Here is a 72,089-nt window from a genome sequence, read left to right on the forward strand (position 1 = left end):
GTGGAGAAAACCACTAGACCATTCATGTATGACCTAAATCAAATCCCTATGACTATACAGTGAAAGTGAGAAATAGATTTAAGAAACTATATCTAATAAACAGAGTGGCTGATGAACTATGGACAGAGCTTCATGATAGTGTACAGGAGACAGGAATCAAGATCATCCCCAAGAAAAAGAAATTAAAAAAAAAAAATGGCAGTCTGAGGAGGTCTTACAAACAGCTGTGAAAAGAAGGGAAGCAATAAGCAAAGGAAAAAAGGAAAGAGATACCCATTTGAATGCAGAGTTCCAAAGAATAGCAAGGAGAGATAAGAAAGCCTTCCTTCGTGATTAATTCAAAGCAATAGAGGAAAGCAATAGAGTGGGAAAGACTAGAGATTTCTTCAAGAAAATTAGAGATACCAAGGGAGTATTTCATGCAAACATGAGCTCAATCAAGGACAGAAATGATATGGCCCTAACATAAGCAGAAGATATTAAGTACAGATAGCAAGTATACATAGAAGAACTGTACAAAAAGATCTTCATGACTCAGATAATGGCGATGGTGTGATCACTCACCTAGAACCAGACATCCTGGAATGTGGAGTCAAATGAGGCTTAGGAAGCATGACTATGAACAAAGCTAGTGGAGGTGATGGAATTCCAGTTGAGCTATTTCAAATCCTGAAAGATGATGTTGTGAAAGTGCTGCACTCAATATGCCAGCAAATTAGGAAAACTCAGCAGTGGCCACAGGACTGGAAAAGTTCTGTTTTCATTCCAATCCCAAAGAATGTTCAAACTGCCACACAATTGCACTCATCTCAATTGCTAGTAAAGTATTGCTTAAAATTCTCCAAGCCAGGCTTCAGTAATACATGAACCGTGAACTTCCAGAAGTTCAAGCTGGTTTTAGAAAAGTTAGAGGAACCAGAGATCATATTGCCAACATCCAATAGATCATTGAAAAAGCAAGAGAATTCCATAAAAACACATAATTCTGCTTTACTGACTATGTCACAAAAAAATATGGGAAATTCTGAAAGAGATGGGAATACCAGACCACCTGACCTGCCTCTTGAGAAACCTCTATGCAGGTCTGGAAGCAACAGTTAGAACTGGACATGGAACAACCTCTTGGTTCCAAATAAGAAACTAGTACCTCAAGGCTGTATATTGTCACCCTGCTTATTTAACTTATATGCAGAATACATCATGAAAACGCTGGGCTGGAGGAAGCACAGGCTGGAATCAAGATTGCCAGAGAAACATCGATAACCTCAGATATGCAGATGACACAACCCTTATGGCAGAAAGTGAGGAAGAACTAAAGAACCTCTTGATGAAGGTGAAAGAGGAGAGTGAAAAAGTTGGCTTAAAGCTCAATATTTAGAAATCTAAGATCATGGTATCTGGTCCCATCACTTCATGGCAAATAGATGGGAAATCAGTGGAGACAGTGGTTGACTTTATTTTTATGGGCTCCAATATGACTGCAGATGGTGATTGCAGCCATGAAATTAAAAGACACTTACAACTTGGAAGGAAAGCTGTGACCAACCTAGACAACATATTGAAAAGCAGAGAAATTACTATGTCAACAAAGGTCCGTCCAGTCAAGGCTATGGTTTTTCCAGTGGTCATGCATGGATGTGAGAGTTGGACTATAAAGAAAGCTAAGACCCAAAGATTTGCTGATTTTGAACCATGGTGTTGGAGAAGACTCTTGAGCATCCCTTGGACTGCAAGGAGATCCAACCAGTCCATCCTAAAGGAAATCAGTCCTGAATGTTCACTGGGAGCACTGATACTGAGGCTGAAACTCCAATATTTTGGCCACCTGATGCAAAAAGCTGATTCATTTGAAAAGAGCCTGATGCTGGGAAAGATTGAGGGCAGGAAGAGAAGGGGATGATAGAGGATGAGATGGTTGGATGGCATCACCAACTCAATGGACATGAGTTTGTGTGGACTCCACGAGTTGGTGATGGACAGGGAGTCCTGACGAGCTGTGGTTCATGGGTTAACAAAGAGTTGGACACGATTGAGTGACTGAACTGAACTGAAGTTGTTGAATATAGTTTCAGATTTATTTCCATTGTTTCTTTTTGTTTTCCTTGGTTTTGTTTTTGATGGGAAGTATTTTTCTTTTTCCTCAGAAGATATTCCACTTTGAATGTAGTCATAAACCTGAATTTTTCCCCATTTATTTGTATTAGTTGGAGGCTAATTACTTTACAATATTGTAGTGGTTTTGCCATACATTGACATGAATCAGCCATGGATTTACATGTATTCCCCATCCTGACCCCCCTCCTACCTCCCTCCGCACCCCATCTCTCTGGGTCTTCCCAGTGCACCTGCCCCAAGCGCTTGTCTCATGCATCCAACCTGGGCTGGTGATCTGTTTCACCCTTGATAATATACACGTTTCGATGCTGTTCTCTCAAAATATCCTGCCCTCGCCTTCTCCCACAGAGTCCAAAAGTCTGTTCTGTATATATGTGTCTCTTTTTCTGTTTCGCATCAAGGGTTATTGTTACCATCTTTCTAAATTCCATATATATGCATTAGTATACTGTATTGGTCTTTATCTTTCTGGCTTACTTCACTCTGTATAATGGGCTCTAGTTTCATCCATCTCATTAGAACAGATTCAAATGAATTCTTTTTAATGGCTGAGTAATATTCCATGGTGTACATGTAGCACAGCTTCCTTGTCCATTCGTCTGCTGAGGGGCATCTAGGTTGCTTCCATGTCCTGCCTATTACAAACCCTGCTGTGATGAACATTGGGGTGCACACGTCTCCTTCAGATTTGGTTTCCTTGGTGTTTATGCCCAGAAGTAGGAATGCTGGGTCATATGGCAGTTCTATTTCCAGTGTTTTAAGAAATCTCCTCACTGTTCTCCATAGCCGCTGCACTAGTTTGCATTCCCACCAACAGTGTAAGAGGGTTCCCTTTTCTCCACACCCTCTCCAGCATTTATTGCTTGTAGACATTTGGATAGCAGCCGTCCTGACTGGTGTGTAATGGTACCTCATTGAGGTTTTGATTTGCATTTCTCTGATAATGAGTGATGTTGAGCATCTTTTCGTGTGTTTGTTAGCCATCTGTATGTCTTCTTTGGAGAAATGTTTGTTTAGTTCTTTGGCCCATTTTTTGATTGGGTCTTTTATTTTTCTGGAATTAAGCTGTAGGAGTTGCTTGTATATTTTAGAGATTAATCCTTTGTCTGTTGCTTTGTTTGCTATTATTTTCTCCCATTGTAAGGGCTATCTTTTCACCTTGCTTATAGTTTCCTTTGTGTGCAAAAGCTTTTAAGTTTCATTAGGTCCCATTTGTTTATTTTTGCTTTTATTTCCAATATTCTGGGAGGTGGGTCATAGAGGATCCTGCTGTGATTTATGTCAGAGAGTGTTTTTCCTATGTTCTCCTCTAGGAGTTTTATAGTTTCTGTTCTTACATTTAGATCTTTAATCTATTTTGGGTTTATTTTTGTGTATGGTGTTAGAAAGTGTTCTAGTTTCATTCCTTTACAAGCGGTTAACCAGTTTTCCCAGCACCACTTGCATAAGCCTGAATTTTAAAGCCACTTAAGTAATGTGTTGTTATAGGCAGCTAGTCTCCAACTCGATGCAATTAGATTTATTAGTCTTTATTCTCAATTTGTTCAGTTCAGTTCAGTCCTTAGTCGTGTCCCTCTGTTTGCAACCCCATGGACTGCAGAATGCCAGGCTTCCCTATCCATCACTGACTCCTGGAGTTTCCTCAAGCTCATGTCCATTGAGATGGTGATGCCATCCAACCATCTAATCCTCAGTCTTCCCCTTCTCCTCCTGCCTTCAGTCTTTCCTTACATCAGGGTCTTTTCCAATGAGTCAGTTCTTCCCAACAGGTGGGTAAATAATTGGAGCTTCAACCTAGCATCAGTCCTTCCAGTGAATATTCTGGACTGATTTCCTTTAGGATGGACTGGTTTGATCTCCTCTCTGTCCAAGGGACTCTCAAGAGTCTTCTCCAGGGGGAGGAGCTAAGATGGGGTAGGAATAGGATGGGGAGACCACTTTCTCCCCCACAAATTCATCAAAAGATCATTTGAATGCTGAGCAAACTCCCTAAAACAACTTCTGATCTCTAGCAGATGATATCAGACACCCAGAAAAGCAGTCCATTGTCTTCGAAAGGAAGTAGGACAAAGTATAAAAGGTAAAGAGAGAAAGAATAGAGTAGGGATGGAGATCCTTCCTGGGAAGGGAGTCTTAATAGAGGAAGTTTCCAAACACCAGGAAACCCTCTAACCAGCGGGTCTGGGGGAAGTTTCCTAATCTCGGTGGGCAACTAACTGGGAGGAAAAATAAATAAAACCCATATATTACATGCCTAAAAACAATTCCCAGGAGAAAAGTACCCCAGACACTCGCATCTGCCACCTGCAAGTGGGGCTGGGCAGAGAGGAGCAGGCAGCGGCATTGCTTAGGGTAAAGAACGGACCTGAAAGTCCTGAGGGCAATCTGAAGGAGCTACCAAGAGATAGCAACTTAATCTGAGGTATAGCAAGAGAGAGAGAATTACCTGGGAAAAGCCCTAAACTTAGGCACTACGTGCCCATTCCCAGAACAAAGGACTGAGTGAATTCCAGAGAAGAGCTAGCCGGCTGTGGACTGGCCCATCCCCTGCTGGAGGCAGGAGGCAGGTGGGAGGGGAAATGGGCAAACTCGGCCCCAGAGACGGCATCCCCTACCAAACTGCAAACAGGCTTCCAGTCTCTAATCAAAGACTTCCTGAGATTCTGGATGGTTGACATCCCCCGGGAGGGTTGCAGCCAGAAATCAGCTCCCCAGAAGAGACACAAGGTGCACCGGACTGCTGCGACCTGAAAGTGAGGCTGGGACCATGGAGGGAATAATGTGCACTGCACCCGGGGAGAGTGCGCTCGTCAAGCTCTTGGTTGTCTGAGATGCTCGGAAGGGGAAGGCTTGAAACACAGGCCCAACCAAGTCTAGGCCTTTGTGGAGTACCCAAGAACCTGAACCTGAGTGGTTTAGGCCTGGGAAGTGAACGCAATTCAGGGCACACTCTGTAGAGCAGACTGGAGCCTGAGCAGTGTAGATGGGGATAGCACACACGCCGAGAGTGGGGCAAACCCAGTGTGGCTGGAATACTGTGAGTACTCCCCACACACACCAGTGATATTTGTCTGCACTGCCCCTCCCTCCCCACAGCATGACTGAACAAGCGATCCTAAACAAGAGACCACCTCCAGCCACTTGTGTCAGGGAGGAAATTAGACACTGAAGAGACCTGCAAACAGAAGTGAAATAAACAAAGGGAACCGCCTCAGAAGTGGCAAATGCAACAGATTAAAATCCCTGTATTTAACACTGACTACACTGGAAGGGGCCTATAGATATTGAGAAGTGTAAGCTGGAACAAGGGGCTATCTGAAACTGAACTGAAACCACACTGCCTGCAAAAACTCCTAATAAATTCCGAGATATATCTTTACTATTATTATTACTTCTTTAATTACAAAAAAGTTTTTCTTTCTTTTTTTTAAAGTCCTCTATTACTCCTGATTTTCCATTTTTAAAACTCACTGTAACCTGCCCCCCAAAAAAGTACCCTATTTTAAAGTGAATTTCATAAATATTTATTAACTTTTTTTTTTTTTTAATATTGTATTTTTAAGAGTCTAACCTCTACTCTAGATTTTTAATCTTTGTTTCTCAGTATTTGATATCAATTTTGGACATTTAAGAATCCAATCTTCAATACCCATTTTTACTCAGGAGTGTGATTATTGGTTTGATCACTCTCTCCCCATTTTAACTCTCCTTTTTCTCCCCCAGAACACCTCTATTTCCTCTCTCCACCTTCTATTCTCTTTTTTTTTTTTTTTTTTTAATTTTTATTTTTTATTTTTTTTTTTTCACCTTCTATTCTCAATCCAATTCTGTGAATTTCTGTAGGTGTTCTGGTCTGTGGAGAACACTTAGGGAACAGAATACTGCCTAGATACGTCTCTCTTCTCTTGAATTCCCCTTTTTCTCTGCCTTCTCACCTCTATCTCCTTCCTCCTTCTCCTCTTCTTCATGTAACTCTGTGAACCTCTCTGGGTGTCCCTCACTGTGGAGAACCCTTTCTCCATTAACCTAGAAGTTTCATTATAAGTGCTGTATGGATGGAGAAGTCCTGAGGCTACTGGAAGAATAAGACTGAAATCCAGAAGCCAGAGGCTTAAGCCCAAAACCTGGAACACCAGAAAACTCCTGGCTACAAGGAATACTAATTAATAAGAGATCCTCCAAAGGCCTCCATAACTACACAGAAACCAACCACCACCCAAGAGCCAGTAAGTTCCAGAACATGACATACCACACAAATTCTCCAGCAATGCAGGAACATAACCCTGAGCATCAATATACAGGCTGCCCAAAGTCACACCAAACCCATAGACCAATCTCAAAACCCACTACTGGACACTCCATTGCACTCCAGAGAGAAGAAATCCAGCTACACCCACCAGATCACTAAGACAAGCTTCCCTAACCGGCAAATCTCGACAAGCCAAACGTCCAGCCCCACCCACTGGGAGAAACCTCCACAATAAAAAAGGAAACACAGACTACCAGAATACAGAAAGTCCACCTCAAACACAGCAATCTAAATAAGATGAAAAGGCAGAGAAATACCCAGCAGATAAAGGAACATGAAAAATGCCCACCAAGCCAAACAAAAGAGAAGGAGAATGGGAATCTACCTGAAAAAGAATTTAGGATAATAATAATAAAAATGATCCAAAATCTTGAAAACCAAATAGAGTTACAGATAAATAGTCTGGAGACAAGGATTGAGAAGATGCAGAAATGTTTAACAAGGACCTAGAAGAAATTAAAACAAAAGACTCAATTAAAAGTGAATAATGCAATAAATGAGATCAAAAACACTCTGGAGGGAACTACCAGTAGAATAATGGAGGCAGAAAATAGGATAAGTGAGGTAGAAGTTGAAATGGTGGAAATAAATGAAGCAGAGATGATAAAAGAAAAAAGAATTTAAAAAAAGTGAGGACAATCTCAGGGACCTCTAGGACAATGTGAAACACCCCAACATTCGAATCACAGGAGTCCCAGAAGAAGAAGACAAAAAGAAAGGCCATGAGAAAATACTCGAGAAGATAATAGCTGAAAATTTCCCCCAAATGGGGAAGGAAATAGTGACACAAATCCAAGAAACCCAGAGAGTCTCAAACAGGATAAACCCAAGGCGAAACACCCCAAGACACATATTCATCAAAATAACAAATATCAAACACAAAAATCAAATATTAAAAGCAGCAAGGGAGAAACAACAAATAACACACAAGGGGATTCCCATAAGGATAACAGCTGATCTTTCAAAAAAAAACTCTTCAGACTAGAAGGGATTGGCAGGACAATCTCTAAAGTAATTAAAGAGAATAACCTACAATCCAGATTACTTTACCCAGCAAGGATCTCATTCAGATATGAAGGAGAATTCAAAAGCTTTACAGACAAGCAAAAGTTGAGAGAATTTAGCACCACCAAACCAGCTCTTCAACAAATGTTAAAGGATTTTCTCTATACAGGAAACACAGAAAGGTTGTATGAACGCGAACCCAAAACAACAAACCAAATGGCAATGGGACCATTCTTATCAAGAATTACCTTAAATGTAAATGGTTTGAATTCCCCAACCAAAAGACAAAGACTGGCTGAATGGATACAAAAGCAACCCTACATATGCTATGTACAAGAGACCCACCTCAAAACAAGGGACACATACAGACTGAAAGTGAAGGGCTGGAAAAAAGTATTTCACTCAAATGGAGACCAAAAGAAAGCAGGAATCACAATATTTATATCAGATAAAATTGACTTTAAAATAAAGGCTATAAAAAGAGACAAAGAAGGCCACTACATAATGATCAAAATATCAATCCAAAAAGAAGATATAACAATTATAAATATATACGCACCCAACATAGGAACACCACAGTATGTAAGGCAAATGCTAACAAGAATGAAAGGGAAAATTAACAATAATACAATAATAGTGGGAGACTTTAATACCTCACTCACACCTATGGATAGATCAATGAAACAGAAAATTAACAAGGAAACACAAACTTTAAATGACACAATGGTTCAGCTAGACCTCATTGATATCCATAAGACATTTCACCCCAAAACATTCAATTTCACCTTTTTCTCAAGTACACACGGAACCCTCTCCAGAATAGGTCACATCCTGGGCCATAAAACTAGCCTTGGTAAATTCAAAAATATTGAAATCATTCCAGTCATCATTTCTTACCACAATGCAGTAAGATGAGACCTCAATTACAGGAAAAAAAAAAAAAAAAAACTATTAAAAATTCCAACATATGGAGGTCAAGTAACACACTTCTGAATAACCAACAAATCATAGAAGAAATAAAAAAAAAATCAAAATATGCATAGAAATGAATGAAAATGAAAACACAACAACCCAAAACCTATGGGACACTGTAAAAGCAATGCTAATGAGAAGGTTTAGAGCAATACAAGCTTAGCTCAAGAAACAAGAAAAAAGTCAAATAAATAACCTAACTCTACACCTAAAGCACCTAGAGAAGGAAGAAATGAAGAACGCCAGGGTTAGGAGAAGGAAAAAAATCTTAAAAATTAGGGCAGAAATAAATGCAATAGAAACAAAAGAAACTATAGCAAAAATCAACAAAGCTAAAAGCTGGTTTTTTGAAAAGGTAAATAAAATGGACAAACTGTTATCCAGACTCAACAAGAAACAATGGGAAAATAACCAAATCAACAAAATTAGAAATGAAAATGGAGAGATCACAGCAGACAACACTGAAATACAAAGGATCATAAGAGACTACTACCGGCAGCTATATGCCAACAAAATGAACAACTTGGAAGAAATGGACATATTCTTAGAAAAGTATAACTTTCCAAAACGGAACCAGGAAGAAATAGAAGATCTTAACAGACCCATCACAAGCACCGAAATCAAAACTGTAATCATAAATCTTCCAGGAAACAAAAGCCCAGAACCAGATAGCTTCACAGCTGAAATCTACCAAAAATTTAAAGAAGACCTAACACCTATCTTACTCAAAATCTTCCAGAAAATTTCAGAAGAAGACAAACTTCCAAACTCATTTTTGAGGCCACCATCACCCTAATACCAAAACCAGACAAAGATGCCACACACAGAAAAGAAAACTACAGGCCAATATCAATGATGAGCTTAGATGCAAAAATCCTTAACAAAATTCTAGCAAACAGAATCCAACAACATATTAAAAAGATCATACATCATGACCAAGTGGGCTTTATCCCAGAAATGCAAGGATTCTTTAATATCCACAAATCAATCAATGTAATACACCACATTAACAAACTGAAAGGTAAAAACAATGTGATTATCTCAATAGATGCAGAAAAAGCCTTTGACAAAATTCAACATCCATTTATGATAAAATCTCTCCAGATAGGAGGAATAGAAGGAACATACTTCAACATAATAAAAGCGATATTTGAAAAACCAAGAGCAAACATTATCCTCAATGGTGAAAATTTGAAAGCATTTCCCCTAAAGTCGGGGAGAAGACAAGGTTGCCCACTCTCACCACTACTATTCAACATAGTCTGGAAGTGTTGGCCACAGCAATCAGAGCAGAAAAAGAAATGGAAGGAATCCCGATAGGAAAAGAAGAAATAAAACTCTCACTGTTTGCAGGCGACATGATCCTCTACATAGAAAACCCTAAAGATTCTACCAGAAAATTAGAGCTAATCAATGAATATAGTAAAGTTGCAGGATATAAAATTAACACAGAGAAATCCCTTGCATTCCTATACACTAAGAATGAGAAGACAGAAAGAGAAACAAGGAAACAACCCCATTCACCATTGGAAGAAAACGAATAAAATACTTAGGAGTATATCTACCTAAAGAAGCAAAAGACTTATACATAGAACTATAAAACACTGGTGAAAGAAATCAAAGAGGACACAAACACATGGAGAAATATACCGTGTTCATGGATTGGAAGAATCAAGATTGTGAAAATGACTATACTACCCAAAGCAATCTATAGATTCAATAGAATGCCTATGAAGTTACCAAAGGTATTCTTCACAGAACTAGAACAAATAATTTCACAATTTGTATGGAAATACAAACAACCTCAAATAGGCAAAGCAATCTGAAAGAAGAATGGAAATGAAGGAATCAACATGCCTGACTTCACGCTCTACTACAAAGCCACAGTCATCAAGACAGTATGGTACTGGCACAAAGACAGAAATATAGATCAATGGAACAAAATAGAAAGCCCAGAGATAAATCCACACACCTATGGACACCTTATCTTCGACAAAGGAGGCAAGGATATACAATGGAAAAAAGACAACCTCTTTAACAAGTGGTGCTGGGAAAACTGGTCAGCCACTTTTAAAAGAATGAAACTAGAACACTTTCTAACACCATACACAAAAATAAACCCAACATGGATTAAAGATCTAAATGTAAGACCAGAAACTATAAAACTCCTATAGGAGAACATAGGCAAAACACTCTCTGACATAAATCACAGCAGGATCCTCTATGACCCACCTCCCAGAATATTGGAAATAAAAGCAAATATAAAAAAAATGGGAGCTAATGAAACTTAAATGCTTCTGCACAACAAAGGAAACTATACGCAAGGTGAAAAGACAGCCTTCAAAATGGGAGAAAATAATAGAAATCAAAGCAACAGACAAAGGATTAATCTCAAAAATATGCAAGCAACTCCTGTAGTTCAATTCCAGAAAAATAAATGACCCAATCAAAAAATGGGTCAAAGAACTAAACAGACATTTCTCCAAAGAAGACATACAGATGGCTAACAAACACATGAAAAGATGCTCAACATCACTCATTATCAGAGAAAGGCAAATCAAAACCTCAATGAGGTACCATTACACACCAGTCAGGATGGCTGCTATCCAAAAGTCTACAAGCGATAAATGCTGGAGAGGGTGTGGAGAAGAGGGAACCCTCCTACACTGTTGGTGAGAATGCAAACTAGTACAGCCACTATGGAGAAAAGTGTGGAGCTTCCTTAAAAACTGGAAATAGAACTGCCCATAATAGAACTGCCAGCAATCCCAGTCCTGGGCATACACACCGAGGAAACCAGATCTGAAAGAGACACGTGCACACCAATGTTCATCGCAGCACTATTGATAAGTGCCAGGGCATGGAAGCAACCTAGATGCCCATCAGCAGACGAACGGATAAGGAAGCTATGGTACATATACACTATGGAATATTACTCAGCCAATTAAAAGAATTCATTTGAATCAGTCTAATGAGATGGATGAAACTGGAGCCCATTATACAGAGAGAAGTAAGCCAGAAAGATATACACCAATACAGTATACTAGCACATGTATATGGAATTTAAAAAGATGGTAACAATAACCCTGTATGCAAAACAGAAATAGAGACACAGATGTATAGAACAGAATTTTGGACTCTGTGGGAGAAGGCGAGGGTGGAATGTTCTTAGAGAATATCATTGAAATAAGTATACTATCAAGGTTGAAACAGATCACCAGCCCAGGTTGGATGCATGAGACAAGTGCTCAGGGCTGGTGCCCTGGGGAGACCCAAAGAGATGGGATGGAGAGGGAGGTGGGAGGGAGGATCAGTATGGGGTCACATGTAAATCCATGGCTAATTCCTGTCAATGTATGGCAAAAACCACTACAATCTTGCAAAGTAATTAGCCTCCAACTAATAAAAATAAATGGAAAAAAAAAGTCTTCTCCAAGGCCATATAGTTCAAAGGGCATATATGTGTGTCATTTGTCAGTGATGTTGTATTCCCCCTGTTGGGATTTAACCACCAAAACTGAATTTAAACAATATGCAAAAATGAGAATTAAGACACAGTGCCCCACCTACATACAGCTGGCAGCAGGAGAGGCTCCTGTTGTATTCAAGGGACAGGCCTGGATAGATCTCATGCTGAATAGGCCCTGGGAGTCCTGGATGAGTCATTAAACACCACTGTCTGTACTTTGGCTGCCATGGGTGTTTGGTCTTCTTTGATTGGGAAGACATTTCAAAATTACTTTTCTGTGTGTTTGCTTTGGCAGACAAAATTTTTCATGGCATAGACCCTATGGGGAAATTATATCAGAAATATATCCATTTATCTTCAGCAGTTAAATTTGTTGGTTTGCATGTCCCCAATGATACTTTATAAATAGAAAGGAAACAAACATGTTCAGTATGCATTCAGTCTCTTTTTCAATCAACCAACTTGAATTATATTCCTCTCTGTCCACACTGCAATCCCGTCTAGGCCAGAAATAAAAACCTGCAGAGACTGAAGGCTGATTCCACCACTTTGTTGTGGAGATTTTGTTCCTACTGTTTTATCAGGAAAAAAAAAATTAGTTGCTAACACTAAAATCAGTAGATTGTACATAAATATCCAAAGTTCTTATTCTGTTGAAAACATGGCCGACTGGCCTGCTTTCCAGCATGGTTGAAGTGGAGGAAAGGCTGCTCCCAGGGATCAGGGTCCAGCATGACCCTACTAATCCTACTATCATTTCTCTTGCCTCCTGGGGCCATGAGTTTGTGAGAACTAGACTGCTGGCTCTCTTAAGATAAAGACTACCTTTGTCTTGATCAACTTTGACTTTGAAGCCTGTAACCCAGAACCCAGCACACAGTTCTTCCTTGTATGTTTGTTGGATGATATAAAATATCTTGTGGATGAATATGACATTTTTTTCCAATACCAAAACCCATGCAATGGAAGTACTGCTCTGCCCTAAATCTTTGATGCAGACGGGCATCAAAGGTACCCTGATCCCTGCCATTAGACCCACTACCTAAGGCCAGTTGTATGTCCCTGGGCTGTCCCTGAAGTCTTCACTTTGCCATCTGAAAACTTATCCTCCTAGCAATCTCCTCTCCAATGAAGACAGCAATGCATATCTCATGAAGTGGCTAGGAAGATGACATGAAACCATGAATGTTGAGTATGGCCCCTAGTTACCATTTGCTTGATGTTCTTAGCAGATTTTTCTCCAAGTAGGCATGGTTATTGTCTCCTTAGATGTCCATGCAGATCAGTTAGATTTTCCAGCCAAGCTTCAAGTAAGTGATTACAGTTCAATTGTCTGTATTCTGAGAAGCTTCAAAGTCCATTTGCCAAGGACACTGATGAGGTAAAGATTTTATCAAAAGCTTTGTATTTTTATCAGATCTATTAGTGGCGTAAAGGGGAAAATAGGGTAGGTCAGAGCATATATAACTAGGAGCTCCCGGTCACCACTACATGCTAAGAACCCGAACTTCCCTGAGTACTTGGAGCCAGGAAAGAAGCATGAAGTGGCTTGTGCTCCTCGGGCTGGTGGCCTTCTCAGAGTGCATAGTCAAGTAAGTATTGGGACTGTAAGCTGCATAATCTTCCTTTCTCAGTTTTTTTCTTTTCACCTGATTATTCTTCCACCCATCAGGTTTAGATGGGAATGAATATTTCCCTGACAGTCTTGAAATTCAGCCCTTACGTATTGATAAGTACCTTGCTTTAGGAAGTGTGGATCCCAAGGGTCTTGGTGGAGATTTGCATGGTTGCACAACTCTTCAGGTCAAGTCATGACCTACTGAAAGTGCAACTCCTTACAACTGTTCAGTGCACAGTCTATGCAGATGTCTTGTAGAATAGCAGTTTTCTACATTTTATTCAACATGTCCTCTTTGTTCCCTGTCTACTTCAGTGTGTATATGTCTATGTCTGCATCTCTGTATCACTATCATTGACCTCTCCTTCTCTTTGGAAGTCTCTGTGAGTGTATTTCTCTCTGTGTTGTTTTCCTTTACTTTTTCATTTGACTCATCCTTCCTTCTTGACCCTCTGAATTTCCCTAACTTGTTCCCTATCTCCTGGATTCTTCTTTCAACTCCCTCTTCTCTTTCAACTTGGAGAAAGATACACGTTTTGATATACAGATTTATATCTGACAAGCAGTGTGACCACAGCCAACTCAGTAACCTCTTGTATTTCAAACTGCTCCCTTGTAAAAGAGCATGAGTCCCCCTTCTACCTCCTTCCTTGAGGTTCTATGAGAAGGATAGAGTGGGATGGCAACAGCAATGCTAATGGCTGTCATTGTTGAGACTTCCTGTTTATCAGGTACCTTATATCCATCACTTCACTTATCCCAAAGGTATTCTATTTGGAGTGTTTGTATTGCTACATTCCACCATTTTACTGAGGGGGAGACTGAGACACCAGATGGTCATATGGCTTATCCCAGCTTGCAGAACAGAACCTGTAATCAAACCTATGTCTTTGCCTTGGTATATGCATAAAATTCTGATAATAATGTGCCTCATAAAAATGATTAGAAAATACACAGGGCCATTACAATGACAGTTTTACCTTAACACTGACAGCTAATTTTAGCTTCGACTTTGTTTTCTTTGTCAAATGCTCGGTAAAGAATACCTCTAACGAGAGTGAAGCTGATGAGTAAAACCCGCAGTGAGAAAAACATGCTGAACAATTTCCTGAAGGAACATGCTTACAGACTGTACCAGACTTCTTCTCCTGGCTCAAATATAACTACTCACCTCCTGAGAAATATCAAGGATGTGAGTATTTTGGGAGGATGGTGCTCCACAGCGCCTCCTCGTGCTCTAGACTAGCATCAGGGCTCATCTGGAGGTCCCAGGTGGGATGTTGGGGTTGGGGTTCCTGCAGAAGGCAGAAACACTGGAACACAGGGACCCCACCCAGAGGAGAACACACTCTCATCCTCAACTGTTGATCTTTGTGACTGGGCATGGCAAGTACCAGGTGGCAGGTAAAGATCCATTTCTGTGTCAAAGATGTGTCATTAGTTTGAGGGAGTTTGTTCCTTCTGAAATAAATGAGTCAGTAAGTTACAGATGAAGAGGGAACTGTCACTGATCAAATGGTAGAACCAATGGCAAAACATTTGTGAATCCCCAAGAAGAGGAATTCAGGTTCCACAGAAGCAAGAACCACAGCCCTAAAAAGTTACTGAACCCGTATTCCGTGTAAGGCATAAGTATCTAACACTGTGGTTTCTGTTTTTACATTAGAGAAAGTGCTTATTTTGTCTTCAAGAATGCTCAACCGGCCTGAAAGATAGGTGTATTAGTAAATAGATATCAAATGAAAGGGTCACCTCTGTGAGGTTGATTGAATGTGGTCTGAGTTTAGAGGGAGTGGCTGAGGTTGATCAAGAAGGACGTCCTGGAGAAGGGGGTGCTAAGGCTTGGTTTGAAGAGACTACAGAGCTTCTCAAATGAAGGCACCAGGACTTCCCTGGATGTCCAGTGGTCCTGGAGGTCCAGAGGTTATGCCTCTGTGCTTCCAATGTAGGAGGTAACACTTCAAAGCCTGGTCATAGGGTCAATATCCTGCATACCATGCAGCACAGGAAAAATATATCAAATGCAGGCACCTCTGTGACCAAAGTCAGTGAGCTGCATGGTGGTTAGAAAGTGATCTCAAGAGATATGTGACATCCAGAGGGAGGCATGTGTGTGGGAATAGAGGGTAGCCAGTTCTGCACTAACCTACTCAATGCTTTTCCCGCTAGATATTCTACCTGGGTAATATCACCATTGGAACACCCCCTCAGGAATTCCAGGTTGCCTTTGACACAGGCTCATCTGACTTGTGGGTGCCCTCCGTCCTTTGCTCCAGCCAATTCTGTTGTGAGTACAGACACTCTGAACCTGGACCATCTTTCCATTGCCCTGCCACCCTATTTTGGACCCTTAGCACCTGATGACACTTATCTCTTGTGTCTGCAGCTTCACACGTTTTGTTCAGACATCGTGAGTCTTCCACCTTCCAGCCTACCGATACGGGTTTCAGAATCAAATACACTGCTGGGAATATGAAGGGAGTTGTTGTTCATGACACCGTTCGGGTAAGAGTGTAACAAAAGCTGAGTCAGGACTGGCAATGAAGTGACCACTGCTTGCAAAACAGATGCAGGACCTTCTGGCAGGACACTTCCTAACCTAACTCCCATAGATAATGGCCATCTTAGCCACGGGATCCTGTCCCTGGGGAGGCAGTGCCCGTGATGACACAGGAGCACACAGATTAGCTAACCGAGAGTGGCTTGAGATGGGGACTTGCAGCTTCTCTGCCCATGAGCAGTTCAAGTTCATTTTGCTGGGAGTGAGAAGAGGGGAAAGAAGCACCCACTTCTATATTCGCAGACTGTTCCAGGCACTTTCAGGTGATAACTGTTTTAGTCCTGCAACAACCCACACAGCAGTTACTCTGTTTAACTCATGAAACGTATGAGGAAACTGAGGTGCAGACAGCAAGGGCCTTGCTGAGGACACACATGCGGTAAACAGTGGAGCTCAACTGGCTTTTCAGGACTGAAGTTGCTGTGGGGTGTTTGGGGACAAGATAAAAGTGATCTGGGGACCCTCAGGGCAGTCAAAGGCTTCAGGTACCCAGACTGGGAAACTGGAGGCCTGAGAAGTTAGGGGGCTGATAAATGAGTTCTCACTCGAGGGGGCCTTTGAAAGTCCAACAAAACTTATGGCCTGACTCCCCCAAAGTACTTGAGTAATTCCCCCCCTCTCTTTCTCGCTCATTCACACTCACACAAAGACACACATATCCCCAAAAGTCAATCCCCAGGCAGGAATTTCATAGATCCCTGCAAGCAAGATTGTGTTTTCAGCTTCTGTCTTCCTGGACAGATGCAGAATCCACAGTACCTTACAGAGAATGCAGTCCATTCCTGTCACTAGGTCAAAGTGATGCCAAAGTGAAGGCTACCTTTCTCTCGGTGCATTTTGTCCACAAGGCGGCACCGATGGGTTCTGGTCTGACTCTTGGTTGCCCTACCTGTACAGAAGCCACGAGGCCAATTTGACTCACTCAGGTGGTGTTTTTCAGAGGGGCAGATGTTTTAAAATTCACAGCCTCTCACAAATGGAACCCAAATTCCCCTCCCAGTTTGGTCTAACTGACTGAGGTCCAACGAACACACAGGCAAGCCTCATTTCTTCTCTAAGGATATAATGGCAAAGCACCCCAGCTCAGTCCTAGCCCCACTTCATGTATCTGTAAGTGGGATCACTCTTCTCTCCCACAGATTGGGGACCTCGTAAGTACTGACCAGCCATTTATTCTAAGCGTGAACAATTCCGGGTTTGAGGGAATGCCTTTTGATGGTGTCTTGGGCTTGAACTACCCCAACTTATCTCTCACTGGATGCATCCCCATCTTTGACAACCTGAAGAATCAAGGTGCCATTTCTGAGCCTGTTTTTGCCTTCTACCTGAGCAAGTAAGTCTGAGATGGACAATCCATTTTTCCAAATTTGCTATAATTTGCTTTCAGTTGTAGGAAATTTATAGAACACTTAATAAGTATCTTGAGAGCTAATATAATCCCAGATAACTATGGCCCCAGGGCCCTACCTGGCTTCACCACTGGCTTTTATAAATAATGTTTTATTGGAACATAACCCTGCTCTTGGGCTCAAAATCAGTAACTTGATCTAGGGGGATGAGTGAGGAGGATGATTAATGGAAGGCAACAGGAATCAAGTTGGAAGGAAAGACATTAGGATTTGCTTATGAATTTGGTAAGGAAGGAGAAGGATGGTGGGTTATCTTTCCTTCTTCATTAGCATTTCAAAGCGAGCCCAGGGCCAACTACCCAATTTGCAAGGGCCAGTGAAAAATGAAAGTTTGGGACACAAAACAAAAGTGTGGGACCCCTTGTTCATGAAATATTAGGCATTTCAACACAGGGAGAACAGAGGTGGGGTCCCTTCTGAGTGTGGGGCCCTTTGGACATTAGAGGTCACAGGCCAGTGGAGCCAACTCTGAGTGACCTGATCCCACACCCTTAGCACTTGCAGGCCTTGATTTTCCTGAAAAATGACAAAGTGGACAAGGGGAAAGCCAAAATGCTTCAGCACCCTGTCCTCTGAGGGTGTCTGAGCACTCATGTCACAGGAGGTTCCGGGCATCTTCAGAAGATATAGTGGGTGGAGCCCATCCAGGTGACTCAGCTTCTAGCCTCCTATGTGCCACTCATTAGCCAGTAACTGACCTCAGTCTAGTTCTCAATCTCTCCTAGACTCAATTTCTGCATCTGTCGATGAGGACCTTTTTAGGGCCTTGAGGGCAGACAAGCACAGCTCTCAGACAGTGCTGTTGTTATCATCCTCCAAGGATCCCCCCACTGTCTTCTCTCTACAGAGGCAAGCCGGAGGGCAGTGTGGTGATGTTTGGTGGGGTGGATAAATCCTACTACCAGGGAGCACTCAACTGGGTACCATTGATCCAAGCGGATGACTGGCATATACACATGGACTGGTAAGCCTCTCCTTCTGATGGTCAGCCCAAGGGAGTCTCCCCAGTACTGTACATGGACACAGGCAGACACACACAAATGCATTCTCAGACAAATAGTCACAGAGATATATACACCACCCACAACGACACAGACAGACACACAGACACATGGAAAAAACAAGCAGACACGTATAAACATACACAGAGACACATGTAAACATGCATAGCTAGTCAGAGACACAGAAGCACACACACAGCCACATACAAACACATATAAAAACAAACACACAATCACATAGGTACACAAACAGCCCATGGATTCATAATCCCCAGGCCTCCTGACCAGGGCTCAGTACAGGGTCCTCACAGGGTCCAGAGAGGTCTGTGCAGCTGGGAAACCGCTGCACCCGCTGACCTGTGAGGCGGGGAGCACGGTCAGAGGACTCTGCAGTGTGGTGAACAGGATCAGGGAGGATTTCCCTAGCCTGGCCAGCGTTATAAGATGACCAACTGTGCAGGGCCGCCTGGGTCCAAGCAAGTTCTCAGTACAGATAAGTCTCAGTTTAGAAACAGGGAAAGTCTTCAGAAAATGGGGAAAACTGGTCTCCTTATGGAGAAGCTACCCAGCAGTGGAGAGAGGTTGGCTGCAGTCTTAAGACGTGAAAGCAACTAATAAAAAAGACACCCCACATCCCTGAGCACAGAGTGGGGCAGGGGTTATAACTGAGAGAATCATGAAGGTGGGATCCAGGAGTGACCTGAGGACAAGAGGCAATAACTGATAGGGTTCTGTGTGATACCCTCAGACAAAAGGTGATCTGTCCTTTGGAGTTTCTGTGGGCTAGTCATGTATTTCCTGGCCAGGGTCTCAGGGTCTGAGCTGATTGTAGGAGCAGTGCTGGGAGACACCCTCTCCCAGAGGAGCCCCTCTCTCCCTCCACTATGAGAATCTGCTGCCCCTGTGAATCTCATCTTCACTCTGTGTTCGACCCATTTATTTGTTCCCCAGAGGATACAGCTCTCTGGATGTTTCTTATTATTTTCACAGTTTTCATTCACTCATTGAACAGACACACATTGGGCATCCACTGTGTGCCGGCACTTTAGAGAGGCAATGAGAATAAAACTAGCCCTCACATCTAAGTAGGCAGATGCACAGAAATGACACCCACACTTAGTTACTTGTGACTTTGGTATGTGCTAGACGTGAGGAAGGGTCTACAGATAGTGACCAAGAGACGAGACTGATAAACACCGACAGAAAGTCTTCCTCGAAAACAGTACAATTAAGCTGAAATCTGGAAGATGAGAAGAACTTTGCTAGTCAAAGGGCAGGGGACTCTTCTAGGAAGGAAAAGCAGCTTGTGTCAAGCTACAAAACATCCTGGTGTATTCAAGAACTGGATTCAAGGATGTCAAGGGAGGTGAAGTGTCGAGAGCAGATGAAGAGAGTCAGGGCAAGAGACAAAGGGCTGTTTAGGAGACAGTCAGGAATGGGGCAGCTCTGGGGAGACTCAGAGTGACCTTGATGCCCACTTTGTTCCACTGTCTCTCAGCATCTCCATTAACAGCCAGGTTATTGCTTGTAATAACGGCTGTGAGGCCTTTGTGGACACCGGGACGACACTGATCCTTGGCCCAGGAAGACTGGTCGATAACATCCTGAGGCTCTTCGGCGCCACCGAGGTGAATGGTCATGCCCCAGTGTCACTCCCAGTCTCCACACACATCAAGGATCTCCAGGGCCAAACTCTCTCTCTCTCTCTCTCTAACAGCACTACGTTTCATGTTCTGTGGTCAATACCCTGCCCTCTATTGACTTCACCATCAACGGCATCAACTACCCACTGCCAGCTCAAGCCTACACCATGAAGGTGAGGGGGCAATACTGAGGGTTGGTTCTCAAACTGGAGCTTGCAGGAACCAACGGGCTGCTGCTTGGAGGAGGGCGCCCTCTGCAGGCCATGTCACACCATTGCAGATGCTCTGAGCCTTGTGGCTGGGCCAGTGCCTCCCACAGAACCAACTACCTGACAGTAAAGGGCTGTCTGGGACACTGATCATCCTGAAATAAATGTGGAGACGCCACACCATGCTGGCATGGTGGGAGTCACAAGGCGAGGGGAACACTGAGGCCCTCAGTCCTCAGAGAGCTTCATTTCAGTCTGAACACTTAGGTGCATGAACATGAAAGTCAGTGCTAGCAGTCCCTGAAATAGGCCATATTACAAGGAGAATGGCTGGGGACAATCCCAGTGTGATGTCCCATCATAAATTAACAGTCTCCCTTCCCTTCTCAAAGTTTTCCTGCTTTGGATGATGAATTACATGGTCACCCTAGATCTCGGCTGCTTCTTCCCCTTGCTCTGGCCAGGTGTCCCCTTTGTGATTTGGGGTACCCGACCCTTACTCGGGTTAGGGATGTTGGATACAAAGGTGAATAAGGGTGCACAGCAACTGCTCACCCTGGCACAGGGCGGATGCTTCATGTCAGCCCCCTGTGGGAGTTCAGAGCAGGCTGATGGGCTCAAAGAAGGCTTTCAGGAACAGAGGGAATTTCAGGAATTCTAAAACCACAAACTCATGGAGCCATATGGAGGGTTGCTTGGTTCTAGGCAACACTGCACTGGACTCCATGCAAATGGCATCCCAAGGTGCTCTGCACTGGGGCACTGGGGACTTACTAGGGGTGATGAGGGCTACAGACTGACTGGTGGTAATGGGGAACCAAAGTACCCAACCAAGCCTGAGGTGGCCAACTGGGGTGAGTGTGGGCTGAAGGAGGCTTCCCAGTGTTCCTGAGTTAAGTCTTCAAGAACGTGTTGTGGGCACTGCTATATTTAAGATGGGTAACCAACAATGAGTTACTTTGTAACAAAGGGAAATCCGCTCAGTTATATGACAGCCTGGATTGGAGGGGTATCTTTGGGACCAGGATACATAGCTACATACAATTGAGTCCATTTAGTGTCCACCTGAAACTCAGAATATTGTTAATCAGCTATACTCCAATAAAAAATAGGTTTTTAATACAGTTTGGACTGTGGGGATGCCAGAGGAGGACCTGCACTCTTGGTAGAGAAAACAAGGAGCAGGAGTCAGAAGGAAAGAAACAGGGAGTGAGGAGAACAATGAACACTCTTGTTCTTTTCTAAAAATTGTACTGAAGTGTGGCTGATCTTCAGTGTCACCTTAAGTTCTGCTGCACAGCAATGTGACTCAGTTATACACATAAAAAATATATATTCTTTTTCTTATTCTCTTTCATGTGGTTTATCACTGGATATTGAATGTAGTTCCTTACTCTCTACAGTAGGACTTTGTTGTTTATCATTCCACTATTTCCCCAACTCCCAGTCCTCCACTTACCACACCCTTCCTCATGGCAGCCGCATGTACAGGCCCTTTTTGGTTTTGGATGAACTCACACATCCCTGCTGCTCATAAAACCACTTGATACTTACCAAAAGAGGGAAATAAAACCAAGAACGGTGCTGGGTCTGGATATTTCTGGGAGTCGCACGTAAGGGCTCAGGCTGACTGATGTGTGTCTCTGACTCCCCAGGATTCTAGCGGCGACTGCTATATTGGCTTTAGAGAGAACCAAGTGAATACATCTACAGAGACCTGGATCCTGGGTGACGTCTTCCTAAGGCAGTATTTCTCGGTCTTTGATCGAGGAAATGACAGGATTGGCCTGGCACAGGCAGTGTAACGCTTGGAGTGATTCAGGAATCAGTAAGGCCACTCCTAACACACACTCACTCCCACTTAGGGCACTCCTGCCCAGGATGCTGATGAACTGTATTTGGTGGTCTGCACACCCTATTCTCAATAAAGAATAAAGGGTTTCACTCATAAAGGTGCTGAAACAAATGGGTGCCTCTGTTTGTGTCTGGGAGTGAAAGTTCTAGAACCTAGCCTGAATCAAAATTGAGAAGAGCCCAACTCCAAATGGCTTCAAGGAAAAGGGAGACTCACTGAAATGATTCTGGGAATCCAGGACACAAGAATCAGAGCAAATACAAAGATCTCAGTGACTGGACCCAAGAAATCAGAAGTCATCAGTTCTCTCTTTCTCACCCTCGCTCTTTCCCTTTGCTCTTCTTTGGGGGTCTGAGCCTAACAACTTTCTTCTTAAGGCTTCTACACCTAGTGAGGGAGTCCAAGATACCTGCCCTAGGGATTTATATCTGCAAGGCATCACCTAGTAAGGAAAGAAGCTCAGAGCTATCAGAGTTCAATGGTGTTTTCTGAATGACCCACCTCAGATCACCTGTACAGCCCCAGATCAGCCATCCTGGCAGGGCCATGCGGTCCTACAACTGGCTTTACATGGTCATTGGCCCTGACCCAGAAGCACACATGATTGTCAGTTTCTTCCAGAACTACATGCCTGAAGCTGGGGATACGCAGCCCCAAGTATAGAAACTGGGGGATGGTCAAGGCCATGGAAGAGTTCCTGATGACCCACCAACTCCACCATCTCCTCATTCAGAGGAATTCTAAGGGCTAATGAAATAGACTCTTTTTGTCCCATCTCAGATGTTCCTATCACTGGGCTTCTCCTCCCGGGGAGTCTGGGTGAGGTAGTTCATGCAGAGCTGGTTCCGTCTTGTTCCCACACCCCAGTCACCAGCTGTCTGCCACATATGCCTGCTCTGTCTTTTCCAGTCCTACTCGGTAAGTGATGGCTCCAGTGGATCCCTGAGCCATCCCCATCCTCCAGGGACCAGAGGCCAGGCCCCTTCCTTGGCCTCCAATGCTGCTGGGGAGAATGCAACACATGTATTGGGGGACCCAGGGTACATAGAGCCTTCAGCCTTTCTGAGCTTCCTCCAAGGGTGGAGCTACAAACTCTTTGCTTGGAGCTGCCACAGTTAGGCAATTTTGCAGGGGAAGCATCCATTATTTCCACCTGGAGGCCCTCATTAGTTGCCTCAGCTGAGACTGCAGGGGTCAGAGGTTGATTTCCTTTCAGATTGACTGGTTTGATATCCTTGTTGTATAAGGGAGTCTCAAGAATCTTTCGAAGCACCACAGTTCAAAAGCTCAGTTTTTTTTTTTTTTTTTTTTTTTTTGCCTTTCACGCTTTCTTATGGTCCAGATAGCACATCTACACATGATTACTGGAAAAATCATACTTTTGACAATACAGACCTCTGTAGAACAGTGACACTCTGCTTTTTAATATAACGTCCAATTTTTTCATAGCCTGTCTTCATTCCAAGGGGCAAGTGTGTTTCAATTATGTGGTTGCAGTCAAGGTCCATAGTGATTTTGGGGCCAAAGAAAATATTCTGCCACTGTTTCCACTTTTCCCTCATCTATATGCCTTGAAGTGGTGGGATTGGATGCCATGAATGTTGAGTATGTTTTTGTGAATAGTTTTTGAATGTTGAGTTTTAAGCCAATTTTTGAATCTCCTCTCCTCATCAAGAGGCTCTTTAGTTCTTTGCTTTCTGCCATTTTGGAGGTGTCATCTTCATATATGTGGATGTTGATACTTCTCCCAGCAATCTTGATTCCAGCTTGGGATTTATGTAGCCCAGCATATTGAATGATGTATCTTACATAGAAGTTAAATAACAGGAGTGACAATGTACTCCTTGTCATGTTCCTTTCCCAATCTTAAATATTTCAGTGTTCCGTGTCTGATTCTAACTGCCACTTTTTGACCTACATGCAGAATTTTCAGGAGACAGGTAAGGTGATACTCCCATTTCCTTAAGAATTTTCCACAGTTTGTTGTGGTCCACAAAATGAAAAGCTTTAGCACGTCAGCGAAGCAGAGAGAAATGTTTTTCTGGGATGCCCTTGCTTTCTCTATGATCCAATGGATGTTGGCAATTTGATCTCTGGTTCTTCAAACCAGTTTGTGCATTTGGAAGTTCTCAGTTCATGTACTGTTGACGTTTAGCTTGAAGAATTTTGAGAGTTACCTTGCTAGCAAGTGAGATGAGCACAATTGCATGATATTCTTTGAAATTGTCTTTCTTTTGGATTGGTTGAAAACTGACCTTTTCCTGCAGTATGGCCGCTGCTGAGTTTTCGAAATTGCTGACATATTGAATGCAGCAGTTTTTTTTTTTTTTTTTTATTAGTTGGAGGCTAATTACTTCACAACAGTTCAGTGGGTTTTGTCATACATTGATATGAATCAGCCATAGATTTACACGTATTCCCCATCCCGATCTCCCCTCCCACCTCCCTCTCCACCCGATTCCTCTGGGTCTTCCCAGTGCACCAGGCCCGAGCACTTGTCTCATGCATCCCACCTGGGCTGGTGATCTGTTTCACCATAGATAGTATACATGCTGTTCTTTTGAAATATCCCACCCTCACATTCTCCCACAGAGTTCAAAAGTCTGTTCTGTATTTCTGTGTCTCTTTTTCTGTTTTGCGTATAGGGTTATCCTTACCATCTTTCTAAATTCCATATATATGTGTTAGTATGCTGTAATGTTCTTTATCTTTCTGGCTTACTTCACTCTGTATAATGGGCTCCAGTTTCATCCATCTCATTAGGACTGGTTCAAATGAATTCTTTTTAACGGCTGAGTAATATTCCATGGTGTATATGTACCACAGCTTCCTTATCCATTCATCTGCTGATGGGCATCTAGGTTGCTTCCATGTCCTGGCTATTATAAACAGTGTGAATGCAGCAGTTTTATAGCCTCATTCCTTAGGATGTTTAAAAGAGCTCAGCTGGAATTCCATCACCTCCACTAGCTTTGTTTGTAGTGATGCTTCCTAAGGCCCACTTGATGTCATACCCCAGTATATCTGGCTTTACAAGAGTGACACAAGCATCATCCCTATCCCTAATTTATGACCATTTATGTACAGTTCATCTCAGCATTCTTGCCACCTCCTCTTAATCTCATTTGCTTCTGGTAGGTCTTTGACTTTGCCATCCTTTATTGTGCCCATGTTTCCATGAAGTGTTCCTCTGGTAGCTCCAATTTTCCTGAAGAGTCCTATACTCTTTATAATTCTATTATTTTCCTCTAATTCTTGCACTGTTCATTTACGAACACTTTCTTATCTCTCTTTGCTTTTCTCTGGAGGTCTGAATTCCATTGGCTGTATCTTTCCCTTTCTCCTTTGCCTTTCACTTCTCTTATTTTCTCAGCTGTTTTTAAGACCTTCTCAGGCAACCACTTTTCCTTCTCATATTTGCTTTTCTTGGGGATGGTTTTGGTGACCACCTCCCATACAATGTTACAAACTTCCATCCATAGTTCTGCAGGCTACCGGACCTAATCCCTTGAATCTATTTTTCATCTCCACTATATAATCATAAGGGATTTGATTCAGGTCATAGCTGAATGTTCTAGAGGTTTTTTCTTATTTTCTTCAATTTAAGCCTGAATATTGCTTGCTTCTGCGTATGCATTGGTGCCAGATCACCACCCACCACTCCCAGTGGGTGTGGAGCAAAAACACACAAATTGAGGACTGTTGCCCTGGGCTTTTGCTTGGCGATTCACGTGTATAGGTGTGTGAACTTGATCAAGTCCCTTAACCTCAGTTGTCTCATCTAGAAAATGGGCACCATGATGATAATTGCACCTTCTAGATTGCATGTGTGCCTGCTAAGTACAAGTGGCACTGAGAGGGCTTTCTGGGTTCCTGAGTCTGGAACAAATATGAATTATCCTCCCACCCGGGGAGAAGGGAATCTACTGCTTAGAGGTTATGGCTGCCATCCCCAAGGCTAAATATTGATTTAAGCCAAAGGACCTCTATTTCTGAACCATGACACAGAACTCTGAGTTGATGCTTCTGTTTTCTGGGCTCCAACAAGAGCTAATGACTACTGGCTCAGATTACTCCCTTCCCAGCCTTACCTGTCAGCCTTTCCTTGCCAATGACTTCTAGCCTGAAATTGCAGTGCACAGAGAGCTGTAAGGCTTTTGGTCTCTTGTCAGTTTCCCACATCTCCAGCATAGCAACAAGTAGCTCTTATGGCTACCTGTCATAGTAAAAACTATGGCATGCTGTACAGTCCCATCTCAGCCTGTTAAATGAAACTGTCCCCATTTGGCCCCTCATGTTTGAAATTACCTACAGTTGCCATAGAAACCTTCCTATGCTTTCTGTTTAATGATGAAATATGTGTGGACCTCATCTAGTATTTTTTCCCAAGCATGATTCCAACCATGCAGTGAAGTAACCAGACATTGGGTCATCTAACTATCCACAGGAACTGACAAAAGCAAACCACCCATTGTGCATTTCTCGCTTGCCCCAAAACACCACTGAAGTAATCTGCTGCAACAAAAGGATACGTTGGCATGTACACTCCAGAAGGGACACTTTTTCTGGATTCGTTTTCCACCTAGTGCAGAATGTTTATCACATGCCTCGCCCTCCAGCAGCTGGTCACCTGGTTTTTGCAGACTCAGCCCACTCTAGTTTCCTTCCACATCCCTCAGTAAAATCTAGAGCACAAACTCAGTCAAACCTCTCACTCCTGCAGAAAATAGTTTTTTTTTATTTTTTTTCTTTTTAGAAAGCAATGTTTGGTAACACAGTCAATATCTTGTGCTCCTTTCCTTGGATTCAAGGAAATGCACCAGAGAATGGGAAGCCTAGCCTTCCACCAAAATATTTCTCCACTCCCACCAGGGCCAGAGGCTTCACTGGATCTTCTGTTCTTATTGGTATTATTCAGTTGCATAGTCATGTCTGACTCTTTGTTATTACATGTATGGCAACAGAAGAGACTTCCCTGTCTTTCACTATTTTTTGTAGTTTCCTCAAACATTGTTTTCATTGTTTCTCCATATATGTGCCATGAAGTAATGGAACTGGATGCAATTATCCTTGTTTTTTCGACTCTATGTATCACATCAAAGCCATCCCCAAGAAAATGAAATGCAAAAAACAAAATGGTTGTCTGAGGATACCTTACAAATAACTTAAGAAAGAAGAGAAGCAAAAGTCAAAAGAGAAAAAAAGACATACCCTGTGAATGTAGAGTTCCAAAGAATAGCAGGAAGAGTTTCAAAAAAGCCTTCCTAAGTGACCAGTGCAAAGAAATAGAGGAAAACAATAGAATGTGAAAGATCAAAGATCTGCTCAAGAAAATTAGAGGTAGGGAGGGAACATTTCAAGCAAGATGGGCACAATTAAAGCCAGAAATGTAATGGATCTAGCAGAAGCAGTCTATATTAAGAAGATGTTGAAAGAATATGTAGAACCATACAAAAAACATATTAATAACCCAGATAACCACGATGGTGTGATCACTCACTTAGGGCTAGACATCCTGAAATGTGAAGCAAGGGGGCCTTCAGAAGCATAACTATGAGCAAAGCTAGTGGAGGTGATGAAATTGCAGTTGAGCTATTTGAAATCCTAAGAGATGATGCTGTGAACGTGCTGCACTCAGTATGCCAGCAAATTTGCAAAACTCAGCAGTGGCCACAGGACTGGAAAGGTCCTCTTGATTGTAATCCCAAAGAAAGGCGATTTCAAAGAATGTTCAACTACCACACAGTTGCACTCATCTCACATGCTACCAAAGTAATTTCTTCAAGCAAGTCTTCAACAGTACATGATCTGTGAAATTCTATATGTTCCAGCTGGATTTAGAAAAGGCAGAGGAACCAGGGATCAAATTGCCAACATCCACTGGATCATAAAAAAAGCAAGATAATTCCAGAAATACACCTACATCTACTTTATTGGCCATGCAAAAGCCTTTGACTGTGGATCACAACAAACTGTGGAAAACTTGCAGAGATTGGAATACCAGACCATCTTACCTTCCTTCTGAGAAATCTGAATACAGATCAAGAAGCAACAGATAGAACTGAACATGGAACAACTGGCTGGATCCAAATCGAGAAAGGAGTATGTAAATGATGTATATTGTTGAGAGAGTTAATTTCTAGGCAGATTGAAAAGAAGTTCAGGGGTCTCCAAGGAGAGAGGGGTCTGGAATTCTCAAGGAGGAAGAAAGGACATTTTTTTGTCCCTCTACATTACTTAGGATTATATAACAATAATGTATTCCACTTGAGGACAGTCTCTGGAACAAAACCTTCTGGCTAATCCTGTTATATTAAGGTGTAAGTTACGGGAGTAGGTCTACTGAGGTCTTTATAACCTCCAGACATTAATTCAATTCACTGTAATAACTAATGAGAGAGTATATAACTCCATGGCTAACACTAACAAGGGGGTACTCTTTCTGCCCCCTTCTGATGCCTATGTCAGTAGCTTTCTCTATCTCCATTATACTTTAATAAAACTTTTTTATACAAAAGCTCTGAGCGATCAAGCCTCATCTCAGGCACCGAATTGAATTCCACTCCTCTGGAGGCCAAGAATCTGGGCATCTTTGCATGGTTCAGCAACAACCTTTCATCTTGGGGGGATTCTTCAGGACAAGTTAAGGATGCTTGGAGCTCTAGTTCCTTGTTCTCCTAGCAAACACGTTTTCTGCTGTACTTTACTAACTCTATGGTGTGCTTGTGTGAATGAATGACACACCCTGCACAAAGCACGTGTGGAGCCCTGCTCTGCGGTTCCGTGGCGACCTCACACGGCTTATGGCAGATACCTGTTGGGGGTTTATAATGACCTGTCAATGCCAAGAGGCACCCATGGCTCCTTCGGGGGACCCACCAGAAATGGGCAAAGCATTTGGACTAAACTCTCCTTTTCAGGCAAAAGTTTCGGTCTCTTTGAACATTTCAGAACTCCTGGGAATTAGAAGTACTAACCTAATTTGTCAGATCATAGACTGTCAAGGGACTTGTGGTCTATGCTACTACTGTGCATGATGACTTCAGTCCCAAACTTGGATTGGTAGTCAGGAAGCGCCTAGCCTTGCTAGGCATGGAAAGTTTGGAAGCTAGATGGAGCTCTAGCTTCAAGAGCATCTCTGAGGTTAAAGGTTACTGAGACTGGAACTACAAGGGATCCCCCCCACCCTTTGGTAATGCTGGCTCTTATTGGACCAGAGGAGACTCTTATACTGGTGTGGTGACGCTTAGGAGGCTCTTATATTGGTGTGGTGAGGCTTGGAAAGAAAATCTCAGTTTTACCTTTGTATCAGTCGTATTGTGGTCAGGAATTTACTCAGGGTTGTGCACAGGCACTCAGGTGACGAGAACGTTTCTCCCAGCAGTTTAGCCTGGGAGGCATTCTGGAAGGTTACTCTGATTTCACCCAGGCTGCATCAGAGGCAAACAAGGTTTTAATGGTGAGGAGCTGGATGTCAGTCAGGGATACCATCAGGTCTACCCCTGGTGCGTCTCCACCCCATCTCAGTGGTAGAATCGGGAGGGACGAGTAGGTTGCCTGCATCGGTAAGGGCCCAACTAAGTCAGACCAGGAAAGAAAAGCTTTGGTGTAAAGTCTGTCTATACCCCCATCTAGAGCAGGCAGGGATGCCCCCGGTAGAAGGAGGGTGCTGGTCGCTTTTTTTTTTTTCTTTTTTTTTTTTCTCTCTTACAGATGGGAGCTAAGAATTCCAGCCTCACTACTTTGAAGTGTATCCTGAAAAACTGGAATAGATTTGATCCCCAGGGCTTAAAAAAGACACACCTGGTCTTCCTATGTGATACTGCATGGCCACAGTATCCATTGGAGAACAGCGAATGATGGCCAGTTGGAAGGTCTCTTAAGTATAATACTGTTTTACAATTAGACCAGTTCTGTAGAAAACAAGGAAAATGGGTAGAAGTAGCATATGGGTTGCCCTTTTTCTCTCTGTGAAATATGCCAGACTTAGGTTCTAAGGGTATAGATTTGGGTGTGAAACCTTCAGCTCCCTCCTGTCCTCCTACTTGGCTAGATGAGATGGAGGACAGGAGACAAAGAGATAAAGATAAGCAGGTTTCTCCAATCTATCCCTGGGACCATATATGCACAGAGCAGCCAAAGAGACTGAGGAACAGCCACACAAGCTGTTGCCTCTTCATGAAGCACCCACCAGGAGAAATAATCAGTCTTTGAGGGTTAATAAGCCTTTTTCTTATCAAGAAGTACAAACAATCAAGACGGATCTGGGAGACTATTTAGAGGACCCAGAAAAATATATTAGAGCTTTTAAAGGTGTTAGTATGCTTTATGACCTTACTTGGAAGGATGTGATGTATGCCTAGGGACAAACGCTGATTCCTGACTCAAAGACTTGAGTTTTGGGAAAACCGGTTGCTTATGGAGATGAAAGGTTTGGTGATGAATCAGTAGGGAAGAGGTAGGAAGAGATAACCGCCCTCCCCACTGGAAAATAGGTGGTCCCAACAACAGAACCAGACTGGGTCTACAACACAGCTAAACGGATGTTGGGATCAAGTAATTTTGTCAGATGAGTTCTTGAAGGACTCAAGCAGGCACGTGCTAAGACTTTCAGTTCAGTTCATTTCAATCACTCAGTCGTGTCTGACTACTTGCCACCACATGAATCACAGCATGCCAGGCCTCCCTGTCCATCATCAACCCCCAAAGTTTACTCAAACTCATGTCCATTGAGTGGGTGATGCCATCCAGCCATCTCATCCTCAGTGGTCCCCTTCTCCTCCTGTCCCCAATACCTCCCAGCATCAGGGTCCATTCCAATGAGTCAACTCTACCCATGATGAGGCCAAAATATTGGAATTTTAGCCTCAGCATCAGTCCTTCCAGTGAACACCCAGGACTTATCTCTTTTAGGATGGACTGGTTGGATCTCCTTGCAGTCCAAGGGACTCTCAAGAGTCTTCTCCAACACCATATTTCAAAAGCATCAATTTTTGGGCACTCAGCTTTCTTCACAGTCCAACTCTCACATCCATACATGACCACTGGAAAAATCATAGCCTTGACCAGACAGACCTTTGTTTGCAAAGTAATGTCTCTGCTTTTTAATATGCTGTCTAAGTTGGTCATAACTTTCCTTCCAAGGTGTAAGCATCTTTTAATTTCATGACTGCAATCACCATCTGCAGTGATTCTTGGAGTCCCAAAGTTAATGTATGACACTGTTTCCACGGTCTCCCCATCTATTTCCCATGAAGTGACGGGACAAGATGACTTGATCTTAGTTTTCTGAATGCTCCGCTTTAAGCCAACATTTTCACTCTCCTCTTTCAATTTCATTAGGAGGCTTTTTAGTTCATCTACACTTTCTGCCATAAGGGTGGTGTCATCTGCATATCTGAGGTTATTGATATTTCTCCTGGCAATCTTCATCCCAGCTTGTGCTTCTTCTAGCTCGGCATTTCTCATGATGTACTCCGCATATAAATTAAATAAGCAGGGTGACAATATACAGCCTTGAGGTACTCCTTTTCCTATTGGGAACCAGTCTATTGTTCCATGTCCAGTTCTAACTGTTGCTTCCTGACCTGCATACAGGTTACTCAAGAGGCAGGTCACATGGTCTGGTATTCCCATCTCTTGAAGAATTTTCCACAGTTTATTGTGATCCACATAGTCGAAGGCTTTGGTGTAGTCAATAAAGCAGAAATGAATGTTTTTCTGGAACGTTCTTCCTTTTTTTATGATTCAATGGAAGTTGGAAATTTGATTTCTGGTCCCTCTGCCTTTTCTAAAACCAGATAGTACATCTGGAAGTTCACGGCTCACGCATTGATGAAGCCTGGCTTGGCCTTTAAACTATGGCAAATTAGCAGATATAGAACAGGAGGAGACGGAAGGTCCTGGTAAATTCTTAGATAGACTGAGAGAAGCCTCTCGCAGATTCACTGAGATTGATCCCAAAAGTGGAGAGGGACAAGTCATCTTAAAGGATAGATTTCTCACTCAATGGGCTCCAGATGTCCTCCATAAGCTATTAAAACGTGCGTATAGAACAAATCAATCTTTAGATACTCTGTTACAACTGGCTCAGACAGTCTATTATGGTAGGGAAAATGAGGAAACAAAAGAAAGGCAGAAAAGGACAAGGGAACAGGTGGAAGCCCTCGAAATGGCTATGAAAACCGTTCTTAAACAGCCTGAGAAAAATGCCCAGAGGGATCTTGGTGAAAAGGGATGGGCTTCCTATTACTGTGGAAAGGAGGGGCACCTCAAGCAGGATTGCCCTCAGACATCCATGCCACCCCGGGCTCCAAGTCAGGTCCGCAAGAGATCACACTGGAAGAAACATCCCCGAGAGGCGTGGGTTTCAGGGGTCAGACTCTCAAGACAATCAGGACTGAATGTGCCCGCAGGTCCCCACAGAAGCTCCTTTCCTAATTACACCTGAGGAACCCTGGGCATTAATAACTGCAGGGGGGCCAATCCATCGATTTCCTTTTAGATACTGCGGCAACTTACTCCATTCTTAAAGAAGCTCCTAGCCCACTTTCTTACCAATCTGCTTCCGAAATGGGATCTCTGGACGACCCAAAAGGTATTACTTCAGTTTTTTTGTAAGTTGTGAGTTACTCTGTGCTATTTTCAAAGGAGTTTCTGATTGTGCCAGAGTCTCCCTCACCCCTTTTGGGGAGGGATATACTGAGCAAGGCCCATGCCTCTGTTTTCATGAATATGGAACCTTCCCTTTCTCTCCCTTGAATTGAACAAAATGTAAATCTTAGAGTATTGGCTCATGGAAAATCTGTGGGTCAAGCACAAAATGCTATTCCTGTCATTGTCAAGCTCAAAGACCAACACTTATTTCCACATAAACAGTATCCACTGAAACCTGAGGTTAAGGAAGGGTTAAAACCCATTATTGAGAATTTAAATGAACAAGAACTATTAATTTCCTGTAACAGTCCATGCAACACTCCTATTTTTGGTATAAAGAAATCAAATGGTAAATGGAGACTAGTTCAAGATTTACAAAGAATAAATGAGGCTGTAGTTCCTTTACACCCCGTGGTGCCTAATCTTACACACTATTGTCTGAAATTCCTGAACAACCCAAATATTTCTCAGTAATTGATTTAAAAAGTGCCTTCTATTCAGGGCCATTGGCAGAGGAAAGTCAATTTCTGTTTGCCTTTCAGGACCCTACACAGCCAGTTTCTCAGTTATCCTGGACAGTTTTGCCCCAGGGATTTCATGACAATCCTCACTTACTTGGACAAAGTTTGTCACAGGATCTACAAAACTTTAATAGCTCCAAAGCAGTGGTGTTACAAAATGCAGATGACATTTTGCTCTGTGCTGAGACAGAGGAAGCTTGTTCATGAGCCTCAGCAGGCTTCTTAAACTTTCTGGCAGGCTGTGGTTACAAGGCATCATGAAAGAATGCTCAGCTTTGTCAAAAATCTGTTAGATATCTGGGCTTAATCTTATCAGAAGAGACTAGGGTCATAGGCTCTGAGAGAATTAAACCTATAATAAATCATCCCCTACCCATGACTTTAAGAGAATTGAGAGGATTTTTGGGAATCACTAGCTACAGTCACTTATGGATTCCAGGTTATGGGGAACCTGTCCAGCCTTTATATAAACTTATAGCTGAAACTCAACAGACCCAAACTGAAAAACTGGTTTGGTCTCCAGATACTCAAAAGGCTTTTAAGGTTCTTCAGATTGCCCTCCTGCAAGCTCCTGCTCTGAGCTTGCCCACAGGGTCAGAATTTAATTTGTTTGTCACTGAAAGGAAAGGTGTGGCCTTGGGAGTTTTGACACAACCCTGAGGGCTTCACCAGCAACCTTTTGCTTATCTAAGCATAGAATTAGATGTAATTTCACATGGGTGGCCACACTGCCTAAGATTAATTGAGGCAGTGGCTTCATTAGCACCTGAAGCTTTAAAAATAATTAATGGATGAAACCATACTATATTGACTTCTTATGATGTGAGTAGAATCTTAAATTCTAAGGTTAATATTTGGATGACAGACAGTAGGCTTCTTAAGTATCAGTCATTGTTGTTAGAAAGACCAGTAACTAAGATTAAAATTTGTGGAAATTTAAATCCTGCCACTCTCCTTCCTGAGAAGGAAAATGAAACACCTGATCATGATTGTTCCCAATTCCTAACTTTAAACTATGCAGCTAGGGAAGATCTAATGGATACTCCATTAGACACTCCTGACATGGAAATATTTACTGATGGCAGTTCTCTTGTTCGGGATGGAGAGTGTAAAGCAGGTTACACCATGGTGACTGCTGAACAGGTTTTAGAAGCAAAATCTCTCCCCCAGGGAACCAGTGCTCAGTTAGCGGAGCTTGTGGCTCAGACCCGAGTTCTAGAATAAAGCAAAGGGCAGCTGGTAAATGTCTACACTGATTCTAAGTATACTTATTTATTTTACATACTCATGCTGCAATATGGAAAGAAAGACAGTTTATAACAGCAATAAGAGAACTTATTAAACATTTCAGAGAGATCGAGAGACTTTTAACTGCTATATACTGTCCTGAAGAAGTAGCTGTTGTGCATTGCAAAGGACACAACAGGGATGGGAGTAAAGTAGGTGAAGGTAATCAGCTTGCTGACTGTCAAACCAGAAAAGTGGCACTATACGAAGCCCCCTCACTTCAGATGCCTTTGATATTGACAGGTCCTGTGGAACAGGAAAAACCACAATATACTGAGGAAGAATTAGAAAGATATGAGAAAAGTGGAGCAAAGATTACTGATAAAGGATGGTTACAGTCTGAGGATGGATGATTAATAATTCCTGAAAGTGCTCAATGGAAAATTCTTAAGGGTTTACACCAGAGTTTTCATTTGGGTGTAGAGAGTACTTATCAGATGGTTTCTCGTTTCTTTGAAGGAAAAAATGCAATGAAAACTTTAAAGAACATTATCAAAAGGTGTGAGGTATTTCAAAGTATCCCAAAGACTGAAAAGCTACCAATATCTGGATTACAATGAAGTGGAAAGTATTCTGGAGAGGACTGGGAAATTGATTTTACTCATATGCCAAAAGCTGAGGGATATTCTTGTTTACAAGTTTGGGTGGATACTTTTACTGGATGGATTGAGGCATTTCCATGTCGTAGTGAACAAGCTAAGGAGGTTATAAAGATTTTAATCCATGAAATTATCCCCAGGTTTGGACTGCCATGAGCCTTCAGTATGACAATGGCTCTGCCTTTAAAGTTGCTGTAACTCAGGGGTGTCAAAAGTTCTAGGAATAGAGTATCACTTACAGTGTTCCTGAAGACCCCAATCCTCAGAGAAGGTTGAAAAAGATACTGAAATCATCAAAAGACATCTGCACAAGTTAACTCAAAGATGCAGGACAACTGGATTAAAGTCCTACCCATAGCTTAATGAGGGCTCGATCTGCCCCAATAAAGGAGGGGCTGTCCCCCTTTGAATGTATTTATGGAAGGCCTTTCTGACACACATACATTGTTATAGACTCTGAAGCCTTGGAATTGACTAGTTATGTAACGCAGCTCTCAGGTTTTCAACAGGTATTAACAGAACTCCCAGAGATGACTCCTGACCCAGCCTCTGAGTCAAGCAAGCCTCTATTTGAGCCAGGAACCGAGGTCCTCATAAAAACATTGGGGCCTAGGGACCCATCCCTTGAGCCTCACTGGGAAGGCCCTTACCAGGTTATTCTCTCTTCTCCCACAGCTGTCAAAGTGCCAGGAATTGATTCGTGGGTACATCACACTCGAGTTAAGAGGTGGCACCCTGACCAGAACTAAGTGACTTCATTTTATGTCTTTACTTCCTATGCTCTGAATTTGTACTTTTCAGATGGGCCTGATAATCTATGTGAGCCTAATTATGCTGACTCCAAAAATCCTGAGTCTGCCATTTGATCCTCAAGACAATGCCTTCCTGTCCTGGGCTCACTCCTATGCAGCATTTCACAATCAGTCTAACAGCTGTGTCTGTGGAGCACTCCCCTCCTCATCAGTGGAAGGCTTCCCATGGTGGACATCTCCATTTCAAGGAAATAATTTATCCAAGTCTGCTAATACCTTCAACAGCAATCATATGTGATGCCTCTTCTTCATCTGAAGACATCTAACAACCCTAAAATGGACGGGTGCAACACGTTGTACTTTACCAATGGATATAATGTGACTTTTAATTTTGATTATACATTGTCTCGGTTCAATGATGAATTTGCTACATATAAGGCAAATAGGTCTAAATCTAATGGTTTTTTACCTGACGTCTATCAAATGTGGAATGAGGTTATATGGTTAACTCCTGAAAAAGGATGTCTAATATCTACTGCCCCTATATGCTAGAACAAATAGAGCCATCCCCAGAAGTTATTCAGCATATTAAGTATAGTGATTGGAAACATTTGGGATTTTTGCCTCAGGAAATATGCAATATAATCATTCCTTTGTTTTCCAACCTGAATTCAGATCCTCCCTTTGTCTGGCCAGGCACTGATTAGGACTGGATATCACAGTCATGCTGGCTTGCTCCAATCGGGACTTATTGGATATGTGGCTCTTACCTATGGGCATGGCTTCCCCCTGGTTAGATAGGGAGATGCACCCTAGGTCTAGCCTTTACTCACAGCTTTATACTTTCAGAGCTTCCGGAAAAGCCTGCTAATTTACCCCACCTTAAAAGCCGGTGGGCAAGGTCTATATTTCACTGGTATGATTATTTGGCTGCAGTGTCTGTTCCCTCTTTGGGAACTACAGATGTTATGCTACGAATGGATGCTTTGACTGATTTTACTCAGCAGGCATTACAAGATTCTCAAAAAGCTATTTCAGCACTTAATGCTGAACAAGCACAAATTAGAAAGGTGGTTTTACAAAACAGATTAGCTTTAGCTATTCTGCCATCTGTGCAAGGAGGAACTTGTGCCATTATTTATACCCAATGCTGTACTTATATACCTGATATGAGCACTGATGTCACTCATTTTACTAAACGCATGACCATGATGATTGGGGCTATGGAGACTCCTGAAGCCTCAATTGCCTCACTTTGGGAGACAGTAACTAGTTCCCCATGGTGGAAAATGATCTTAATGACAATAATTCTGATTGTTCTATTTTTGCTGTTTGTTCCCTGCATTGGTAACTACGTAATTGGATTTGCTTCTAGTCAAATGAAATCTTTCAAGTTACAAATGGTTGTCCGATCTCCTATCAGTGCCACAGCCTCCTCCAAATATTACTTGGGGTCCCTGGATCAGAGACCCTCACTATGAGGGTTAAGAGAATATATTGCCTTAACAATTTAGGGACCACGCCCCTCAACAGCAAGAAGTTATTATGGAATGAAAATAAAACCCCTTACCCTTGGCAACATTATTGTCCTAAAAGAAAAGGGGGGAGTGAGAGAGTTAATTCCTAGGCAGATTGATAAGAGGTCCAGGGTTCCCCAAGGAGAAAGGGGCCTTGAATTCTCAAGGAGGAAGAAAAGAAAACTTTTCCTTGTCCCTCTACATTGCTTAGGATTATATAACAATAATGTATGCTGCTTGAGGACAGTCTCTGGAAAAAATAACCTTCTGGTTAACCCTGTTATCTTAAGATGTAATTTATGGCAGTAGGTCTAGTGAGGTGTTTACAACCTTCAGACATTCTTTTGATTCACTGTAATAACTAATTAGAGAGTATATAACTCCATGGCTAACACTAGCAAGTGGGTACTCTTTCTGCCCCCTTCTGATGCTTATGTCAGTAGTTTTCTCTATCTCCTTTATACTGTAACAAAACTTTATTACACAAAAGCTCTGCACGAAGAAGCCTCATCTCTGTCCCTGGATTGAATTTTCCTCCGGAGGCCAAGAATCCCGGCATTTTTGAGTGGTTCAGCAACAGCGTTTCATTGTCACCTTGCTTATTTAAATTATATGCTGAATACATCATGCGAAATGCCCAACTGGATGAAGCACAAGTTGAAATATCGATTGCTGGGAGAAATATCAATAACCTCAGATATCCAGAAGACATGACCATAATGGCAGAAAGTGAAGAGGAACTAAAGAGTCACTTGATGAAAGTGAAAGAGGAGAGTGAAACACCAGGCTTAAACTCCACATTCAGAAAATGAAGATCATGGCATTTGGTCTCATCACTTCATAGCAAATAGATGGGGAAACAATGGAAACAGTGAGAGAATTTATTTAGGGTGGGGGCTCCAAAATCAATGCAGATGGTTACTGCAGCCATGAAATTAAAAGATGCTTGCTCATTTGAAGAAAAGCTATGACAAACCTAGACAAAATTTTTAAAAGAAGAGACATTACTTTGCTAAAAAAAATTCAGTATAATCAAAGCTATGATTTTTTTCCAGTTGTCATGTATGGATGTGACAATTGGACCACAAACAATGTTGAGTGATGAAGAACTGATGCTTTTAAACTGTGGTGTTGGATAAGACTCTTGAGAATCCATTGGACTACAAGGAGATCCAACCAGTCAATGCTAAAGGAAATCAATCGTGAATATTTATTGGAAGGACCGATGCTGAAGTTGAAGCTCTAATACTTTGGCCAACTGATGTGAAGAACTTACTCATTAGAAAAGTCCCTATGACTGGGATAGTTTGAAGGCCGGAGGAGAAGAGGATGACAGAGGGTGAGATGGATGAATGGCATCACCAACTCGATGCACATGAGTTTGAACAAGCTCCAGGAGTTGGTGAAGGACAGGGAGGCCTGGCGTCCTGTAGTCCATGGGGTTGCAAAGAGTCGGACAAGACTGAGCAACTGAACTGAACTGAACATACCCTATAGCAAATGCTATTTGTAATTGGTGCGTTTCTCCAGCAAGACTGGGTCTCCCCAAGGCCCCAACACATATCCCCAATCAAGTCTGCACCCAGGCGCAGAAGTCAGTGTCTAGCATTCACAAGGCATTGGGTGAGTTCTGGTTGCAGGGGGACCTCCATTTTATTTGACATAATGGAATAAAGGACATATTTATCCTTCTGTCTCAAACAACTCCAAAGTAGAGAAGATAAATGAAAGAGCAGTTTGTTACATTGAACATCAGCAGCAGAGAATGGATTCCTGAGCTGGGGAGCAAGCAAGGTGAGTTCTACAATTGCCCCAACTCTAGAAATAATTTCCAACATATCCATGGAAGTGTTATCTAGGCAGAGACAAATGGTCTCCCCAAGAAGAGAGATTTGAGACTCTAGATAGTTAGAGTTCACAGGAAAGAGCTACACACAGAGATCTGTGGCAGTGTGCAGGGGATACACCTCCAGTTTTCAGCACAGAGTTGATAGTACTGGTCACTAATATAGGGAGAAATTCTTGAGTCTCAAATTGAGCCAGGTCTAATTGTTTCCCCAACCACCAGCCTGCAAATTACTCATAATTCCTGTGACACCAGTATGGCCCTGAAGACAATATTGCCTTGTTACTGGGGAATAGTAAACCTGGTCTAAAGGCTGGTCTCATCTCAGCTAAAAATACTGGACCGCAAGCCTTCAAAAAGTACAATTGTTTCCAAGAAATTAACAGTGTTTGCAAACAGTGCCAGGAGTAATTTATAAAAATTAAAAAATATCCAGCACCCAAAGGGTAAAAATGACCATATCCAATATCCAATTTAAAATTTCTATATAAATTGTGAAAGTATTTGTCCTAGGTCGATCACAATATTGTAAATTAACTATCCTCTAATTAAGATAAATAAATACATTTTAAAATAAAAAAATTCTAATATGCAAAGAAGCAAGAAAATATCCATAATGAGGGAAAAATCAATTAGTAAAAACACAGTTAATATATACACTTCAAAATTAGCAAGGAAGGACATTAAAATGCTTACTAGAAAAACAATCCTTACATTCATGAAGCTGAAGAACATTGAGTATGTTAAATAGAGACATGGAAAATCGGAATGGAAAGACTTTGGGAAAAAAATAATTGTCCATCCCAGAGACTTGAATCTAAATATATGTAAAATATATGTAAATAATACCAAAATACATATAAATGGAATCCCACAGGAAGTGAAAGGAGAATAGAGAAAAGAACTTCATAATTACTGGCTGAAAATGTTCCAGATATGATGAAACATTTGAACCAATTAACACAGAAGCTCGCTTAATTCAAGGACAAGAAATATGACAACAATTCAAAGGCACATCATAATTCATTATTTAAAACAATCAACCAAAGAAATGTAAACAGAAATAAAAACAGACATAGTAGAACAAAAAAATGGGAATGACAGCAGATTATGCATACAAAACAATGTTAGCCAGAAGACACTGGCACCACATCTTAGAGTGCTGAGAGAAATATAATTGACTCAGAATTTTATAGCCAAGAAAAATACATATCAGAAACAAGATAAAATACCTTCTCAGACATAAAACGACTACAAGACTGCATCACCACCAACAGACCAATGTAATAAATGTTTTATAAAAGGTCTCAAGTAAGAAAGAATTTAAAAGGAAGTGGAAATCTGGATCTACAGGGGAATGAACAGTACCCAACATGATAAACATGCAATATGTATTAAAAGGTAAATATAGGGACATCCGTGGTGGTTCAATGGTTAAGGAACTGCTTTGCAATGCAGGGGATGCTGGTTTGTTCTTTTGCCAGAGAACTAAGATCCCACATGCCACTGAGTAACTAAGCCTGCATATCTCAAATACAGTTTACATGTTTCAAGTACTGAGCTTGCCCTCCTCAAATAGAGAGTCCCTACCACAAGGAAGACCTGCATGCCACACTAAGACCCAACACAGTCAAAGAAATGACAAATAAAAATATAATTTAATAATTATTACTAATTACCATAGTTAATAATGATAGATGGGCAAGTTAAAGATGCATACCATGGATCTTAAAGCTATTAAAAAAACAGTTATTGTTAATAAATGACAAAGGATATAAAAGGGAATCATAAAAACTACTCAGTCACAAAAAAGTCAGGGATAAAAAGAGAAATGGAAAGAAAGAACATGGGACAAATTGAAGATAAAGAGCAAGATGATAGAATTAAACTCAACTAGAGAGAAAATTAGAGGGGAAAAGGAAAGATATTCCCATTTGAATGCAGAGTTCCAAAGAATAGCCAGGAGAGATAAGAAAGCCTTCTCAGTGATAAATGCAAAGAAATAGAGGAAAACAACAGAATGAGAAAGACTAGAAATGTCTTCAAGAAAATTAGAGATACCAAGGGAACATTTCATGCAAAGATGGGATTGATAAAGGACAGAAATGGTTTGGAATTAACAGAAGCAGAATATATTGAGAAGAGGTGACAAGAATACACAGAAGAACGGTACAAAAAAGATCTTTACGACTTAGATAATCATGATGGTGTGATCACTCACCTAGAGCCAGACATCCTGGAATGTGAAGTCAAGTGGGCCTTAGAAACCATCATGATGAACAAAGCTAGTGGATGAGATGGAATTCCAGTTGAGCTATTTCAAATCCTGAAAGATGATGCTGTTATAGTGGTGCACTCAATATGCCAGCAAGTTTGGAAAACTCAGCAGTGGCCACAGGACTGGAAAAGTTCCGTGTTCATTCCAATCCCTAAGAAAGTCAATTCCAAAGAATGGTCTAACTACTGCACAATTGCACTCATCTCACATGCTAGTAAAGTAATGCTCAAAATTCTCCAAGCCAGGCTTCAGCAATACGTGAACTGTGAACTTCCAGCTGTTCAAGCTGGTTTTAAAAAAGGCAGAGGAACCAGAGACCAAATTGTCAACATCCACTGGATCATTGAAAAAGCAAGAGAGTTCCAGAAAAACACGTACTTCTGCATCATTGACTATGCCAATGATTGGGGGCAGGAGGAGAAGGGGACGACAGAGGATGAGATGGTTGGATGGCATTATCGACTCAATGGACGTGGGTTTGAGTAATCTCCGGGAGTTGGTGATGGAGAGGGAGGCCTGGCATGCTGCAATTCATGGGGTTGCAAAGAGTCAGACACGGCTGAGTGACTGAACTGACTGACTGAGAGTTAACCCCGGGCTTCCCTGTTGGCTCAGAGGTTAAAGCGTCTGCCTGCAATTCAGGAGACTTGGGTTTGAAGTCGATCTTCCCTGGGTCGGGAAGATCCCCTGGAGTATGAAATGGCAACCCACTCCAGTATTCTTGCCTGGGGAATCCCATGGACGGAGGAGCCTGGTGGGCTTCATTAGTCCATGGGATTGCAAATAGTCGGACACAACTGAGCAACTTCACCTTCACTTTGACCTTCAGAGTTAACCCCTCAGATGTGAACGCAGACTGAAGATATAACCCAGGGCCCAGACAACAGCAGAGCCCCATACACTGCACTTTGCTGCCAAAACAGAGACTGCCAGTCTCCAGGGCCCCATGTGCCTGGGCACAGAACAGCCCCAAATGTTTATATGGGACAGTAAATTAGAAGTCTTCCATCATACAAAGTATATGCTCTGTTTATAAAGAAATTGCATTAGAAATCAATGGTCACTGGACAGAAGAAGAATTAGGTGATAGCATAGTGTGGCCCTTCCCTGTTTTACTACTGTAATTCTTCTCAGGATGGAGCAGATAAATTGACAGGACTTATGTGTCTTCAATATTAGACATACTTGACCTGGGATACAAGTTTGATTTTCACGGTTTGGTCTCCTCTCTCTTCTCCTCTCTTGCTCATCCTGGGCAACAGGGACTGCTCCCCTAAACCACAGCTGAATCACTACAAAAAAATCCGGATGATATTTGCCAAGTCTTTCGCATGCATCAGTGAAAACTTGTTTCCTCCTATTTTGCACCTCTGGATCTTTTCAACGAACAATGTCTCTTGACCATTATCCTACGATCCTTGTCCTCTCTCACTTGCAGTGATGTTCCCATACACAGGGCCTCAATTATACCCAATGGAATTCCTGCTGACAGTGGCCATAATACATGGAAAAAGAGAAAGAACACAGGCAGCTCCTTACTCCCTCTCTTGTTCCTTCACTACATACATTCACTGAAAACCTGTGTAGCAAGTCTGTTACATAGAGACGTTTAAGTTGAAAACTTTCAAACATGTAAAAGTGCATTTGCATGAACAATCCCATCAGTTAGTTCACAGATCTGACACACATTGTCGTGGGCACATCCCAGACAGGTGGGTGTGCTTTGTGTACTTTAATGTACAGAAGTGTATGGAGGACAATATTGCAGTGTTTTTATTACAAGCCTAGTGTCTGAAATGAAGCATAAATGCAGTGTTGATGTAGATGGTACTGCTACTCTACTTTTAAAGGTGTGCTTAGTTGCTCAGCTGTATCTGACTTTTGCAATCTATGGACTGTAGTCCACCAGGCTCCACTTTCCATGGGGATTCTCCAGACAAGAATACTGAAGTGGGTTTCCATGCCCTATTCAGGTACTGTTTGTTTTATTGTGCTTGTTTTTTATGTATTATTTGTGTGAAAAGTATCATAAAGCTATTAAACTACTGTCATATATAGCCAATTGACTTAGTTGGCTACCTAAGTAACTTTGCTGGACTTATGAAAAAGTTGGGATTTTTCAACACCCTTTTGAAATGTAACTTGTTCATATACAGGGGACTTACTGTTCTGCTAAAACCTGTGGATGCAAGAGTGAACACATCCCCTCTAGGTCCAAGGAAGTCACAGTCTTGCTTGGGATTTTAGACGAAACATGAGATCTCCATAATTCTAGCCATCTCAGTCCTTCAAAAGACCTTTATCAGAATAAACAAATACTAAAGTAGCAATAGTCATTGTATTTCTACTCACTTCTAGAAAAGTATTGCTAACTCCTCAGTACTGGATCTTGCAATGCTGGTGGACTAGATGGAGAAGTGATGTGAACAGAAATAAGGAAGTTCAGAAAGGTAGGTCAGAATGTGAGGTAACAAAGACAACATATTTAGAAGCTAAAGAATTGAGAGAGATTTGGGACCTGAGTTGGAAAAGCAGTTTTTGAAACAAATTGGGTCACGTGGTATGTATAATCCTCACTTCAAATGAGATGGATGAAACTGGAGCCCATTATACAGAGTGAAGTAAGCCAGAAAGATAAAGACCAATACAGTATACTAATGCATATATATGGAATTAAGAAAGATGGTAATGATAACCGTATATGTAAAACAGAAAAAGACACAGATGTACAGAACAGAATTTTGGACTCTGTGGGAGAAGGCAAGGGTGGGATGTTTCGAGAGAACAGCATCGAAACATGTATATTATCAAGGGTGAAATAGATCACCAGCCCAGGTTGGATGCACGAGGCAAGTGCTCAGAACTGGTACACTGGGAAGATCCAGAGGGATAGGGTGGAGAGGGAGGCTGGAGAGGGGATCGGGATGGGGAACACATGTAAATCCATGGCTGATTCATGTCAATGTATGGTTAAAACCACTACAATATTGTAAAGTAATTAGCCTCCAACTATTAAAATAAATGGAAAAAAAAATAAAACAAGGAAAAATATGAAAAAAAAATCCTCATTCCAGTCCTTAGAAGATCTCTACTGACCATTCTGTCTCTTTTTTCTGGTGCACAGTTCAGATCCATCTATCTGTTTCTCAATTGCTTCCCCTTCCCCCTGGCTTCCACACTGTGCCCAGCCATTCAGCCTCATCCATTCAGAAAAGCTTTGTTCTTTAAGGCAGGCACTTGTGGCTACCTACAAAATGATCTATTCTTGGCTTCTCTTTCAAAACTGAAAATAGTTTGTTATATATCTATGAGCCCAGTTGCTACAGGATTGCGTTTCCTGTACACCCATGCTCTTAGTCATGACTGGTGACTTTGAGATGCAAGCAGACCTAGAAGAGGGATTTCTTGGAAGACTGCTTTCAAGGAGCTGACTTAGTTGACAGATGAGACTCTTCCCTTTCCCACCTTTTCCCTAACTTTCGTTTGGATTGTGGTTGTGATGGCTGGAACTCCTGTAGTTGTATTGTACAATCATGTAACCTTGGAGATGGATACCACCCAAGCTCTGGGGGGCCCACCTCCAGCTTTGTTTCAGTGGGAGAGAAAAATCAAGTTTATCTTGCTAAAATTATGGTTGTTTTAGTTTATTTCAATGCACGTCCAAACTTAATCCTGATATTCCTATGTGTTTAATATGATATAGCCTTATTATTTTGTTGTATTTAGTGAATATCTTTATATTTTACATTTCTCATATTTTTTATTTTATAAATTGATGCATAAAGCCCAGGTATTCCTAAATTTTATAAATGCAAAATTATGATCACAAGCATGCTTTCCTATAGATTTTTCATTTTTATACTTTCTTATCTTATTTCCCCTCTTCTTTTCTCCATATTTGTACAGCCTGGGCCATTTCCTCTCTTATAACCTCATCCATATCCATATCTGCAGGCCAAAACAGACTGAGAGCTGTGTGAGGAGATCCAAAGAAGAATGAAATACAGGGACATGAATGAAGGATGGTGGCCCTTGTTACTCATGATGAATGCTCTGTAGTAGGACCACATTCCCCTGCCCTTCTGTGAACCCGCCACCCCCAAGTTTTCCATGACCATGGAAAATACTTTGGCCAGTGGAATTTGAGTAGAGTTGATAAAACACTTCCAAATCAAAGTATTATTTTCTGTCCCACAAGCTGGGAGACAGATGTAATGACAGGAACTGGAGTAGCCATTTTAGACCAGAGTTAAGTAGCACAGGAGGAAGATGTGACAAGGAAGAAATGGGCCCCCATCTCTATGGAGAGACCTGCACTACCATTATATGAAAGAGAATTGAAATTGTAATTTATTTAAGACAATCATATTTAGGGTTTGATTACAGTAGTTGAACCTGTAATCTTACACTCACAATAGAATAACTGATCTTTGTGTTAGCCTTGTCTTGACATTAGAGTCTGAATGAGACAAGATCTACTGACGTATACTTACAAGTGAGTCAAGTGACAGCCCTGCCCTCTGGAAGCTGTGGTCTAGTGTGGGTTTCAGAAACTCTGGCAAGAACAAAGCCACATGGCAGGACAGTCAAGATGCTGTCGGAACACTTGGGAGGGGAACCTAAACCAGTCCTGGTCTCAGGAGGTTGCTTGAAGCAAGGGACAATCCTCTATCAGTCTCCATAAATAGGCCATGACACCAAGTTTCATGTAAAAGTGATGCATTTCAAATTCCTTCCAGAGTGCTTTCCCTTTAGATCCAGTGTTTAAGATATGCGTTTGAGACATGGTTTGGGAAAATTGCAAATGCCCCAGGGTAACTAAGCCAGTGAGACACAATTCTGAGCCTGACTACCCTAGTGCCTGTGATCTGCTAAAGAGAAGCACAGACTGAAAACCAGTGTGCTGCAATTACAGAGTAGCCCCTGATTGCTGCAAGTAGAGAAGTTCTGAGCAGGAATGAAGACCTAGTGTAGCCAAAATTAAAAACAAAAGCAAAAACATTCTCCCAAAGAAACCAGTGTAGTCCCATGGGAAGAAGGACAGGACAAAGGATGAAACCAACCTGGGTCTGATTTCATGCAAGTCATGGAGAGGGAAGTTATAATCTGTTTTCACATGGAATTTGGGGCACAAGTCGTGCCTCAAACGTTCCCCAACCCAAGGCTACGGAGCTGGGATTTCTCTCTCCTACTAGCACTTCAATCTCATCCTGCAACTACACCAGCTGGTGTTTCTGAGCTATTGTATTGGATCCTCCAAAGACAAATCAAAGGTGACACTAGAATCAGAAGACAACAGACTTCCGGAAAATGAAACCTCAGATCATGTCTAGATTTCTGCACCCACTCTGCCATCTCCAGCATCATATGTGGAATCCTGTGTGTAAAAAAAGCCCATTGGTCTCTATAGGTAAACATTTTTTTCTAAACTGAACTTTTAATTTAAATAGGAGTATAGTCTATTTACAGTATTGTATTAATATTAGTTGTGTGGGCAATTAATTCCCTTATACATACAGAGGCATCCATTCTTTCTTAGATTCTTTTCCCATACAGGACATTACAGAATACTGAGTAGAATTCCAGTGCTGTACAGTAGGTCTTTGTTCATTATCTATTAAATATAATAGTATACATATATTAATCTCAAACTTTCAATTTATCCCTCTCTCACCTTGCCACTGTGGTAACTGTAACTATTGTTTTGACCGAGGAAAGTGTCTAGGCACTTTTTGGATCAGAGTTTTTGCTTGTTAGAGTTCAGTGCCAGGGGAAGCAAACCTGAGAGACACTCATTTGAGATGATGCTAAATGATGAGAAGGGCCTGGCCATGGAAAAAGCTGGGAGAAAAGCTTCTAGATGTGGGAAGTAGCCACTGCTAAGAACCAAGGTAACAAAGCTTAATAAATGGTTATCTGTCTGCTGCCAACCATCCTTCCATTCATGGAAATTGACCTACAGGCCAACCACCACAGCCTCATACCATACTTCAGTTGTGAGTTAGCAGGAAGGAGCCGTATCAACCTTCCCAAGAGGGAAGAACCTGGGGCTATCACAAGGCTGAATCAATCTAGACTCAGGGAATTGTACACAAACTGGTTATCACCAGGAGCATCAGGTGCCAAAGGCACCACCAGTGCCTTGACTATCTCCATGTATTTGTGCTCAGGTGTAGAAACACCAAGGAACTGATAGAGCAAAGAAACAAGGAGTCACTCTTGTTTCATCTTGCCCTGTGTGGTTCCCATGGCCTTTGACCACACTGCTCTCTGCCCAAAAACTCTTTCCTCTATTCCTTCTTCAAAGATGGCTTGTGAATAACATCAGCCCCTGACTCTGAAGCCTGGTGGCTGAAACTCAACTCACAATCAACTGGGAACCAGAGATGTCCAGCCGTGTGCTGTGTTTCTGTCCTTTGTCTCCAACCAGATTCATAAAGCAAAGTCCCTGAAAAAGATAAATATGATTGTAATCTACTCAAATCCTTTGAAGCTCCAAGGTCGCTTGGAGCATCAAAGAGTGAACACATCCCCTTCATCCAGGCTAGTTTCAAACTCCAAATTCGCTCAGCCAGGGGTTACCTGAGGAAACATAAGACACTTACCTAAGTTACCAGAAGGCTGAGGAGGGAATGTTTATCACTGTGAATGCAGGTTCATGTTACCCAGGCAGCCAAGGGTCTGTGTTGTGTGAATGAGGAGCAGGTGCTCCTTGGATCCTAAGTTGGGAGTGAGTCAGTCACCACCTGCACGACTGCCTCCTTGTGTCACTACAGCTGGGCCTTCCCCACTGTGCCTTGAACACAAAAGAAACAGCCCTGAATATTGCTTTCCTGCTGCTACATGGAGGCAGGTCTGCTGATAAAATCAGAGCCAGACTTGAGGGGCGATGCGAAATAAACTTCCACTCTGGTGATTGCAGACATCTGAGAGCTCCCCAGCAGTGGATGCAATTGAACTTTCACTTATCTTGCCCTTCCTGGAAGTCTCCTAGCCTGGGAACCAGAGTTCTTGGGTCTCAAGTCTTCACTAACTTACCTGAAGCCTTAAGCTGAGTCACACACACGAGGGTTCAGTTTCCATCTCTTGGATGAGGGAGACTGGACTTGCTCCAGAACACTTATTCCAGACTGAAGCTCAGTGCCAATCAGCGGACAAATGGCACAGAGGTGCATGTTGCTGAGGATGCTGAGGCGGCCTCTGGTGGGCCGGGGCTGTAACTGTCTGGTGATGTTCCTGGGTCCTGGCCTCAGGACTGGGAGTGGTAGACCACTTGGCACACAGCTTCTGTGACACCGAAAACTTTAGAGGCCTTGCCCACTGGAACTTACCATCACTTGGGTTCTGTGGGATGAGATCAGGTGGTTATAAGTCAGAAGTTATCAATGGGAAGCTTGTAGATTTTTCAGCGGGAACCCAAATTAGTCTGGTGAATCCTCTCTCCTAAAAAACACTGAGAACAAGATATGCCAGGACTCTTAGACAAACTTTGTAGTATTTTAAATACTATTTCAAGTAGGTCATCTTTTGGATGACCTGTCATTTGCTCTCTGCTTGGGAGGATACCCACAGTTAGAGTGGAATCAACAGGCCTCTGGGGGAAGCTGTCCATTTCCCATGACTCATCGGCAGTGAGTACAACTCTACCCCTCCACATCTGGAGTAAGAATTCCAGCAGAAAGGATGTCACCTCCAAGTTTAACCAGAAGACTCAGGTAGGTCTGGCCCTCTGTTAGGCACTATTCCTTTCTAAGTGCTTCTTCCTTCCTCCTTGGTCCTGTGCATGCTGCCCACCTCCTGGTTACTGTGTTCTGATTTCCTCCTCCCTTCACTTGCAGATATATATTGAGTTCCACTTGTGGCTCCCTCCTTACCCAGGCCCAATGCCTCACCTGAAGATGGCACTAAAGAAGGGAAAACCAAGGAGGTGTCTGCCCCGTTCATTGTTTCTTAAAATGTCTGTTCCTTTTGCTTCCAGATCCTGTCCAGAAACAACATCTCCAGTTAGATGACTCAACTTAGCAGAGAAACGTAGGTGTAGATGGTGGGGAGGGGAGAGGAGGAGGGCTGGAAATTTGTCAGGTGTGGGGGCAGTTTTCAGATGACAAGTAATGAGTTGGAGTAAGGATCATGTGGTCCTCCAATCACTCATTCATTAGGAACCTGCTTCAACTTGCTATCTTGGTCTCCTCAGTGTATCATTAAGACAAAAGTTTCAAAATGGACCTTCTATAAACTTCTTACTACTAAACGATTTCACACATAACAAGTATAAGAATGAAGAATGTCATGAACAATATATTTCATCATTTGACATCTATAACTACAAAACTAACCTCTTAGTCCCACAGGTTGTCATAGACTGGAGACTATGTAACATCACGGTGGTGGACTTCCCAGTAAAGATATTCTTGACTTGCATCAGGCATTTCTCTTCTTACTATGTTCACACATGTGGTGGGGGAAGGGAAGGAGGAAGAGTGAGAATAAGAAAGAAAAAAGGGAGAGGCTAATCCCATCATGAGGGACCACCATCAAAACCCCATGTCAACATGTGTACATCCCAAAGACCCTATTTCCTAATTCCATCACATTGGGAGTCAAGGGTGGACACAATTCAATCCATAGCAACTATGCAGATCTGTTTTTAAATCAAGACAGACCCTGATTTGATTCTCTCTTTTACTCCGTATTCATTTTTTCTGAAGTATTTTAAGGACGAGATGAACATTTCACAAAATGTACACAATGAGTATTTGGGGTACAATCATAGGATGTGAAAAAATTGCTCTTTTGCTCCCAATGAAAATCTTATATCCAGTCCATATGCAAACTTCCCTGATTCTCAAAAAGCAACTGTCTTTTCAAACTTTATTGAAAGAATGCACTCATTTGTTGCACTTGGTTGTTCTCCTTTAAGAAAAAAATAACTGCTCCTCTTCCAATTTTAATGCCATTTACTTGTTCAGAAACTGGGAGGAAGCAGGGTGGTTTGTCTTACAGAATGTCTCACTATTGAGTTTAGGGCAGGAGTCCACAATATGAGCACAGTGGGCCAGGACCAGTACCAGTCCTTGGTCTATTAGGAACCAGAACTCCCCAGAGGGGGTGAGCTGCAGGCCAGTGAGTGAGGCTTCATCTGTTTTATAGCTGATCCCCATCACTCTCGCATCACCTGCAGAAGGGACAGTCTAGCTTGTTTTCCTGGAACTGTTTGTAGTTACATAACATATGTTTAATAGAAACAAAAATAGCATACATATTGATGATTATTTCCTTTCTCAGTGCTCAGAATGCTGAGTTGGTGCCCTAGCAGTTTATCACAGTGACAAATTAGATGTTGCCTTTTAACATTTGGACACATTCAACCAGCTCAAAATTAATATTAGAACACTCTGATCATGGGATCCAGTCCCATCCTTCAAGGCAAATAGAAGGAGAAAAGGTGGAAGCAGTGACAGATTTATTCATCTTATCCTCTAAAACCACTGTGGATGGTGACTGCAGCCATGAAATCAGAAGAAGTTTGCTTCTGGCAGGAAATCTATGACAAACATAAACAGTTGATTGAAAAGCAGAAACATCATTCTCCCCAACAAACTGGTAGATGGTTGGCCTTTTCATTTGGATTCCTAAACTTTCTGTCCAGTCCCCACTGGTCTTTGAAGTCCCTCAGGTTCCTGTCATTCAAGATTCCCAAGATTATTTTGTGCATTTCTTGAGCCAGTCCTGAAATCAGCCATCTCTTGAAGATCGTCTGATGGGAAGTGTCTTTAGAAGCTACAAGTTAGACCTCAGAACATTCACTGTTATCAAGCTGTCTTGCTTCTAGGCTTTACAGTGTTCACAGGAGGAAGTATACATTTTCCTTAGAAAAATAAAATAAATTGGAATACATTTAGTTGGACAAACTTATGCTTTCAGTTCAAGATTTAAGACAGCAGGGTTTTAATTGAACTTCTTTATGTTATGTGTGAACCTCTTTTTCCAGCCACTGAAAGGTTTACATCAGAACATTAGTTTCAATTATTGTCTTCATATTAGTGATTAACATATATATGAATCTGTCACAATAACAGAAACAATATCAGGAAGAATAGGTTGTTGAATTATTGCTAGTCACAGCTGCGATGGTGGTACAGATATATGGCGGCTGCAAGGGCAGTGCAGAAGCACGGTGGAGAGGAACTTCCCCACATCCAAGGTCAGGGGAGGCAGCAGAGAGGAGCTACCTGACTTCCAATGTAAGGAGCAGCAGCTGTGCTTTGCTGGAGCAGCCGTGAGGATGGACCCCATGTCCAAGGTAAGAGAAACCCAAGTAAGATGGTAGTAGGCACAGAGAGAGGGCATCAGAGGGCTGACAGACTGAAACTACAATCACAGACACCTAGCCATTCTGTCACATGGACCACAGCCTTGTCTAACTCAATGAAACTAAGCCATGTCGTGTGGTGTGACCCAAAACAGATGGGTCATGGCGGAGAGGTCTGACAGAATGTGGTCCACTGGAGAAGGGAATGGCAAATCTCTTCAGTATTCTTGCATTGAGAACCCCAAGAGCAGAATGATAAGGGAAAAAGAAAGGACAGTGATAGATGGACTCCCCAAGTTTGTAGGTGCCCAATATGTTACTGGAGATCAGTGGATACATAACTCCAGAAAGAATGAAGGGATGGAGCCAAGGCAAAGACAGCACCCAATTGTGGATGGGACTGGTGATAGAAGGAAGATTCGATGCTGTAGAGAGCAATATTGTATAGGAACCTGGATTGTTAGGTCCATGAATAAAGGCAAATTGGAAGTGGTCAAACAGGAGATGACAAGAGTGAACATCAACATTTTAGGAATCAGCCAAATTCATACTGAAATTGAAGAAAGTGGAAAAAACCACTAGACCTTTCAGGTATGACCTAAATCAAATCCCTTATAACTATACAGTGGAAGTTAGAATTAGATTTAAGGGACTAGATCTAATAGACAGTATGCTTGATGAACTATGGACAGAGCTTCATGACACTGTACAGGAGACAGGAATCAAGATCTTCCCCAACAGAAAGAAATGCAAAAAAGCAAAATGGCTGTCTGAGGAGGCCTTACAGATAGCTGTGAAAAGAAGGGAAGTAATAAGCTAAGGAAAAAAAGAAAGAGATAATCATTGGAATGCAGAGTTCCAAAGAATAGCAAGGAGAGATAAGATAGCCCCCCTTAGCGATCAATGCAAAGCAATAGAGGAAAGCAGTAGAGTGGGAAAGACTAGAGATCTCTTCAAGAAAATTAGAGATAAAAAGGGAAAATTTCATGCAAAGATGAATTCAATAAAGGAAAGAAATATTATGGACTTAAGAGAAGCAGAAGATATTAAGAAGAGGTGGCAAAAATACACAGAAGAACTGTACAAAAAAAGATCTTCATGACCCAGATAATCACGATGGTGTGCTCACTCACCTAGAGCCAGACATCCTGGAATGTGAAGTCAAATGGGCCTTAGGAAGCATCACTATGAACAAAGCTATTGGAGGTGATGGAATTCCAGTTGAGCTATTTCAAATCCTGAAAGATGATGCAGTCATAGTGCAGCACTCAATATGCCAGCAAATTTGGAAAACTCAGCAGTGGCCACAGGACTGGAAAAGATCAGTTTTCAGTCCAATTCAAAAGACGGGCAATCGCAAAGAATGATCAAACTACCGCCCAACTGCATTCATCTCACATGCTTGTCAAGTATTCCTTAAAATTCTCCAAGCCAAGCTTCAGCAATATGTGAACCGTGAACTTCCAGATATTCAATCTGGTTTTACAAAAGGCAGAGGAACCAGAGATCATATGGCCAACAGCCAATGGATCATCGAAAAAGCAAGAGAATTCCAGAAAAACACATACTTCTGTTTTACTGACTATGCCAAAGCCTTTGACTCTGTAGATCACAATAAAGTGTGGAAAGTTCTTCAAGAGAGGGGAATACCAGACCACCTGACCTGCCTCTTGAGAAACCTGTATGCAGGTCAGAAAGCAACAGTTAGAACTGGACATGGTACAACAGACTGGTTCCAAATAAGAAAGGAGTATGTCAATGCTGTATATTGTCACCCTGCTTATTTAACTTATATGCAGACTACACCATGAAAATGATGGGCTGGAGGAAGCACAGGCTGGAATCAAGATTGTTAACAGAAATAACAATAACCTCAGTTATGCAGATGACACAACACTTACGGCAGAAAGTGAGGAAGAACTAAAGAACCTCTTGATGAAGGTGAAACAGGAGAGTGAAAAAGTTCGCTTAAAGCTCAATATTTAGAAAACTAAGATCATGTCATCTGGTCCCATCATTTCATGGTAAATAGATGGGGAAAGAGTAGAGACAGTGGTTGACTTTATTTTTACAGGCTCCAATATGACTGCAGATGGTGATTGCAACCATGAAATTAAAAGACGCTTACACCTTGGAAGGAAAGTTGTGACCAACCTAGACAGCATATTGAAAAAGCAGAGAAATTACTATCTCAACAAAGGTCCATCTAGTCAAGGCTATGGTTTTTCCAGTGGTCATGTATCGATGTGAGAGTTGGACTATAAAGAAAGCTGAGACCCGAAGAATTGATGCTTTTGAATCGTGGTGTTGGAGAAGACTCTTGAGCATCCCTTGGACTGCAAGGAGATTCAACCAGTCCATCCTAAAGAAAATCAGTCCTGAATGTTCACTGTTAGGACTGATGCTGAGGCTGAAACTCCAATACTTTGGCCACCTGATGCAAAGAACTGACTCATTTGAAAAGACCCTGATGCTGGGAAAGATTGAGGGCAGGAGGAGAAGGCAATGATAGAGGACGAGATGGTTGAATGAGATCACTGACTCAATGCACATGAGTTTTTGTGGTCTCCACGAGTTGGTGATGGACAGGGAGTCCTGACGAGCTGTGGTTCATGGGTTCACAAGGAGTTGGACACGACTGAGCAACTGAACTGAACTGAAGTTGTTGAATATAGTTTCAGATTTCTTTCCTTTTTTTTTTTTTTTTCTTTTGGTTTTCTTTGGTTTTGTTTCTGATGGGCAGTATTTTTATTTTTCCTTAGAAGATATTCCACTCTGAATGTAGTCATAAGTCCGAATTTTAAAGCCACTTAAGTAATGTGTTGTTATATGCAGCTAGTCACCAACTTGATGCAATTAGATTTATTCGTCTTTGTTCTCAATTTGTTCAGTTCAGTTCAGTCCTTCAGTCATGTCTGTCTGTTTGCAATGCCATGGACTGCAGCATGCTAGGCTTCCCTATCCATCACCAACTCCTGGAGCTTGCTCAAGCTCATGTCCATCGAGTTGGTGATGCCATCCAACCATCTCGTCATCTGTCTTCCCCTTCTCCTCCTGCCTTCAATCTTTCCTTACATCAGGGTCTTTTCCAATGAGTCAGTTCTTTCCAACAGGTGGGCAAATAATTGGAGCTTCAGCTTTAGCATCAGTCCTTCCAGTGAATATTCTGGACTGATTTCCTTTAGGATGGACTGGTTTGACTTCCTTGCAGTCGTAGGGACTCTCAAGAGTCAGGGGAGGAGCTAAGATTGCACAGGCATAGAATGGGAGACCACTTTCTCCCCCACAAATTCATCAAAAGTTCATTTGAATGCTGAGCAAACTCCATAAAACAACTTCTGATCTCTAGCAGAGGACATCAGTTACCCAGAAAAGCAGCCTATTTTCTTTGAAAGGATGTAGGACAAAATATAAAAGATAAAAAGAGAGACAATAGAGTAGGGATGGAGATCCATCCCGGGAAGGGAGTTGTAATAGAGGCAGTTTCCAAACACCAGGAAACCCTCTCACCGGTGGGTCTGGGGGAAGTTTTTGAATCTTGGAGGGCAATCTAATTGGGAGAAAAAAATAAATAAACACACAGATTACATGCCTAAAACCAACTCCCAGCAGAAAAGTACCCCAGATGCTCGCATCCACCACCAGCAAGTGGGGGATGAATAGGGAGGAGCAGGTGGTGGCATTGCTTAGAGTAATGACAGGGCCTGAAAGCCCTGAGGGCAATCTGAGGGAACTAATGAGGGGTAGCAACTTAAACTGTGGGATAGCAAGAGAGAGAGAATTAACCTGGGAAAAGCCCTAAACTTAGGCACTCCCCACCCATGCCCAGAAAAAAAAGGACTGAACGAATACCAGAGAAGAGCTAGCCTGCTGTGGATGGGCCCATCCCCCATCATGGGCAGGAGGCAGAGGGGAGGGGAAAGGGGCAAACTTGGCCCCAGAGACAGCATCCCCTATGAAACTGCAAACAGGATTCCAATCTCTAACCAAAGACATCCTGAGATTCTGGATGGTTGACATCCGCCAGGAGAGTCATAGCCAGAAATCAGCTCCCCAGAAGAGACACAAGGTGCACCTGACTGGCGTGCCCAGAAAGTTTGGCTGGGACCGTGGAGGGAATAAGGTGCACTGCATCTGGGGACAGTGTGCTCGTCAAGCTCCTGGCTGTCTGAGCTGCTCGGAAGGGAAAGGCACAAAATACAACCCAACTGAGTCTGGGCTTTTGTGGAGTACCCGAGAACCTGAACCTGAGCGGCGTAGGTGTGAGAAGTGCACGCAACTCAGGGCCCGCTCCCTGAAGAGCAGACTGGAGCCTGAGCAGTGTAGACGGGGAAAGCACACATGTCGTGAGCAGGGGCAAACCCAGTGTGGTTGGAACACTGCGAGTACTCACCACACATGCCAGTGATATTTGTCTGCAGTGCCCCTCCCTCCCCACAGCACCACTGAACAAGAAAACCTAAACAACAGACCACCTTTGTCCACTTGTGTCAGGATGGAAATTAGACACTGAAGAGACCTGTAAATAGAAGCCAAATAAACAAAGGGAACCGCCTCAGAAGTGACAGGTACAACAGATTAAAATCCCTGTAGTTAACACCGACTACACTGGTAATGGGCTATAGATAATGAGAACTGTAAGCTGGAAGAAGGAGCTATGTGAAACTGAACTGAACCCACACTGCCTGCAACAGTTCCAGAGAAATTCCTAGATATATTTTTACTATTATTATTTTTTAATAAATTTTTATTTCTTTTTTAAAAAGCCCTCTATTACTCCTTAATTTTCATTTTTATAACCCAGTATAACCTGGCCAAAAAAAAAAAAAAAGGGCCCTATTTTTAAAGCAAACTTCATATATATTTATTAATTTTTTTAATATTGGATTTTTGAGTCTAACCTCTACTCTAGATTTTTAATCTTTGGTTTTCAGTATTTGATATCAATTTTGGACATTTAAGAATCCAAACTTCGATACTCATTTTTACTCAGGGGTGTGATTACTGGTTTGATCACTCTCTCCCCCTTTTAACTCTCCTTTGTCTCCCCCAGATCACCTCTATTTCCTCCTGCTCCCTTCTCTTCTCAATCCAATTCTGTTAATCTCTGTGGGTGTTCTGGGCTGTGGAGAACACTTAGGGAACAGAGTACTGCCTAGATCGGTCTATCTACTCTTGAATCCCCCCTTTTCTCCTCCTGTTCACCTCTATCTCCTTCCTCCCTCTCCTCTTCTTTATGTAACTCTGTGAACCTCTCTGAGTGTCCCTGACTGTGGAGAACCCTTTCACCATTAACCTAGAAGTTTCATTATCAGTGCTGTAGGGATGAAGAAGTCTTGAGGCTACTGGAAGTATAAAACTGAAATCCAGAATCAAGAGGCTTAAGCCCAAAACCTAGAACACTAGAGAACTCCTGACTACAGGGGACATTAATTAATAAGAAATCATCCAAAAGCCTCCATACCTACACTGAAACCAACCACCACCCAAGAGCCAATAAATTCCAGAGCAAGACATACCATGCAAATGCTCCAGCAATGCAGGATCATAGCCCTGATCATCAATATACAGGCTGCCCAAAGTCACACCAAACCCATAGACCCATCTCAAAACTCACTACTGGACACTCCATTGCACCCAAGAGAGAAGAAATCCAGCTTCACCCACCAGAACAACAATGTGAGCTTCTCTAACCAGCAAACCTCGACAAGCCAAACGTCCAGGCACACCCACTGGGAGAAACCTCCACAATAAAAAGGAACCACAGACTACCAAAACACAGAAAGGCCACTCCAAACAGAGCAATCTAAATAAGATGAAAATGCAGACAAATACCCAGCAGGTAAAGGAACATGAAAAATGCCCACCAAGCCAAACAAAAGAGGAGGAGATAGGTAATCTATCGAAAAATAATTTAGAATAATGATAATAAAATTATCCAAATCTTGAAAATAAAATACAGTTACAGATAAACAGCATGGAGACAAGGATTGAGAAGATGCAAGAAATGTTTAACAAGGACCTAGAAGAAATAAAAAAGAGTCAATTACAAATAAATAATGCAATAAGTGAGATCCAAAACACTCTGGATGGAATCAATAGTAGAATAATGGAGGCAGAATATGGGATAAGTGAGGCAGAAGATAAAATGGTGGAAATAAATGAAGCAGAGAGCAAAAAAAGAAAAAGGAATCAAAATAAATTAGGACAAACTCAGGGAAATCTCAGACAATGTGAAACTCCCCGACATTCAAATCATAGAAGTCCCAGAAGAAGAAGACAAAAAGTATGACCATGAGAAAATACTCGAGGAGATAATAGCTGAAAACTTCCCCAAAATGGGGTAGGAAATAGTGACACAGGTCCAGGAAACCCAGAGAGTCCCAAACAGGATAAACCCAAGGTGAAACACCCCAAGACACATATGAATCAAATTAACAAAGTTCAAACACAAGGAACAAATATTAAAAGCAGCAAGAGAGAAACAACAAAGAACACACAAGGGGATCCCCATAAGGATAACAGCTGATCTTTCAATAGAAACACTTCAGGCCAGAAGGGAATGGCAGGACATACTTAAAGTAATGAAAGAGAGTAACCTACAACCCAGATTACTGTGCCCAGCAAGGATCTCGTTCAGATATGAAGGAGAATTCAAAAGCTTTACAGACAAGCAAAAGTTGAGAGAATTCAGCCTCACAAAACCAGCTTTTCAACAAATGCTAAAGGATCTTCTCTGGACAGGAAACACAGAAAGGTTGTGTGAAGGTGAACCCAAAACAAGAAAGCAAATGACAATGGGACCATTCTCATCAATAATTACCTTAAATGTAAATGGGTTGAATGCCCCAACCAAACGACAAAGTCTAGCTGAATGGAAACAAAACAAGACCCCTATATATGCTGTCTACAACAGATCCACTTGAAAAGAAGGGACACATGCAGACTGAAAGTGAAGGGCTGGAAAAAATACTTCACGCAAACGGAGACTAAAAGAAAGCAGGTGCCGCAATATTCATATCAGATAAAATCGACTTTAAAATAAAGGGTGTGAAAAGAGACAAAGAAGGATACTACATAATGATCAAAGGATCAATCCAAGAAGAAGATATAACAGTTATAAATATATATGCACCCAACATATGAACACTGCAATATGTAAGGTAAATGCTAACAAGAATGGAAGGGGAAATTAACAATAATACAATAATAGTGGGAGACTTTAATAGCCAACTCACACCTATGGATAGATCAACTAAACAGAAAGTTAACAAGAAAACACAAACTGTAAATGGCACAATGGTTCAGCTAGAAATAATTGATATCTATAGGACATTTCACCCCAAAACAATCAATTTCATCTTTTTTCTCAAGTGCACACGAACCTTCTCCAGGATAGATCACATCCTGGGCCATAAATCTAGCATTGGTAAATTTAAAAAAAAAAGAAAGAAATCATTCCAGTCATCTTTTCTGACCACAGTGCAGTAAGATGAGATCTCAATTACAGGGAAAAAAAAAAAAACTATTAAAAATTCCAATATATGGAGGCTAAATAACACCCTTTTCAATAACCAACAAATCATAGAAGAAATCAAAAAAGAAATCAAAATATGCATAGAAAAGAATGAAAATGAAAACACAACAACCCAAAACATATGGGACACTGTAAAATCAGTGCTAAGGGGAAGGTTCATAGCAATACAGGCTTTCCTCAAGAAACAAGAATAAAGTCAAATAAATAACCTAACTCTACACTTAAAGCAACTAGAGAAGGAAGAAATGAAGAACCCCAGGGTTAGTAGAAGGAAAGAAATCTTAAAAATTAGGGCAGAAATAAATACAAAAGAAAGAAAAGAGACCATAGCAAAAATCAACAAGGCAAAAGCTGGTTTTTTGAAAAGGTAAATAAAATTGACAAACTGTTAGCCAGACTCATCAAGAAAGAAAGGGAGAAGAACCAAATCAACAAAATTAGATGTGAAAATGGAGAGATCACAACAGACAACACTGAAATAAAAAAGATCATAAGAGACTACTACCAGCAGCTCTATGCCAATAAAATGAACAACTTGGAAGAAATGAACAAATTTTTAGAAAAGTATAACAATAAGAGATTAAAAAAAAACAGCTTTCCTAAGTGATCAATGCAAAGAAATAGATGAAAACATTAGAATGGTAAATACCAGAGATCTCTTCAAGAAAATTAGAGATAGGGAGGGAACATTTCAGGCAGATGGGCACAATAAAGTGAGAAATGATATGGACCTATCAGAAGCAGAATATATTAAGAAGAGGTTGAAGGAATACATAAAAGAACTGTACAAAAAAGATATTAATGACCCAGATAACCATGATTGTGTAATCACTCACCTAGAGCTAGACATTCTGAAACGTGAAGTCAAATGGGCCTTCAGAAGCATCATTATGAGCAAAGCTAGTGGAGGTGATGGAATTGCAGTAGAGCTATATCAGATCCTAAAAGATGATGCTGTGAAAGTGCTTCACTCAATATGCCAGCAAATTTGGAAAACTCAGCAGTGGCCACAGGACTGGAAAGGTCGTTTTCATTGCAATCCCAAAGAAAGGTGATTTCAAAGAATGCTCAGCTACCACACAGTTGCACTCATCTCACATGCTACCAAAGTAATTTCTCCAAGCAAGTCTTTAACACTACATGAACTGTGAAATTCCATATGTTCAAGCTGGATTTAGAAAAGTCAGAGGAACCAGGGATCAAATTGCCAACATCTGTTGGATCATGGAAAAAGCAAGAGAATTATAGAAAATACATCTACTTCTGCTTTATTGACCATGCAAAAGCCTTTGACTGTGTGTATCACAACATACTGTGGAAAGCTTACAGAGATGGGAATACCAGGCCATCTTACTTGCCTTCTGAGAAATCTGTATGCATGTCAAGAAGCAACAGCTAGAACTGAACATAGAACAATGGACTGTTTCCAAATCGGGAAACCAGTAGGTAAAGGCTCTATTTTGTCACTTTGCTTATTTAACTTATATGCAGAGTACATCATGCCAACTGGATGAAGTAGAAGCTGTAATCAAGGTTGCTGTGAGAAATATCAATAACCTCAGATATACAGAAGACACCATCCTCACAGCAGAAATTGAAGTGGAACTAAAGAACCTCTTGATGAAAGTGAAAGAGGAGAGTGAAACATCTGGTTTTACCTCCACATTCAGAAAATGAAGATCATGGAATTTGGTCACATCACTTCGTGGCAAATAGATGGAAAAACAATGCAAACTGTGAGAGATTTATTTTTGCGGGCTCCAAAATCACTCCAAATGATGACTTCAGCCATGAAATTAAAAGAGGCTTGCTCATTTGAAGGAAATTATGACAAACCTATACAAATTTTTTAAAAGCAGAGACATAATTTTGCTGAAAAAGTTCAGTATAATCAAAGCTGTAATTTTTCCAGTTGTCGTGTATGGATGTGACAGTTGGACCATAAAAAATGGTGAGTGATGAAGAATTGATGGTTTTGAACTGTGGTGTTGGACAAGACTCTTGAGCATCCCTTGGACTGCAAGGAGATACAATCAGTCAATAATAAAGGAAATCAATCCTGAATATTCAATGGAAGGACCGATGCTGAAATTGAACCTCCAATACTTTGGCCAATGAATATGAAGAACTGACTCATTAGAAAAGACCCTGTTACTGGGAAAGATTGAAGGCAGGAGGAGAAGAGGACGAGAGAGGATGAGATGGTTGGATGACATCACTGACGTGAGGGACATAAGTTTGCCCAAGATTCAGGAGTTGGTGAAGAACAGCAAGCCTTCAATAAATGCAATTGTTTCCAAGAAATCAACAGTGTTTGCAAACAGTGAAAGGAATAATTTATAAAAATTAAAAAATATCCAGCATCCAAAGGATAAAAGTGATCACATCCACAATCCAATTTAAAATTTCCATATAAATTGTGAAAGTATTGGTCCTAGTTTCATCTCAATATTGTAAAGTAATTACAATAAATTCAAGCTCAATTAATTTAAGGACAAGAAATATGACAACTAAAAAAAGCATATCATTATTCATTGTTTAAAACAATCTACCAAAGAAATGTAACCAGAAGGAAAAACAGAAGTAATAGAGCAAAAAGTGGGAATGACAGCAGATTAGGCATATGAAACAATGTTAGCCAGAGGACACTGGCACCACATCTTAAAATACTAAGAGAAATATAATTGACTCAGAATTCTATACCCAAGAAAAATCTGTATCAAAAACAATATAAAATACTTTTTGAGACATACAATGACTACAAGACCACATTACCCCCAACAGACCAATGTAATAAATGTTTTAAAAAAGGTCTCAAGTCAGAATGAGTTTAAAGGAAGTGGAAATCTGGATCTCCAGGGGAATATACAGTACTCAAAATTATAAACATGCAATATGTATTAAAAAGTAAATATAGGGACTTCCTTGGTGGTCCAATGGTTAAGGAACTGCTTTGCATTGCATGGGATGCTGGTTTGTTCCTTTGCCAGAGAACAAGAATCTCACATGCCACTGAGTAGCAAAGTCTGCATATCTCAAATAGAGTTTACATGCTGCAAGTACTGAGCTTGCCCTCCTCAAATAGAGAATCCCTACTGCAAGGAAGCGCTGCATTCCACACTAAGAACCAACACAGTCAAAGAAATGACAAATAAGTAAATAATTTAATAATTATTAATAATTATCATAATTAATAATGATAGATGGGCAAGTTGAAGACGCCTACCATGGATCTTAAAACTAGTTCAAAAATGGTTACAGTTAATAAAGTGACAAAGGATGTAAAAGGGAATCATAAAAACTACTCAGTCACAAAGATGTCAGGGATAGGAAGAGACGTGGAAAGAAAGAACATGGGACAAATTGAAGATAGAGAGCAAGATGATAGAATTAAACCCAACTAGAGTTAACCCCTCAGATGTGAACCTGGACTGAAGATATAACCCAGGGCCCAGACGACAGCAGATCCCCATACACTGCACTCTGCAGCCAAAACAGAGCCTGCCAGTCTCCAGGGCCCAATATGTTTGGACACAGAACAGCCCCAAAGGTTTATATGGGACAGTAAATTAGAAGTCTTCCATCATACAAAATATATGCTCTGTTTATAAAGAAATTGCATTAGAAATCAATGTTCACTGGACAGAAGAAGAATTAGATGATAGCATAGTGTGGACCTTCCCTCTTTTACTACTCTAATTGTTCTCAGGAGGGAGCAGATAAACTGACAGGACTTACGTTTCTTCAATAATAGACATACTTGACCTGGGATACATGTTTGACGTTCAAGGTTCAGTGTAAACTCTCTTCTCCTCTCTTGCACACCATGGGCAAAAGGCACTCCTCCTCTATACCACCGCTCAATCACTACAAACAAATCCAGATGATATTTGCCGAGTCTTTCACATAAACCAGTGAAAACTTGTTTCCTCCTATTTCACACTCTTGCCTCTTTTCAATGTACCATGGCTCTTGTCCTACCTCCTGGGATCCTGGTCCTCTGTCACTTGTAGCCATGTTGCCATACACTGCACCTCAATTATACCCAACGAAATTCCTATTCAGAGTGGCCATAATACATGCAAAAAGGGAAAGAACTGCCAGGTGCTTACAGTCCTCTCTTGTTCCTTAACTACACACATTCACTGAAAGCCTGTGAGGCAAGCCTGTTACATACAAACCTTGAAGTTGAAAACTTTCAAACATGTAAAAGTGCATTTGCATGTACAATCACATCAGTTAGTTCACAGATCTGATACACATTGTCGTGGGCACATCCCAGACAAGTGGGTGTTATTTGTGTACTTTGTTGTACAGAAGTGTATGGAGTACAATAGTCCAGTGTTTTTATTTCAAGCCTACACTGTCTGGACGGAAGCATAAATTCAGTGGTGATGTAAATGGTACTAGCACTCTACTTTTAAAGGTGTGCTTAGTTGCTGCTCAGCTGTGGCCAACTTCGGCAACATACAGAATGTAGTCCGCCAGGCTCCCCTTGCATTGGGGATTCTACAGACAAAAATACTGGAGTGGGTTGCCATGCCCTATCCAGGTACTGCAAGATTAAAAATGTTTGCTTTGTTTTTTGTGTTTGTTTTTTTTAATGCATTACTTGTGTGAAACATATCATAAAGTTATTAAACTACTATTTTAAACTAATATATAAGCAATTGTCTTAGTTGGCTACCTAAGTAACTTTTCTGGACTTATGAAGAAATTGGGATTTTTGAACACCCTTTTGAAATGTAACTTGTTCATATACAGGGGACTTACTGTTCTGCTAAGACCTGTGGATGCAAAAGTGAACGCATCCCCTCCAGGTCCAAGGAAGTCACATTCTTTGTTGGGATTTGAGAGGAAACATGAGATCTCCATAATTCTAGCCATCTCAATCCTTCAAAAGACCTTGATCAGGACAAACAACTACTAAAGTAGAAACTGTCATTGTGTTTCTACCCCCTTCTAGAAAGTGTTGCTAACTCCTCAGTAGTGGATCTTGCAATGCTGGTGAACTAGATGGAGAAGTGATGTCAACAGAAATAAGGAAGGTGAGACAGGTAGGTCAGAATGTGAGGTAACAAAGACAATGTATTTAGAAGCTGAAGAATTGAGAGTGCTTTGGGTCTTGAGTTGGAAAAGCAGTTTTCAAAACAAATTGGTTCACGTGGTATGTATAAACCTCATTCAGTCCTTAGAAGATCTCTGCAAATTAGTCTGTCTCCTTTTTCTGGAGCACAGTTCAGATCCATCTAGCTGTTTCTCATTGATTCTCCTTCCTCCTGGCTCTCACACTGTGCCCAGCCGTTCAATCTCATCCATTAGAAATGGTTTGTTCTTTAAGGTAAGTGCTTGTGGCTACCTACCAAATGATCTCTTCTCTGCTTCTCTTTCAAAACTGAAAATAGTTTGTTATATAGCTATGAACCCAGTAGATACAGGACTGCATTTCCTGCCCACCCGTGCTCTTAGTCATGACCAGTGACTTTGAGATGCAAGCAGATGTAGAAGAGGGATTTCTTGGAAGACTGCTTTCAAGGAACTTATTTAGCTCAGGAATGAGACTCTTCCCCTGCCCACCTATTTCCTGACTGTTGTCTGGATTTCAGTAGCGATAGCTGGAACTCTTGTAGTTGTATTGGACAATCATGTAACCTTGTAGATGGATACCACCCAAGCTCTGGGTGGCCCACCTCCAGCTTTGTTTCAGTGGGAGAGAAAAATCACGTTTATCTTGCTGAAGTTATGGTTGTTTTAGTTTTTTTGCAATGTGCATACAAACTTAATCCTGATACTACTATGTGTTTAATATGATATAGCCCTATAATTTTGTTGGGTTTAGTGAATATATTTGTATTTTACATTCCTCTTATTTTTTATTTTATCAATTGATTTATAAACCCCAGGTATACCTAAATTGTATAAATGCAAAATTATGATTAGAAGCATGCTTTTCTATAGATTTCGCACTTTTATACTTTCTTATCTTCTTTCCTTTCTCGTTTTCTCCATATTTGTACAGCCTGGGCCATTGCCTCTCTTATAATCTCATCCATATCCATATCTGAAGGCCAAAACAGACTGAATGCTATGTGGGGGGAACCAAAGAACAATGAATTATGGGGACACGAATGAAGGATGGTGGACCTTGTTACTCATCATGAAAGCTCTGTAGTAGGATCACATTCCCTTGCCCTTCTGTGGACCCACGGCCCCCAGGTTTGCCATGACCATGGAAGATACTTCAGCCAGTGGACTTTGAGTAGAGTTGATAAATCACTTCCAAATGGAAGTATTATTTTCTGTCCCACAAGCTGGGATGCAGATGTAAAGACAGGAGCTGGAGTAGCCATTTTAGACTAGAGGTAAGTAGCACAGGTAGAAGGTGTGACAAGAAAGAAATTGGTCCCCATCTCTCTGGAGAGACCTGTACAACCATTATACAAAAGAGAAATGAAATTGTATTCTATTTAAGACAATGTTATTTAGGGTTTGATTACAGTAGTTGAAACTATAAACTAACACTCATAATAGAATAACTGATCTTTGTGTTAGCCTTGTCTTGACATTAGAGTATGAATGAGACAAGATCTACTGACATATACTTACAAGTGAGTCAAGTGACAGCCCTGCCCTCTGGAAGCTGAGGTCTAGTGTGAGTTTCAGAAACTTGAGCAAGAGCAAAGTCACATGGCAGGACAGTCAAGATGCTGTCAGAACACTTGGAAGGGGAGCCTAAACCAGTCCTGTTCTCAGGAGGTTGCTTGAAGCAAGGGACACTCTTCTATCAGTCTCCTCATAAATAGGCCATGGTGCCAAGTTTCATGTAATAGTGATGCATTTCAAATTCTTTCCAGAGTGTTTTCCCTTTTGATCCAGTGCTTAAGATATGCATTTGAGACCTGGTTTGGAATGATTGCAAATGCCCCAGGGCGACTAAGCCGGTGGACTACAACTACTGAGCCTGAGTGTCCTAGAGCCTGTGATCTGCTCAAGAGAAGCACAGGATTGAAAACAAGTGTGCTGCTATTACAGAGTAGTCCCTGATTGCTGCAAATAGAGAAGTCCTGAGTAGTAGACCTAGTGAAGCAAAAAAAAAAAAAAAAATTCTCCCAGAAAACCAGTGTGGTCTCAGGGGAAAAAGGACATGACACAGGATGAAATCAGTCTGGGTCTCATTTCATGCAAGTCGTGGAGAGGGAAGCTACAGTCTGTTTTCACAGGGAACTTGGGACATAAAATGTGCCTCAAATGTGCCCCAACCCAAGGCTAGGGAGCTGGGATTTCACTCTCCTACTAGCACCTCCCTCTCCTCCTGCAATTACACCCAGCTGGTGTCTCTGAGCTCTTGTATTAGATCCTCCAAAGGCAAATCAAAGGTGACACTAAAAAACAGCAGACACCAAACCTATGGAAAATGAAACCTCAGATCATGTCTAGATGTCTGCACCCAATCTGCCATCTCCAGCATCATATCTGGAATGCTGCAAGTCTAAAGAACCCATGGATCTCTCTCTCTCTCTTTTTTTCTAAATTGATGTTTTAATTTATATAAAAGAATACGGTATTAGCAGTATTGTATTAATATTAGTTGTATGGGCAATTAAATCCCTTATACATACACATGTATCCATTCTTTTTTTTTTTTTTTCTAAATTGACGTTTTAATTTATATATGAGTATAGTGCATTTACAGTATTGTATTAATATTAGATGTATGGGAAATTAATTCCCTTATACATACACATGTATCCATTCTTTCTTAGATTCTCTTTCCATACAGGATATTACAGACTACTGAGCAGAATTCCTGTGCTGTACAGTAGGTCTTTGTTGATTATCTATTAAATGTAGTAGTATACATACATTAATCTAAAACTTTCCATTTATCCCACACCCACATTGCCGCTCTGGTAATTATAATTATTGTATTGACAGAGGGAAGTGTCTAGGCACTGTTTGGATCAGAGTCTGTGCTTGTTAGAGTGCAGTGGCCAGGGAAAGCGAACCTGAGAGACACTCATTTGAGATGATGCGAAATGTTGAGAAGGGCCTGGCCACACAAAAAGCTGGAAGAAAAGCATTCTAGATGTTGGAAGTAGTCACTGCTAAGAACCAAGGAAACCAAGCTTAATAAATGGTTACCCTACCACTGCCAACCATCCTTCCATACTTGGAACTTGGCCTACAGGCCAACCACCAAGGCCTTATCCCATACGTCAGTTGTGAGTTAGCAGCAATGAGCCATATCAACGTTCCCAAGAAGGCAGAACCTGGGGCTATCACAAGGCTGAATCGGCTCTGGACTCAGGGACGTGTACACAAATTGGTTATCGCCAGGAGCATCGGGTGCCAGAGGCACCATCAATGCCTTGACAATCTCCATGTACTTGTTCTCAGGTGTAGAAACTCCAAGGAACAGTTAGAGCAAAGAAACAAGTAATCTCTCTTGTTTCATCTTGCCCTATGAGATTTGAATGGCACTTTGACCACACTGCTCTCCACCCAAAAACTCTTTCCTCTATTCCTTTTCCAAAGGTGGCTTGTGAATAACATCAGCCCCTGAATCTGAAGCCTGGTGGCTGAAACTCAACTCACAATCAACTGGGAACCAGAGATGTCCAGCCGTGTGCTGTGTTTCTGTCCTTTGTCTCCAACCAGATTCATAAAGCAAAGTCCCTGAAAAAGACAAATGTGATTGTAACCTACTCAAGGCCTTTGAAGCTCCAAGGTCTCTTGCAGCATCAAAGAGGGAACACATTCCCTTCATCCAGGCTAGTCTCAAACCCCAACTTCGCTCAGCCAGGGGTTCCCTGAGGAAACATAAGACACTTATCTAAGTTACCAGAAGGCTGAGGAGGGAATGCTTCTCGCTGTGAATGCAGGTTCATGTTACCCAGGCAGCCAAGGGTATATGTTGTGTGAATGAGGAGCAGGTGCTCTTTGGATCCTAAGTTGGGAGTGAGTCAGTCACCACCTGCACGACTGCCTCCTTGTGTCACTACAGCTGGGCCTTCCCCACTGTGCCTTGAACACAAAAGAAACAGCCCTGAATATTGCTTTCCTGCTGCTACATGGAGGCAGGTCTGCTGATAAAATCGGAGCCAGACTTGAGGGGCGATGCGAAATAAACTTCCACTCTGGTGATTGCAGACATCTGAGAGCTCCCCAGCAGTGGATGCAATTGAGCTTTCACTCATCTTGCCCTTCCTGGAAGTCTCCTAGCCTGGGAACCAGAGTTCTTGGGTCTCAAGTCTTCACTAACTTACCTGAAGCCTTAAGCTGAGTCACACACACGAGGGTTCAGTTTCCATCTCTTGGATGAGGGAGACTGGACTTCCTCCAGATCACTTGTTCCAGACTGAAGCTCAGTGCCAATCAGTGGACAAGTGGCACAGAGGTGTGTGTTGCTGAGGATGCTGAGGCTGCCTCTGGTGGGCTGGGGGCTGTAATTGTCTGGTGATATTCCTGGATCCTGGCCTCAGGACTGGGAGTGATAGACCACCTGGCACACAGCTGCTGTGACACCGAGAACCTTCCAGGCCTTGCCCACTGGAACTTACCGTCACTTGGATTCTGAGAGATGAGATCAGGTCATTATAAGTCAGAAGATACTAATGCTGAAGCTTGTAGATTCTTCAATGGAAACCCAAATTAGGGTGAACAATCCTCTCTCCTAAAATACTCTGGGAACAAGATATGCCAGGACTCTTAGACAAATTTATTTTAAATACTATTTCAAGTAGGTCATCTTTTAGATGACCTGTCATTTGCTCTCTGCTTGGGAGGATACCCACAGTTAGAGTGGAATCAAAGGGCCTTGGGGGAGACTGTATGTCTCCCCATGACTCCTTGGCAGTGAGTACAGCTCTATCCCTTCCACATCTGGAGTAAGAATTCCAGCAGAAAGGATGTCACCTTCAAGTTTATCCAGAAGACTCAGGTAGGTCTGGCCCTCTGTTAGGCACTGTTCTTTTCCCAGTGTTTCTTCCTTCAATCCTGGGTCCTGTGCAAGCTGCCCACCTGCTGGTTACTGGGTTCTGAATTCCTCCTCCCTTCACTTGCTGATATCTATGCAGTCTCACTTGTGGCTCACTCCCTACCCAGAACAAATCCCTCACCTGAAGATGGCACTAAAGAAGGGAAAACCAATGAGGGATCTGCCCAGTTAATTCTTTCAAAAAATATCTGCATTCCTTCTGCTTCCAGACCCTGTCCTGAATTGACATCTCCACCTAGATGATTCAGCTTAGCAGGGAAATGGAGATGCAGAGGTGGAGGTGGGTGGGTGCAGTAAGGTTGTCAGGTGTGGGGGACATTTTTCAGATGACAAGTGATGAGATGGAGTAACGAACATGTGGTCCTCCATGCACTAATTCATTGGGTACCTGACTGAATCTGCTATCTTGGGCTCCTCATTTTATCACTAAGATACAAACTTCAAAATGAACCTTCTATAAACTTCTTACTACTCAATGATTTCAAACATAACAAATATAAGAATGAAGTGTGTCAGGAACCCTATATTTCATCATTTGGCATCAATAACTACAAAACTAGCCTCTTTGTCCTACAGGTAGTCATAGACTGGAGACAGTGCAACATGAAAGTGGTGGACTGTTCAGTTCCCAGTAAAGACATTCTTAAGTTGCACCAGGTCTTTCATTTCTTGCTATGTTCTCACTTGTGGTGGGGGAAGGGAAGGAGGGAGAGGGAGAATAAGAAAGAAAAAGAGGAGAGCCTAATCTCATCATGAGGGACCGCCATCAAAACCCATTATCAACCTGCGTATATCCCAAAGACCCTACTTCCAATTCCATCACATTGGGAGTCAAGGGTGGACACAATACAATCCATAGCAACTATGCACATCTGTTTTTAAATCAAGAGAGACCCTCATTTGACTCTCTTTTACTCTGTAGTCATTTTTCATGAAGTATTTTAGGGACGAGATGAACATTTCACAAAATGTACATAATGAGTATTTGGGGTAAAATCATAATGTGAAAAAATTGCTCTTTTCTTCCCAATAAAATGAACATCTTATATCCAGTCTATTTGCAAATTTTGCTGATTCTCAAAAAGCAGTTTTCTTTTCACAGTTCATTGAAATAATGTATTAATTTGTTGCACTTGGTTGTTCTCCTTTAAGAAAAAATAACTCTTCCTCTCCCAATTTTAATGTCATTTATTTGTTCAGAGACTGGGAGGAAGCAGGGTGGTTTGTCTTACAGAATGTCCCACTATTGGGTTTAGAGCAGGAGTCCACAATACCAGCACAGTGGGCCAGGATCAGTACCAGTCCTAGGTCTACTAGGAACCAGACTGCCACAGCAGGAGGTGAGCCGCAGGCCAGTGAGTGAGGCTTCATCTGCATTATAGCTGCTCCCTGTCACTCTATTATCACCTCCAGAAGAGAGAGTCTAGCTTGTTTTCCTGGAACTGTTTGTAGTTACATAACATATACCTAATAGAAAAAAAAAAATAGCACACACATCGATGATTTTCTTCCTTTCTCAGAGCTCAGAATCGTGAGTTGGTACCTTAGCAATCTATCACAGTGAGAAATTAGATGTTGCCTATTAACATTTGGACACATTTGGTCAGCTTAAAATTAATATTAAAAAATTCTGATCATGGGATCCAGCCCCATCCTTCATGGGAAACAGAAAGAGAAAAGATGGAAGCAGTGACTGATTTCTTCATCTTATCCTCTAAAACCACTGTGGATGGTGACTGCAGCTTTGAAATCAGAAGTTTGCTTCTTGACAGGAAAGCTATGGCAAAAATAAACAGTGTGTTGAGAAGAAGAAACATCATTCTGCCCAACAAACTGATAGATGTTTGTCCTTTTCATTTGTATTCTTAAACTTTCTGTCCAGTCCCCACTAGTCTTTGAAGTCCCTCGGGTTCCCGTCATTCAAGATTCCCAAGATTATTTTGTGCATTTCTTGAGCCAGTCCTGAAATCAGCCATCTCTTTAAGATCGTCTGATGGGAAATATCTTTAGAAGCTACAAGTTAGACCTCAGAACAGTCACGGTTATCAAGTTGTCTTGTTTCTAGGCTTTACAGTGGTCACAGGAAGAAGTATATATTTTCCTTAAAAAATAAAATAAAACAGAATATAATTTGTTGATACAAACTTATGCTTTCAGTTCAAGATTAAGACAGCAGGGTTTTAATTAAACTTCTTTAGGTTATGTGTGAACCTCTTCTAGTCACTGAAAGGCTTACATCAGAACATTAGTTTTAATTACTGTCTTGCTTTTACCTATTAACATACATACGATTCTGTCACAATAACAGAAACAATATCAGGAAGAATAAGTTGCTGAATTATTGCTAGCCACAGCTGTGATGGCTGTCAAAAGCATGGCGGCTGCAAGGGCAGTGCAGAATCGCGGTGGAGAGGAGCTTCCCCACGTCCAATATCAGGGGTGCCAGCCCAGAGTAGCTACCCTACTTCCAAGCTAAGGAGCAGCAGATGCGCTGTGCTGGAGCAGCCATAAAGAGGGACCCCACATGCAAGGTAAGAGAAACCCAAGTAAGACGGTAGGCACTGAGAGAGGGCAGACAGACTGAAACCACAATCACAGACAACTAGCCAATCTGTCACACAG

General features: G+C 41.8%; 1 protein-coding gene across 1 annotated transcript; it reads left to right on the plus strand.

Annotated features, from left to right (window-relative positions):
- Positions 1-13,409: 13,409 nt before the first annotated feature.
- On the plus strand, positions 13,410-22,115 carry LOC122674336 (pregnancy-associated glycoprotein 1-like). The gene is made up of 9 exons (XM_043872575.1): positions 13,410-13,462; positions 14,530-14,680; positions 15,658-15,775; positions 15,875-15,993; positions 17,188-17,381; positions 18,305-18,421; positions 19,957-20,086; positions 20,176-20,274; positions 21,966-22,115. The coding sequence occupies exons 1-9, from the start codon at positions 13,410-13,412 to the stop codon at positions 22,113-22,115; spliced, it is 1,131 nt and encodes a 376-aa protein (XP_043728510.1).
- Positions 22,116-72,089: the final 49,974 nt, after the last annotated feature.

This window comes from Cervus elaphus, chromosome 2, assembly GCF_910594005.1.
Source record: "Cervus elaphus chromosome 2, mCerEla1.1, whole genome shotgun sequence".
NCBI lineage: Eukaryota > Metazoa > Chordata > Mammalia > Artiodactyla > Cervidae > Cervus > Cervus elaphus.

Coding starts and splice junctions, on each gene's coding strand:
- LOC122674336 (XM_043872575.1), top strand. CDS start 13,410: ATGAAGTGGCTTGTGCTCCTCGGGCTGGTGGCCTTCTCAGAGTGCATA. Junction 13,463..14,529: donor TTCTCAGAGTGCATAGTCAA/GTAAGTATTGGG, acceptor TGCTCGGTAAAG/AATACCTCTAACGAGAGTGA. Junction 20,275..21,965: donor CTCAAGCCTACACCATGAAG/GTGAGGGGGCAA, acceptor CTGACTCCCCAG/GATTCTAGCGGCGACTGCTA.